The 72,089-nt window shown below is 37.1% G+C and overlaps 1 protein-coding gene and 1 non-coding gene across 7 annotated transcripts; one reads left to right on the top strand and one right to left on the bottom strand.

Annotated features, from left to right (window-relative positions):
• Positions 1-28,219: 28,219 nt before the first annotated feature.
• LOC130958166 (BAG-associated GRAM protein 1-like) lies at positions 28,220-44,633 on the bottom strand. Of its 6 annotated transcripts, none has more exons than XM_057885118.1 (18): positions 43,908-44,633; positions 37,823-37,870; positions 37,637-37,734; positions 36,415-36,490; positions 35,948-36,079; positions 35,791-35,837; positions 35,535-35,640; positions 35,252-35,365; positions 34,957-34,986; positions 34,630-34,729; positions 34,166-34,242; positions 33,013-33,153; positions 32,418-32,522; positions 31,532-31,678; positions 31,285-31,338; positions 30,327-30,390; positions 29,704-29,765; positions 28,220-28,797 (listed from the first exon to the last, which is right to left on the bottom strand). In XM_057885118.1, exons 1-18 carry the CDS (start codon positions 44,574-44,576, stop codon positions 28,483-28,485), a joined length of 2,385 nt encoding a protein of 794 aa, XP_057741101.1. In that variant the 5' UTR covers positions 44,577-44,633; the 3' UTR covers positions 28,220-28,482. The 6 variants fall into 6 exon arrangements, with proteins under 6 accessions (XP_057741101.1, XP_057741102.1, XP_057741104.1 ...); XM_057885115.1 differs by having other exon boundaries at positions 28,221-28,797; positions 33,013-33,156; XM_057885116.1 differs by having other exon boundaries at positions 28,222-28,797; positions 33,013-33,156; positions 35,948-36,076.
• An 8,222-nt stretch (positions 44,634-52,855) lies between these two features.
• Positions 52,856-52,963, top strand: LOC130958558 (small nucleolar RNA R71). Its single transcript, XR_009077671.1, has one exon. It is a non-coding gene; the product is annotated as a small nucleolar RNA R71 (small nucleolar RNA).
• Positions 52,964-72,089: the final 19,126 nt, after the last annotated feature.

Raw genomic sequence — 72,089 nt, 5'->3', positions numbered from 1 at the left:
GACGCGAACGCGTGAGTAACGCGGACGCGTGACCTGGCAGGAACGCAACCCGCGCGGCTGCGTGAGCCATGCGGCCGCGTCACTTTTCCGCGACCTGTACGGACCAGAAAGCGCTGGAAGTGACTTTTGGGCTATTTCTGACTCAGTTTTTGGCCCAGAGAACACAGATTAGAGGCTATAAAGTGGGAGCATGCATCCATTCATAATCAGGCACTCATAATTCACTTTTTATTATTTTAGATGTAGTTTTTAGAAAGAGAGGTTCTCTCCTCTCTCTTAGAATTAGGATTTAGGACTTCTCTTAGTTTTAGGAGTGACTCTCAATCCCAGGTTCTTTATTTTTATTTATCCCATTTTTATTTATGAACTCTTCCATGTTACAGATTACTCTTTTAAATTAATGTTATTTGAGATATTTCAGATCTATGATTGCTTTCTTTAATTTATGTTGTTGGTACTTATCCAAATTATTTTCATTCGAGTAGATAGTTTTCCTTTTGGCTTTGGTTAAATAATTGGTGATTCTAGAGTTATCAAACTCATTGTTGATTGAAAATTGGAATTCATCCACTTAACTTACCTTCATAGTTAAAGGTTAACAAAGTGGGAGAAAAATCCAATTCTCATCACAATTGATAAGGATAACTAGGAAAGGACCTCCAGTTCTTATACCTTGCCAAAGGTTTATTTTACAGCTATTATTATTTTATTTTACTTGTCATATAATATATTCCCACCTTACTTCCAAAACCCCAATTTTACCTTTTTCATAGCCAATAATAAGAACATACCTCCCTGCAATTCCTTGAGAAGACGACCCGAGGTGTAAATACTTCGGTTATCAATTTATTTAGGGGTTTGTTACTTGTGACAACCAAAACGTTTGTACGAAGGGATTTCTGTCAGTTTAGAGACTATATCTACAACGCGACTGTTTTTATGAAATTCTTTACTGGCAAAAATCTTAACGTCAAAATGGCGCCGTTGCCGGGGAATTACAAACGTGTGCCTTATTATTAGTTATTGTAAATATTTTTCTTTTACTTGTTTATTTGTTTCTCCTTTTTCCCCCTTATTTCTGATAACTACTATGAATTCTCACCCCTCTCGCTTTGAGTTTGGTTCTAACTTTGTTGAAGGAAATAGAAACCACAGCAGGAATATGCATCAAGGTCAGACCAATCAAGGATGGATGGAGCCAAGAGGATCTAATCAACCCTTTAGGCAACAATACCATCCTAGATATCATGGACAAAGACCAGGCTACAATGCATCCCAAGCTGATAGATATGGTGGACCACCTTGTAGCTACCAACAAGCCCCACCCTATGCTCAGAGATCATCCTTTCAACACAACCTCAACCCGCCACACTCACAAGCCCCTTTCCACTATTCACCTCCATATGACCCTAACCCTCAACCACCATACCAACCACCTTATGAGCCATATGAACCATATATAGAACCACCCCAATTCCAACCCAATTACTCACAAAAACCACCACTTCAATATTCACCATCTCCATATCCATCAATCCAAGAGCACTATGATCCTATTTATGAAAGCCGAGTGTATCAAGAGACAAAGAATCGTCTCAAGAAAATAGTGGATCGATGTCAGGCAACCATTCATCAATTGGGGCAAGCAATAATGAGTCAATTAGCTTCCCGACGTTCAGACACTCAAGGAACCCCCATGGCTTCATGTGGGCAATCTAATGATGAACGTAGCATGAAGGAGACACTAGAAACTCCGGTGGACAATACGCAACATGACTTTGTACTGGAAAAAATGGAGGAAGCTGTAATTATCAAAGAAGAAGAATTGGTTGAAGACTTAGGAGATGCTGAACCTCCATGGGAAAGTCAAGTTATAGAGCATCCTTCAAAGACGTTTGAAGCTGATGTTGAGGAGGGTGTACAACCTCCAAAGCATATCATGGTTGAAGACTTTGAAGGAGACGATCAAGAGATGGATTCAATCATTAATGAATTCTTATCTACATTTGAATCCTCTCCCATTGGACTTGACATGGAGATTACAGAAGAAGAAGCACAATCTCCCTTGCCCTTGGTGAACACTGAAGAAGAGATTGAATTGGAAGAGAGCTACCAAGAGGAAGAGGTTGAAATTGAAAAAGCTTGCAAAGAGGTGGTAGTTATCCGAAAAGAGCACAAGGGAGTGGAGTTTGCAATCTCATTAAAAATACCTCCCCCTAAGTCGCCATCATCCTTCACAACATTCAAGTGGGTAAAATTCATATCCCTTAGCTTTCTAATTCCACTTGAATATGGGCTACTGGAGACGGATGGTCAACTTAGAGCTCTTTGTGACATTAAGAGTAAGCGGAAGATAGCCAGTGGTAAGAATTGTCCTGCAAAGTTCATTATGGTTGGAAGCTTTAAGTTTAAACGCAAAGGTTGGTATAGAGCTCAACTGAATGGGTCTAGGAAGCTGTTTGGTCGCTGCAGTGAGAATTCAGATCACCTTTCACCCGGCTGAAAAAATACAGATCAAGACAAAAACAGGTGTAAAGGTAAAGTTTGGGATCCTGGAATCTGTTCTGACATTTGTAACCCCGGGAGCCTAAGAATCTGTTTGAAGCTTCGTAAAGGCTTTACATGTTTAGTCTGGGACCCCGGAGGTTACTGGAGATACAAACATTGGTGGGGATTCCTGGATCAGTACAAGCATAAGCCACCATGACAGGAAGCTCATCAAATGTCCAACTTAAGGACTTTAACTAAAAGTGCTAGGTGGGAGACAACCCACCATGGTATGATCATTCCTTTTTCATTTTTATTCAGTTTTATTTGTTTTCAAGTTTTATTTTATTTTATTGTATTGAACCTGGAGTTTTGAATAACATTCATATTAGCATTACATACTGCATACTTATATATATATATATATATATATATATATATATATATATATATATATATATAAGGGGCCACGCGACGCGACCGCATCAGCGACGCGTCCGCGTCGCGATAAGAGGGGAGAAAATAAAAAACGAACAGAGAGTCACGCGAGAGCGTGGCTGGAGGCGTGCCAATGGCACAAATCGTCCCACGCGACCGCGTCGCTGACGCGACTGCGTCATATGGGAAAAATGCCCTCCCACGCGACCGCATGCCCCACGCGGCCACATGCCCTAGATTTCGACATAATAATGGTGCACAGCCGAAAGTTGTGCTGGAGTGGCGCTGAACTGGCGCAGGACGCGCAGTCCATCTCACGCGACCGCGTGCCTCACGCGGCCGCGTCACGTTCTTCTAAAGCCCACTCGCGCGATCGCGTCACCTAAAATTTGGCAAAATAAGATTTTGAACAGAAAGTTGTGCGAGCGCGAGGCTGCCCTCGCGCCAGTAGCATAAATTAAGTCACGCGACCACGTGACCGACGCGAACGCGTCGATTAACTTACAGCGCAAGTCGCGCGACCGCGTGCCCCACGCGTCCGCGTCGCTTGCGCCGTACAGCTTATCCTAATTTGCCAAATATCTTATCTTCTCCTCCCCAATCCTAATTTCTTCTATCTTTTCTTCTTTCTTCTTTCTTTCTTACTTTACTTCTTTCCCTTCTCATTCTTCTTATCTTTTATTTTATTTTACTTAATTTATTTGCATATCTCTTTCATCGCATCTTAATTTTGTGCATATTGTTTTTATTTTCTTTTCTGAATTTTTTATTTTTCCATTGGTGTTAAAAAAATTTTTTCTTATTCTACTGTTGCATCTTTTCTTGAATTTATTTTGGTAACTTATTTTACACTGTGGGATGATATTAATTATCTGCCAATGCCAATCTTTTATGATACTTGCACTCCATTTGCATTGGCATGAACTTGTATTGATACTTCCATTACCCACTCTCCTCCCCTATGTTACAAATTTTATACCACTGGTATGCCATGGCTTCTATTATTTTCTCATGTACATGTTGAAGCTTCCATGTAAATGAGACCCTTATCATTTGGCATTAACCCACCCATACTTTATTTATTTTCTTATCTTTATTTCTGGGTTACTTTTCTTCCCTTTTTCTTTCAGGATGGCCACCCGGAGGGGAACCGGAAGCGTTTACATGGGGAGACAGACAAGTCCATCTGCACAATCTTAAAGAAAAGCATCAGTTAGAACAACCCGTCCACCTGCACATCTCAGCATGCACCGAGGACGGTGCAATCTTTAAGTGTGGGGAGGTCGATACCGATCTCCACGGGTTAGTACTTTCTTGTCTCAAACACCAATGTTTAAATTCTCTTTGTTGATTAGTTATTGCATTTGCATATTTGTTTGATTTTTGCATATTTTACCACTTGGTTAAAGTAATATTTTCTTTTTCAAGAAATTTTTATAGTATTTCACTAATTTGAATAAAACTTTTTGAAAAATTTGTTTGAAGAAATATTATTTTGGAACATAGTTTAGAGCTCGAACACAAAACCAGTGAGATTTTGAGCCTATTTGATTGGTTGCATTTTATCAACCAATAGTTTATTTTTTTGTGTATTTTTCTCTCTAAAATTGTGATCTTTGTCTTGCTTGATTCTATATTTCCATTGTTTAATGTATGCATACACTTATATGATTGAGGCCTTGTTTCACTGAGCTTACATACCCATATGGCCTTAACCTTTTCATTATCTATTGCAACCCAATTTTGAGCCTATTTTACCCCTTTGTTCTTTATTTTAGCACATCATTAACTCTAAGTGAAAAACAATAATGTCCTTAATTTGAATCCTTGGTTAGCTTAGACTAGTGAGAATGCTTATGAATTAAGTGTGGGGAAGAGTGGGTTTGGAAACATCTGGTTTGAGAATTGAGTATGTTAGAATTTTCTGAAAATGTGAAAGATATGTTTAGGACATGTTCATGCATTCAATAAATTAATCATATGCATTGAGAAAAATAAAAGAAAAAAAATTAAAAAAAAAAGAGCAAAATAAGTGAAAGGGGACAAAATACCCCAAAGTAATAGGTGAAAGCAATGCATATGAGTTGTACTTTAAATTAGAATGCATGAATATGTAGAAAACATAGTTAATGGGAAGTCAGATTTTATATTATGATTACATGGATTGTCCTAAGTTAGGTGGAATAGTTTATGTTAATTAAGGATTCAAATTTTAGTCCACTTGGCCAAATACAATCCTACCTTGACCCTAACCCCATTACAACCCTTAAAAGACCTCTTGATTTGTGTATTGGTGCATTAAATTTTTGTTGATTGTTAGATAAAGAGCAAGCTATAGAAAGCAAGATTAGTAGAGAATTGAGAGAATTGACCCTAGACACTTGAGAGTTAGAACGATATACACTACCAGTAAGGGTTCAGTGCTCAACTCTATGTTCCCTGCTTTCATGAGCTATCTTCTTCTTGCAAGTTATTTGTATTGTATTTTGTAATTTGATTAGTGAAATCCGGTTCATATTTGTTCTTGAAAGATTTATTTACTTTTCACCAAGTAGGTAGAATAATTTTTGCATGTAGTTGCATTCATATAGATAGGATTGCATTTCATACTTTCTACCATTCCTCTTCATCTGTATAGTTCTCTTGAGCTTAGCATGAGGACATGCTAATGTTTAAGTGTGGGAAGATTGATAAACCACTATTTTATGGTTTATCTTATGCTCAATTGAGTGGTTTTTATCAACTCTTTACTCACTTATTCATACAATTCGCATGTTTTACATTTTCCTTCTTGATTTTGTGCTATGATTGAAAACATGCTTCTTTGATCTTATATTTACTTATTATTAATCCTCTCTTATTACCATTAGATGCCTTGATATGTGTGTTAAGTGTTTTCAGATATTATAGGGCAGGAATGGCTTGGAGGATGGAAAGGAAGCATGCAAAAGTGGAAGGAATACAATAAGTTGGAGAAATTGCTAAGCTGTCCAACCTGACCTCTTCGCACTCAAATGGCTATAACTTTAGCTACAGAGGTCCAAACGATGCGGTTCCAGTTGCGTTAGAAAGCTAACGTCCGGGGTTTCGATTTGATATATAATTTACCATAGTTTCCCCGACGCCAGACGACGCGAACCAGTGAGTCACGCGGACGCGTGACCTGGCAGGAACGCAACCCGCGCGGCCGCGTGAGCCATGCGGCCGCGTCACTTTTTCGTGACCTGTACGGACCAGAAAGCGCTAGAAGTGACTTCTGAGCTGTTTCTGACTTAGTTTTTGGCCCAGAGAACACAGATTAGAGGCTATAAAGTGGAGGAATGCATCCATTCATAATCAGGCACTCATAATTCACTTTTTATTATTTTAGATGTAGTTTTTAGAAAGAGAGGTTCTCTCCTCTCTCTTAGGATTAGGATTTAGGACTTCTCTTAGTTTTAGGAGTGACTCTCAATCCCAGGTTCTTTATTTTTATTTATCCCAATTTTATTTATGAACTCTTCCATGTTACAGATTACTCTTTTAAATTAATGTTATTTGAGATATTTCAGATCTATGATTGTTTTCTTTAATTTATGTTGTTGGTACTTATCCAAATTATTTTCATTCGAGTAGATAGTTTTCCTTTTGGCTTTGGTTAAATAATTGGTGACTCTAGAGTTATCAAACTCATTGTTGATTGAAAATTGGAATTCATCCACTTAACTTACCTTCATAGTTAGAAGTTAACAAAGTGAGAGAAAAATCCAATTCTCATCACAATTGATAAGGATAACTAGGAAAGGACCTCCAGTTCTTATACCTTGCCAAAGGTTTATTTTACAGCTATTATTATTTTATTTTACTTGTCATATAATATATTCCCACCTTACTTCCAAAACCCTAATTTTACCTTTTTCATAGCCAATAATAAGAACATACCTCCCTGCAATTCCTTGAGAAGACGACCCGAGGTGTAAATACTTCAGTTATCAATTTATTTAAGGGTTTGTTACTTGTGACAACCAAAACGTTTGTACGAAGGAATTTCTGTCGGTTTAGAGACTATATCTACAACGCGACTGTTTTTATGAAATTTTTTACTGGCAAAAATCTTAACGTCAGCTCTCTTTTTGGATTCTCTTCTGTATTGCTTGGGAGAGTACTAGGAGGAGTTTCTGTGATTTTCTTACTCAGCTGGCTCACTTGTGCCTCCAAATTTCTAATGGAGGACCTTGTTTCACTCATGAAACTTAAAGTGGCCTTAGACAGATCAGAGACTATGTTTGCTAAGCTAGAGGGGCTCTGTTCAGAATTCTCTATCTGTTGTTGAGAAGATGATGGAAAAGGCTTGCTATTGCTAAGCCTGTTTCTTCCACCATTATTAAAGCCTTGTTGAGGCTTTTGTTGATCCTTCCATGAGAAATTTGGATGATTTCTCCATGAGGAATTATAGGTGTTTTCATAAGGTTCACCCATGTAATTTACCTCTGCCATTGCAGGGTTCTCAGGATCATAAGCTTCTTCTTCAGAAGATGCCTCTTTAGTACTGTTGGATGCATTTTGCCATCCATTCAGACTTTGAGAAATCATGTTGACTTGCTGAGTCAACATTTTATTCTGAGCCAATATGGCATTCAGAGCATCAATTTCAAGAACTTCCTTCCTCTGAGGCGTCTCATTACTCACAGAATTCCTCTCAGAAGTGTACATGAATTGGTTATTTGCAACCATGTCAATGAGTTCTTGAGCTTCTGCAGGCATTTTCTTTAGGTGAATGGATTCACCTGCAGAATGGTCCAGTGACATCTTAGAGAACTCAGATAGACCATAATAGAATATATCTAAAATGGTCCACTCTGAAAGCATGTCAGAAGGACACCTTTTGGTCATCTGCTTGTATCTTTTCCAAGCTTCATAGAGGGATTCACCATCTTTTTGTTTGAAGGTCTGAACATCCACTCTAAGCTTGCTCAGCTTTTGAGGAGGAAAGAACTTAATTAGCCAAGAAGGCCGTGACCAGGTTATCCCAAGAGTCCAGGCTATCCTTAGGTTGTGAGTCCAACCATGTTCTAGCTCTATCTCTTACAGCAAAAGGGAAAAGCATGAGCCTGTAGACTTCAGGATCTACTTCATTAGTCTTAACAGTCTCACAGATCTACAAGAACTCAGTTAAAAACTGGTAGGGATCTTCTGATAGAAGTCCATGAAACTTGCAGTTCTGTTGCATTAGAGCAACTAGTTGAGGTTTCAGCTCAAAATTGTTTGCTCCAATGAAAGGGATTGAGATGCTTCTTCCATCAAATTTAGAAGTAGGTGTAGTATAGTCACCAAGCATCCTCCTTTCATTATTATTTTCGGCTGCCATCTCCTCTTCCTTTTCAAAAATCTCTGTCAGGTTGTCTCTAGATTGTTGTAATTTAGCTTCTCTTAGTTTCCTCTTCAGAGTCCTTTCAGGTTTAGGATCTGCTTCAACAAGAATATTCTTGTCCTTGCTCCTGCTCATATGAAAAAGAAGAGAACAGAAAATAATAATAGGGATCCTCTTTACCACAGTAGAGAGATTCCTTTATGTGGGTAGAAGAAGAAGAATAGAGAAAGGAAAAGAGGAAAATTCGAACTCAGAGAGGAAGAGGGGGTTCAAATTTTAGGATGAAGAGAAGTGTTAGTAATTAAATAAATAAATAGAAAGAGATGAGAGAGAGAATTTCGAAAATTAATTTTGAAAAAGGGTTAGTGATTTTTGAAAATTAAGAGAAGAAGTACAATTAAAATTAAAATTTGAAACAATTAGTTAATTAAAAAAAATTTGAAAAAGAGGGAGGTATTTTCGAAAATTAGAGAGGGAAAAGTAGTTAGGTGGTTTTGAAAAAGATAAGAAACAAATAAAAAGTTAATTAGTTAGTTGAAAAAGATTTAAAAATCAATTTTGAAAAAATAAGAGGTTAGAAAAGATTTTTGAAATCAATTTTGAAAAAGATATAATTTGAAAAAGATATTTTAGAAAGATATGATTGAAAAAGATATTTTGAAAAAGGTTTGATTTTTTTTAAATAAAATTGATTACTTGACTAACAAGAAACTAAAAGATATGATTCTAGAAATTAAAGATTGAACCTTTCTTAACAAGAAAGTAACAAACTTCAAATTTTTGAATCAATCACATTAATTGTTAGTAAAGTTTTCGAAATTTTGAAATAAAGATAAGAAAAAGATTTTGAAAATCAATTAAAAAATATTTTCAAAAATATAAAAGAAAAATGAGAAAGATTTGATTTTTGAAAAAGTTTTGAAAAGATAAGATTTTTAAAATTGAAAATTTGACTTGACTTATAAGAAATAGCTAAGTTTTAAAAATTTTTGACTAAGTCAACTCAAATTTTCGAAAATTATGAGCAAAATAAGGAAAAGATATTTTTTTTATTTTTGACTTTTTTATGAGGAGAGAGAAAAAAGAAGAAAAGATGTCATATTTGTGTTTTTCTCTTTTTTTTTTTTTTTGAATAAACAGCAAGATTTACACAAGACATGAAAAATTAAGATCAAAACACATAATGCATGCAAGAACACTATGAATGTCAAAATAAACACCAAGAACACTTTGAAGATCAAGATGAACATCAAGACTTATTTTTGAAAAATTTTCAAGAAAAGAAAAACATGCAAGACACCAAACTTATAATTTTTCAATGCTTAGACACTATGAATGCAAAAATGTACATGAAAAACAAGAAAATATGAAGATCAAACAAGAAGACTTATCAAGAACAACTTGAAGATCATGAAGAACACATGCATGAATTTTCGAAACATGCAAAAGTTTTAAAAAAATATGCAATTGACACCAAACTTAAAAATTGACACTAGACTCAAACAAGAAACACAAAATATTTTTGATTTTTATGATTTTATTAATTTTTTTGTAAATTTTTTTCGAAAATTATTTTTGAAAAACGAAAAAGAAGAAAAATTTTTTTGAAAACTTTTTGAAAATAAAATAAAAGAAAATTACCTAATCTGAGCAACAAGATGAACCGTCAGTTGTCCAAACTCAAACAATCCCCGGCAACGGCGCCAAAAACTTGATAGGCAAAATTGTGATTTACGCTTTCTATAACTCGAACAATTCTTAGTAATGGCTCCAAAAAACTTGGTGCACACTACTATGGTTCACTCACATTCTTCACAATTTCGCACAACTAACCAGCAAGTGCACTGGGTTGTCCAAGTAATAAACCTTACGTGAGTAAGGGTCGATCCCACGGAGATTGTTGGTATGAAGCAAGCTATGGTCATATTGTAAATCTCAGTTAGGAGGATTAATAAATGGTTATGGAGTTTTCGAAATTAATAATAAATAAAGCATAAAGAAAAGATAGAGATACTTATATAATTCATTGGTAGGAATTTCAGATAAGTGTATAGAGATGTTGTGTTCCTTCTGAATCTCTGCTTTCCTACTGCCTTCCTTCAATCCTTCATACTCCCTTCCATGGCAAGCTGTATGTGGGGCATCACTGTTGTCAATGGCTACATCTCATCCTTTCAGTAAAAATGGTCCAAATGCTCTATCACAGCACGGCTAATCATCTGTCGGTTCTCGATCATGTTGGAATAGAATCCATTGATTCTTTTGCGTCTATCACCACGCCCAACAATTGCGAGTTTGAAGCTCATCACAGTCATTCAATCCTTGAATCCTACTCGGAATACCACAGACAAGGTTTAGACTTTCCGGATTCTCAAGAGTGACCGCCAATAATTCTAGCTTATACCACAAAGATTCTGATTAAGGAATCCAAGAGATATTCGCTCAGTCTAAGGTAAAACGGAAGTGGTTGTCAATCACGCGTTCATAAGGATGGATGATGATGAGTGTCACGGATCATCAAATCCATCAGGTTGAAGTGCAACGAATATCTTAGAACAAGAATAAGCTGAATTGAATAGAAAATAGTAGTAATTGCATTAAAACTCGAGGTACAGCAGAGCTCCACACCTTAATCTATGGTGTGTAGAAACTCCACCATTGAAAATACATAAGTGGTGGAACAGGCATGGCCGAATGGCCAGCCCCCAAAATGTGATCAAAGATGTAAAATCCCAGATTAAAATACAGTAATAAAAAGTCCTATTTATACTAGACTAGCTACTAGGGTTTACAGAAATAAGTTTAAGTGCAGAAATCCACTTTCGGAGCCCACTTTGGTGTGTGCTTGGGCTGAGCTTGAGCTTTACACGTGTAAAGGCTTCTTTTGAAGTTAAACGCCAAGTTGTAACGTCTGTTTGGTGTTTAAATCTGGTTTGTGATGTGTTTCTGGCATTTTACTCCAGAATGCAGCATGGAACTGGCGTTGAACGCCAGTTTGCGTCATCTTAACTCGAACAAAGTATGAACTATTATATATTATTGGAAAGCTCTGGATGTCTACTTTCCAACGCCATTAAAAGCGCACCATTTGGAGTTCTATAGCTCTAGAAAATTTATTTTGAGTGCAAGGAGGTCAGATTCCAACAATATCGGCAGTTCTTTTTCAGCCTGAATCAGATTTTTGCTCAGGTCCCTTGGTGCACGAAATTGCAATAACACTTTTGCAATCCCGCACAACTAACCAGCAAGTGCACTGGGTCGTCCAAGTAATACCTTGCGTGAGCAAGGGTCGATCCCACGGAGATTGTCGGCTTGAAGCAAGCTATGGTTATCTTGTAAATCTTAGTCAGGATATCAGAAATTATCAGGATTGATTGTAAGAAGCAAAAGAACATGTAATGGTTACTTGTACTGCAGTAATGGAGAATGGGTTGAGGTTTGGAGATGCTCCATCTTCCGAATCTCTGCTTTCCTACTATCTTCTTCATCAAACACGCATGTCTCCTTCCATGGCAAGCTCGTGTAGGGTCTCACTGTTGTCAGCAGCTACCTCCCATCCGCGCAGTGAAAGCTAATGCACACACTCTGTCACAGTGCTGCCAATCACCGGTTTGGTTCCCTCCCCTACCGGAATAGAATCACTCTTTTGCGTCTGTCACTAACGCCCAGTAGGTTACAGGTTTGAAGCACGTCACAGTCATTCAATCATTGAATCCTACTCAGAATACCACAGACAAGGTTTAGGCCTTCCGGATTCTCTTGAACGCTGCCATCAGGTCCTGCCTATACCACGAAGATTCCGATTAAAGAACCCAAGAGATAACTACTCAATCTAAGATAGAACAGAGGTGGTTGTCAGGCACGTGTTCATGGTTGAGAATGATGATGATTGTCACGGATCATCACATTCATCCGGATTAAGAACAAGTGTTATCTTAGAATGGAAACAAGCATGATTGAATAAGAAACAGTAGTAATTGCATTAATCCATCAAGACACAGCAGAGCTCCTCACCCCCAACCATGGGGTTTAGAGGCTCATACTGTGGAAAGAACGTGTACAAAATGTTATGAGGTCATAAGGTACGGATACAATGTCAAAAGATCCTATAAGTAGTAAACTAGTGTCCTAAGGTTTACAGAATTGAGTAAATGACAGAAAAATCCACTTCCGGGCCCACTTGGTGTGTGCTTGGGCTGAGCAATGAAGGAATTTCGTGTAGAGACCTTTTCTGGAGTTAAACGCCAGCTTTCATGCCAGTTTGGGCGTTTAACTCCAAATTTTATGCCAGTTCCGGCGTTTAACGCTGGAATTTCTGTAGGTGACTTTGAGCGCCGATTTGGACCATCAAATCTTGGGCAAAGTATGGACTATTATATATTGCTGGAAAGCCCAGGATGTCTACTTTCCAATGCCGTTGAGAGCGCGCCAATTGGGCTTCTGTAGCTCCAGAAAATCCACTTCGAGTGCAGGGAGGTCAGAATCCAACAGCATCTGCAGTCCTTTTCAGTCTCTGGATCAGATTTTTGCTCAGGACCCTCAATTTCAGTCAGAAAATACCTGAAATCACAGAAAAACACACAAACTCATAGTAAAGTCCAGAAAAGTGAATTTTAATTAAAAACTAATAGAAATATACTAAAAACTAACTAAAAGATACTAAAAACATACTAAAAACAATGCCAAAAGCATACAAATTATCCGCTCATCACAACACCAAACTTAAATTGTTGCTTGTCCCCAAGCAACTGAAAATCAAAATAGGATAAAAAGAAGAGAACATACTATAGACTCCAAAATATCAAAGAAACATAGCTCCAATTAGATGAGCGGGACTAGTAGCTTTTTGCCTCCGAACAGTTTTGGCATCTCACTCTATCCTTTGAGGTTCAGAATGATTGGCATCTATAAGAACTCAGAACTCAGATAGTGTTATTGATTCTCCTAGTTAAGTATATTGATTCTTGAACATAGCCAGTGTATGAGTCTTGGCTGTGGCCCAAAGCACTCTGTCTTCCAGTATTACCACCGGATACATACATGCCACAGACACATAATTGGGTGAACCTTTTTAGATTGTGACTCAGCTTTGCTAAAGTCCCCAATTAGAGGTGTCCAGGGTTCTTAAGCACACTCTTGTTGCTTTGGATCACAACTCTATTTCCTTCTCTTTTTTTTTCTTTTTCTTTTTCTTTCTTCTTTTTTTTTCGAAATTTTTTTTTTCACTGCTTTTCTTGCTTCAAGAATCAATTTGGTGATTTTTCAGATCCTCAATAACAGTTCTCTTTCTCCTCATTCTTTCAAGAGCCAACAATTTTAACATTCTTAAAACAACAAATTCAAAAGACATATGCACTGTTCAAGCATTCATTCAGAAAACAAAAAGTATTGTCACCACATCAAACTAATTCAACTAGTTTCAGAGATAAATTTTGAAATCCTGTACTTCTTGTTCTTTTGTGATTAAAGCATTTTTCTTTTAAGAGAGGTGATGGATTCATAGGACATTCATAGCTTTAAGGCATAAACTTTATTAATTTTATTAATTAAGAACAAGACTCAAATATAGATATAAGATGAAACTAAAAAAATAATAATAAAAACAAAATAAAGGAAAATAAAAAAAAAACGAAAAACAGAGGCTCCTAATGATAGAGGTTTTCACAGAGTTAGGACTCAACAACCTTGATTTTGAGAAGTGGATGCTCCCTCAGCTTGAGAGGAGAGCTTTTGGCGTTTCATCTCTTGGATTTCACGCCCCTGCTTCTCTTGCTCCTTCCATTGTCTTCTTGGTGATTGGATGTTCAATGGGTATGAACTCATCTACTCCCATCTTCACCCCAGCCTCTTTACAGAGCAAGGAAATCAAGCTTGGATAAGCCAATTTGGCTTCAGTAGAATTCTTATTTGCAATTGTGTAGATCTCACAAGCAATCACATGATGGACCTCCACCTCTTTTCCAAGCATAATGCAATGAATCATCACTGCTCTCTTGATGGTGACCTCAGAACGGTTGCTAGTGGGCAATATGGAACGCCCAATAAAGTCTAGCCAACCTCTTGCAATTGGTTTGAGGTCTCCCCTCTTGAGTTGGTTTGGGACACCCTTAGAATTGGTTATCCACTTAGTTCCAGGGAGGCATATGTCCTCTAGAACCTGATCCAACCCCTTATCTACTCTCACCATCCTCCTATTAAAGGAATCAGGATCATCTTGCAGTTGAGGCAACTTGAATATTTCTCTTATTTTGTCCAGATGGAAGTATATAAATTTCCCTCTGACCATGGTTCTATGGGTATGGTAAGCAGTTCCAGTCATTCTCTGCTTATCTGTTAGCCACAGATTTGAGTAGAATTCCTGAACCATGTTCCTTCCAACCTTTGTCTCAGGATTGGTTAGAACTTCCCATCCTCTGTTTCGAATTTGCTCTTGGATCCCCGGATATTCATCTTCTTTCAGATCAAATTTAACTTCCGGGATCACTGACCTCAGACCCATTATTTTATGATAATGGTCTTCATGTTCTTTGGTTAAGAACTTCTCTTCATTCCAAAGATTCTTTGGATTATTCTCTTTCTTGCCTCTTAAATTGGTTTGTTTTCCCTTAGGAGCCATGATATTGATGAATCTTGGCTTAGTGATCACGGAAGAGCACACCAAACTTAGAGGTTTTGCTTGTCCTCAAGCAAAAAGAAAAGAAAGAAGATAAGAGAGAGAGAGGGGGAGAAAATTCGAATGGTGTGAGGAAGGAGGGGTGAGGAACGTTCATTTATAGAGTGGGGGGAGGAGAATTTCGAAAACAAAAGAGAGATTTGAAAGGAAATTTGAAAAGATATGAAAAATATTTGAGAAAAGGGTGAGTTTTTGAAGAAGATTTGAGATTATTTTGAAATAGATTTGAAGAATGGTTTTGATTTTAGAAGATTTGAAAGTGAATGATGAATGATTGAAGTGTGATTTTGTAGAAAAGTATGGGTGAGAAAAGGAAAGTTTGAAAAAATCTGATTTGAAAACAAAATTGTGGTCCCCCCACCAAGCTGGCGTTAAACGCCCAGAATGGCACCCATTCTGGCGTTTAACGCCCATTTGTTGCCCCATTTGGGCGTTTAACGCCCAGCCAGGTACCCTGGCTGGCGTTAAACGCCAGAAATTCTTCCTCACTGGGCGTTTTTCTAAAACGCCCAGGATGCTGCACACCTGGCGTTAAACGCCCAGAATGGTGCCCATTCTGGCGTTTAACGCCCAAAATGGCACCATTCCTGGCGTTAAACGCCCAGAATGGTACCCATTCTGGCGTTTAACGCCCAAAATGCCCCTTACTGGCGTTTTTTTCGCCAGTAAGCTCATTTTCTCTGCTTTTTGAGCTGAATCCTTCTGTAACTCTGTGAATTCCTTCATTTTTGATACTTGCCTCTGTAAGAACTAATCATACACCTTCCTAATGACTGGGTTGCCTCCCAGTAAGCGCTTCTTTACTGTCTTTAGCTGGACTTCTGCTGAGAATCACTCAAGCCTCAGTTTTGAGCATTCCTGCTCAAAATTTCCTTCAAGATAATGCTTGATTCTCTGTCCATTAACAATGAACTTCCTGTCAGAATCAATATCCTGAAGCTCAACATATCCATATGGTGACACTCCTGTAATCACATATGGACCCCTCCAACGGGATTTGAGTTTTCCTGGAAACAGTCTGAGCCTAGAGTTGAAGAGCAGAACTTTTTGTCCTGGCTCAAAGACTCTGGTTGACAATCTCTTGTCATGCCACTTCTTTGCCTTTTCCTTATAGATCTTAGCATTTTCAAAGGCATTGAGTCTGAACTCCTCTAGCTCATTTAGCTGGAGCAATCTTTTTTCACCAGCTAACTGTGCATCCATGTTTAGGAATCTGGTTGCCCAGTAGGCTTTATGTTCCAGTTCCACTGGCAAATGACAGGCCTTCCCATACACCAGTTGGTATGGGGAGGTCCCTATAGGAGTCTTGAATGCTGTTCTGTATGCCCACAGAGTATCATCCAAGCTCTTTGCCCAATCCTTTCTTCGGGACATTACAGTCCGTTCTAGGATTCTTTTTAGCTCTCTGTTAGAGACTTCTGCTTGCCCATTTGTCTGTGGATTATACGGAGTTGCCACCTTGTGGCTAATTCCATATCTAACCATAGCAAGGTGCAGCTGTTTATTGCAGAAATGAGTGCCCCCATCACTGATTAGCACTCTGGGAACGCCAAATCTGCTGAAAATGTTCTTCTGGAGGAATTTCAGTACGGTCTTAGTATCATTAGTGGGTGTAGCAATTGCTTCTACCCACTTAGATACATAGTCCACTGCCACCAGAATGTAGGTGTTTGAGTATGATGGTGGGAATGGCCCCATGAAGTCAATTCCCCATACATCAAATAGCTCTATCTCTAATATCCCTTGTTGAGGCATGGCATATCCATGAGGCAGGTTACCAGCTCTTTGGCAACTGTCACAGTTACGCACAAACTCTCGGGAATCTTTATAGAGAGTAGGCCAGTAGAAGCCGCACTGGAGAACTTTAGTGGCTGTTCGCTCACTTCCAAAATGTCCTCCATACTGTGATCCATGGCAGTGCCATAGGATCCTTCGTGCTTCCTCTCTGGGTACACACCTGCGGATCACTCCGTCAGCACATCTCTTAAAGAGATATGGTTCATCCCAAAGGTAGTACTTGGCATCTGAAATTAGTTTCTTTCTCTGCACATAACTGTACTCTTTGGGTATGAACCTCACAGCTTTATAGTTTGCAATATCTGCAAACCATGGAGCTTCCTGAATGGCAAAGAGTTGCTCATCTGGGAAAGTCTCAGAGATCTCAGTAGAAGGGAGGGACGCCCCAGCTACTGGTTCTATTCTGGACAGATGATCAGCTACTTGGTTCTCTGTCCCTTTTCTGTCTCTTATTTCTATATCAAACTCTTGCAGAAGCAACACCCATCTTATAAGCCTGGGTTTTGAATCCTGCTTTGTGAGTAAGTATTTAAGAGCAGCATGGTCAGTGTACACAATCACCTTTGATCCCACTAGGTAGGATCTAAACTTGTCAATGGCATAGACCACTGCAAGTAAATCTTTTTCTGTGGTTGTGTAATTCTTCTGTGCATCATTTAGAACACGGCTAGCATAATAAATGACATGCAGAAGTTTGTTATGCCTCTGTCCCAACACTGCACCAATGGCATGATCACTGGCATCACACATTAATTCAAATGGTAGTGCCCAATCTGGTGCAGAGATGACTGGTGCTGTGACCAATTTAGCTTTCAGGGTCTCAAATGCCTGCAAACACTGTGTGTCAAACACAAATGGTGTGTTAGCAGCTAACAGGTTACTCAGAGGTTTAGCAATTTTCGAAAAGTCCTTAATAAACCTTCTGTAGAATCCTGCATGCCCCAGAAAGCTTCTGATTGCCTTAACATTGGCAGGTGGTGATAATTTTTCAATTACCTCCACCTTTGCCTTATCCACCTCTATTCCCCTGCTTGAAATTTTGTGCCCAAGGACAATTCCTTCAGTCACCATAAAGTGACATTTCTCCCAGTTTAAAACCAGGTTAGTCTCTTGGCATCTTTTCAGGACAAGTGATAGGTGGTTAAGACAGGAGCTGAATGAGTCTCCATACACTGAGAAGTCATCCATGAAGACTTCCAGAAATTTCTCTACCATATCTGAGAAGATAGAGAGCATGCACCTCTGAAAGGTTGCAGGTGCATTGCACAGACCGAAAGGCATTCTCCTATAGGCAAACACGCCAGAAGGGCATGTGAATGCTGTTTTCTCTTGGTCTTGAGGATCTACTGCAATTTGGTTGTAGCCGGAGTAGCCATCCAAAAAGCAGTAATAGTCATGGCCAGCTAGTCTTTCTAGCATTTGGTCTATGAATGGTAAAGGAAAATGATCCTTTCTGGTGGCTGTATTGAGTCTTCTGTAGTCAATACACATGCGCCACCCTGTGACTGTTCTTGTAGGAACCAGTTCATTTTTTCATTATGAACCACTGTCATGCCTCCCTTTTTGGGAACAACTTGGACAGGGCTCACCCAGGGGCTATCAGAAATAGGATAAATAATCCCAGCCTCTAGTAATTTAGTGACCTCTTTCTGCACCACTTCCTTCATGGCAGGATTTAGCCTCCTCTGTGGTTGAACCACTGGTTTGGCATTATCCTCCAATAGGATCTTGTGCATGCATCTGGCTGGGCTAAGGCCCTTGAGATCACTTATGGACCACCCAAGAGCTGTCTTGTGTGTCCTTAGCACTTGAATCAGTGCTTCCTCTTCCTGTGAATTTAAGGCAGAGCTTATAATTACTGGAAAAGTTTCACCCTCTCCCAGAAATGCATATTTCAGGGATGGTGGTAATGGTTTGAGTTCAGGCTTAGGAGGCTTATCCTCCTCCTGAGGAATTTTCGAAAATTCCTTTGCCTCCTCTGGCTCTTCCTGATCAGTTTGAGCATCTTTGAAGATGTCCTCAAGCTCTGATTCTAGGCTTTCAGCCATATTGATCTCTTCTACCAGAGAGTCAATAATGTCAGCGTCCATGCAGTCCTCTGGTGTGTCTGGATGCTGCATTGCTTTTACAGCATTCAACTTGAACTCATCCTCATTGACTCTCAAGGTTACTTCCCCTTTTTGTACATCAATGAGAGTTCGTCCAGTTGCTAGGAAAGGTCTTCCTAGAATGAGAGTTGCACTTTTGTGCTCCTCCATTTCCAGCACCACAAAGTCAGTTGGAAAGGCAAATGGCCCAACCTTGACAATCATGTCCTCTATTATGCCTGATGGGTGTTTAATGGAGCCATCAGCAAGTTGGAGGCATATCCTGGTTGGTTTGACTTCTCCAATCAACCCAAGCTTTCTGATAGTGGATGCAGGTATTAAATTGATACTTGCTCCCAGATCACATAAGGCTGTCTTGGTGTAAGTGCCTTCCAATGTGCATGGTATCAGAAAGCTTCCAGGATCTTGAAGCTTTTCTGGTAAGCTTTTTAGAATGACTGCACTGCATTCTTCAGTGAGAAACACTTTTTCAGTTTCTCTCCAATCCTTCTTATGACTTAAGATCTCTTTCATGAACTTAGCATAAGAAGGTATTTGCTCAAGTGCCTCTGCAAAAGGAATCTTTATTTCAAGAGTCCTTAAATAGTCTGCAAAGCAGGCAAATTGTTTATCCTGTTCCGCTTTGCGGAGTTTCTGAGGATAAGGCATCTTGGCTTGATATTCTTCAACCTTAGATGCTGCAGGTTTATTCCTTACAGAAGTGGTTGAAGAAGCCTTGTTAGAGGGATTACTGTCAGCACTCTCAGGTGTCTGATCCTCCCTTGGCGTTTGAACGCCAGGAATGGGTGAAGTTTGGGCGTTAAACGCCAACTTCCCTTCCTTTTCTGGCGTTTGAACGCCAGAACTGGGCAAGGAATGGGCGTTTAACGCCAGCTTTCCTTCCCTTTCTGGCGTTTGAACGCCAGAACTGGGCAAGGAATGGGCGTTTAACGCCAGCTTTCCTTCCCTTTCTGGCGTTTGAACGCCAGAACTGGGCAAGGAATGGGCGTTTAACGCCAACTTTCCTTCCCTTTCTGGCGTTTGAACGCCAATATTCCTCTCTGGGCTCTTACTGTCCTCAGAGGGATTTTGAACAGTGGTTTGGTTGTCCTCTGTCATTTGTTCCTTATTTGGCTTTTTGCTCTTTTGAACAGTGTTATTCAAGGTCTTTCCACTCCTCAATTGAACTGCTTGACACTCTTCTGTTATCTGTTTAGATATTTGCTGTTTTGCTTGATTCAACTGTAGTTCTATGCTTTTATTAGCAACTTTAGTTTCATTGAGCATCTCTTTAAATTCTGCTAACTGTTCTGTCATCAGGAGTAGTTGTTGATTAAGCTCCATTACCTGTTCTTGAGGATTAGAGTCAGTGACTACTGTCATGACTTCCTCTTCTGGAGAGAACTCATTGCTAGAGTACAGATATTGGTTTTTAGCAACAGTGTCTATAAGCTCTTGAGCTTCTTCAATTGTCTTCCTCATGTGTATAGATCCACCAGCTGAGTGGTCTAAAGACATCTGAGCTTTTTCTGTAAGCCCATTGTAGAAAATGTCTAACTGTACCCACTCTGAAAACATTTCAGAGAGACATTTTCTTAGCATACCTCTATACCTCTCCCAGGCATTATAAAGGGATTCATGATCCTCTTGTTTAAAGCCTTGGATGTCCAGCCTTAGCTGTGTCATCCTCTTTGGAGGGTAAAAATGATTCAGGAATTTGTCTGATAACTGTTTCCATGTCTTTATGCTTGCTGTAGGTTGGTTATTTAACCACCTTTTAGCTTGATCTTTTACAGCAAATGGAAACAGTAATAGTCTGTAGACATCCTGATCCACCTCTTTATCATGTACTGTGTCAGCAATTTGTAAGAACTGTGCCAGAAACTCAGTAGGTTCTTCCTGTGGAAGACCGGAGTACTGGCAATTTTGCTGCACTATGATAATGAGTTGAGGATTTAGCTCAAAGCTGCTTGCTTTGATGGGAGGTATACAGATGCTACTTCCATATGCAGCTGTAATGGGGTTAGCATAAGACCCCAGAGTCCTCTTGGACTGATTAATTCCACTTAAGTCCATAATGGACAAAAGGGAAATGAGAATGATTGCAAAGAGATAAATTTTGTTTATTTTTATTTTTTTTTTATTTTTTTTTTGAAATAACCGAAAAAAATAAAATAAAAAGAAATTTAAATAAAAAAAATTCGAAAATCAAAAGGGAAAATGAGATCAAAGCAAATTGAGAACTGAATCAATTAGTAAAAAAAAAGATTTTGAAAACAGCAATTAAGAAGATATGATTGAAAAATTTTTATGAAAGAGATTTGATTTTTTAAAAAGAGGAAAGAGAAAAACACAAAAGACACCAAACTTAAAATTTTTAGAAAATCAAACACTGAATTTTTCGAAAATTTTAAGAGAAAAACACAAAGAGGACACCAAACTTAGAATTTTTATGAATCAAAAAGGGACTAAGAACATGCAAAAACGAAAATTTAAAAGAAAAACAAAAGCATGCAATTGACACCAAACTTAGAATATGAAACTAGACTCAACTAAAAGACTCTAAACCAACAAAAATAAAACAGTCCTAATCTAAGCAACAAGATAAGCCGTCGGTTGTCCAAACTCGAACAATCCCGGGCAATAACACCAAAAACTTGATGTTGTTGCCGGATCTTGGCACTGATGTTACCAAAAGCTTGCTCAAAACTTGAACAATCCTCGGCAACGGCGCCAAAAACTTGGTGCACGAAATTGCAATAACACTTTTGCAATCCCGCACAACTAACCAGCAAGTGCATTGGGTCGTCCAAGTAATACCTTGCGTGAGCAAGGGTCGATCCCACGGAGATTGTCGGCTTGAAGCAAGCTATGGTTATCTTGTAAATCTTAGTCAGGATATCAGAAATTATCAGGATTGATTGTAAGAAGCAAAAGAACATGTAATGGTTACTTGTACTGCAGTAATGGAGAATGGGTTGAGGTTTGGAGATGCTCCATCTTCCGAATCTCTGCTTTCCTACTATCTTCTTCATCAAACACACATGTCTCCTTCCATGGCAAGCTCGTGTAGGGTCTCACTGTTGTCAGCAGCTACCTCCCATCCGCGCAGTGAAAGCTAATGCACACACTCTGTCACAGTGCTGCCAATCACCGGTTTGGTTCCCTCCCCTACCGGAATAGAATCACTCTTTTGCGTCTGTCACTAACGCCCAGTAGGTTACAGGTTTGAAGCACGTCACAGTCATTCAATCATTGAATCCTACTCAGAATACCACAGACAAGGTTTAGGCCTTCCGGATTCTCTTGAACGCTGCCATCAGGTCCTGCCTATACCACGAAGATTCCGATTAAAGAACCCAAGAGATAACTACTCAATCTAAGATAGAACAGAGGTGGTTGTCAGGCACGTGTTCATGGTTGAGAATGATGATGATTGTCACGGATCATCACATTCATCCGGATTAAGAACAAGTGTTATCTTAGAATGGAAACAAGCATGATTGAATAAGAAACAGTAGTAATTGCATTAATCCATCAAGACACAGCAGAGCTCCTCACCCCCAACCATGGGGTTTAGAGGCTCATACTGTGGAAAGAACGTGTACAAAATGTTATGAGGTCATAAGGTACGGATACAATGTCAAAAGATCCTATAAGTAGTAAACTAGTGTCCTAAGGTTTACAGAATTGAGTAAATGACAGAAAAATCCACTTCCGGGCCCACTTGGTGTGTGCTTGGGCTGAGCAATGAAGGAATTTCGTGTAGAGACCTTTTCTGGAGTTAAACGCCAGCTTTCATGCCAGTTTGGGCGTTTAACTCCAAATTTTATGCCAGTTCCGGCGTTTAACGCTGGAATTTCTGTAGGTGACTTTGAGCGCCGGTTTGGGCCATCAAATCTTGGGCAAAGTATGGACTATTATATATTGCTGGAAAGCCCAGGATGTCTACTTTCCAATGCCGTTGAGAGCGCGCCAATTGGGCTTCTGTAGCTCCAGAAAATCCACTTCGAGTGCAGGGAGGTCAGAATCCAACAGCATCTGCAGTCCTTTTCAGTCTCTGGATCAGATTTTTGCTCAGGACCCTCAATTTCAGTCAGAAAATACCTGAAATCACAGAAAAACACACAAACTCATAGTAAAGTCCAGAAAAGTGAATTTTAATTAAAAACTAATATAAATATACTAAAAACTAACTAAAAGATACTAAAAACATACTAAAAACAATGCCAAAAAGCATACAAATTATCCGCTCATCATCCCTCAATTTTTGCCAGAAAATACCTGAAATCACAGAAAAACACACAAACTCATAGTAAAGTCCAGAAATGTGAATTTAGCATAAAAACTAATGAAAACATCCCAAAAAGTAGCTAGATCCTACTAAAAACTACCTAAAAATAATGCCAAAAAGCGTATAAATTATCCGCTCATCAATACCCAACCCAAAACCTAATACAAAGCCCAATACAACCCCAAATGTCAAGTAGAATCAGAAACCCAAGCAGAACCAGAAGCCCAAGAAAGCTCAACCAAATCCCAAGCCCAAGTTTACTTCAAAAATCAAGCCCAAATTTAACCCACCTAAAAGAATCAAAAGATCTCAGGCAAGGGGACAATGGAGTGCTAACAAAGGAAAGCAAACTTTTCATGTGGATTTAACTGCAAACGGATCAAGCAGTGATGAAGGGAGTTCAGAGGATGACTCTTATGTCCCTGTCCAGGAGGCCAGCTCTAGTAGTGATGATGAATTGGTTACACAACCAATTAGGAAAGAGGTCAATAAGGTTCAGAAGGCCTCAGTCATGGACAAAGAAAAGGAAAAGATGTATAAAGACACTATTATTCAAGATGATGATGCAATTGTGGCAGACTTATCTGATGTAGAGGTGGAAATTGGTTTTCTAGGCAATCCAGGAGACGGATTGATGTATGATGCTCTTGACCCAGGTGCAGAATCTGATAGTGCCAACTCGAGGCACTCGGAGGAGATGAAGACTCCTTCTAATTCTGAAGATGAATTGGACTCTAATGGAGAATCGGATGAATTTCCAATCTTCCAAGAGGGCCAGAGATTTAGTGAGTTGTAACTTCAAGTGGGCATGAAGTTTAATACTAAATAAGACTTCAGGGATGCTGCGCGAGAGTTTACCATTCAGGAAGGTAGGAGGATTAAGTTTGTAAAGAATGACAATGTGAGGTGTAGGTTAGTGTGCTAGGTGGAAGAGTGCTCATGAGTTGTTTACGCCTCAAGGGATCATGAGGACTCTTGCTGGCAAATCAAGACTTTTTATGACGATCATACATGTCCGAGAGAGAATTCTAATAGGGCTGCAAACAGAGCTTGGCTGGCAAGTAAATTGGTCAAAAAAGTTAGAAAGTACCCAAATTTCAAGCAATGTGAGGCTGCAACATACTTTAGGTGAAAATGTGATCTCTTATTGCATAGGAATTCAATAGCCCGAGCCTTGGCTGATGCAAGAAATATTGTCTACGGGGTTGAAAAGGCACAGTATGCCTTATAAAAGGATTATGTTGAAACGCTGCTAAAAACCAATCCGGGATCCACTATAAAGATTGGGGTTACTCCATTGCCTGACGGCCAAGTTATGTTTGATAAAATGTACATTTACCTGAGTGGTTTCAAGAACGGGTTTAAAGCCAAGTATCGACCTTTGATCGGCCTCGATGGTGCATTCAGACGCAAATTGGTGGACAGATATTATCAGCTATCGCACAAGATGCAAATCACCACATATATGTGGTTTCTTGGGCTATAGTCAACATTGAAAACAAGGAGAATTGGAAATGGTTTTTGGAGTTACTCCACGAAGATTTAGGAGACTATAAGGCTAACGGGTGGTGTTTCATTTATGATATGCAGAAGGTTAGACACTTTATATTGTGGACTTAAATATTTCTTAATCTATTTACATTATTGTAAATGAATGACTAGATGTTGTAAGCAAATGTATATCAGTTTATTGTATAAACTATTTGGTTATATGTCTTAATTGGTATGGATAATTGCAACTTGCTGATTTCATGACATTAGGATGGATGGTTTGGTTATTTAGGTTGTTTGGTTATTTAGGTAGTCTAAATATTTAGGGTGATTGGTTATGTAGGTAGTTTGGTTATTGATGTTGTTTGGTTATTTTGGGTGTTTGGTGTCTGTTATATCTTTCTATCAAATGCAGGGGTTGATTTTGGCTGTGGAGGAGGTCATGCCACAGGTCCACCATCGTTTCTGTGTATGGCACCTGTGGCAAAATTTCAACAAACAGTGGAAGGATCTTGAGCTGTGGAGACTCCTTTGGGATGCTGCAAGGTCAACCACCTTCCAAGATTTTATTGGCAACATGGACAAGATCAAAAGAGTCAGTGAGGAATCATGGACATACCTTAACAAGTGGCCTAGGCATTCATGGACGAAGTCTCAATTTAGCCACAGGCCAAAGCTGGATAATATATGTAACAACGCATGTGAGGTCTTCAACGCAAGGATCAAAGAAGCTAGGAGCAAGCCAATCATCACACTGCTTGAAGAGGTAAGGATGTTCGTTATGAGGTCCATTGCAAAGAACAAGATAAAGTTGAACAACCATGTTGGAAAACTTCCTCCAGTTATTCAGAGCTGGTTAGAAAAGGTAAGGAAAGAGTCAAAGAACTAGGTTCCTATATGGACTGGGGATGAAGCCTATGAAAAGTTTGAGGTTCATGGACACCCAACAAACATGGTTGTCGATCTAGGCAAAAGACTTTGCACCTTCCAGTTCTGGATGTTAACAGGTAATTTTTGTTACATTTACATTATATTTATTTTCATTTTAGGTTGTTTTTACTTGAACTATTAACTGACATGGTCTAGACTTGAACTGCCTTTTGTTTGGTGTGTTTTAGGCATTCCCTGTGTTCATGTATATACTGCTCTTGCACGGGTGAACAAGAGACCAGAGAATTTCTATCACCCCTTGGTCACAATAGATTCATACAGGAAGACCTATGAACATTACATCAATCTTCTCCCGGGCCAATTCGTGTGGGAAAAATCAGCATATAGTCAGTCCCAGGCTCCAAACATCAAACAGAAACCAGAAAAACTCACAACCAAAAGAAGAAAGGACGCTGATGAGGGTCCTAGTGTAAACAAGAAAGCTAAGCAGACTATTACCCTAAAGAGATAGCTCAAACCATTCACATACACATATTGTGGTGTAAAAGGCCACACCAAGAGGGGATGCAAACAGAAGAGAGTTGATGAGCTTGCTGCAGCTGAAACTTCCAAGGCCAAAGCTACTCCTACTGGGAGTACACCTGCAGCTGAAGCAAGCAACACTACCACTCCGGGACCACAAGCAGCTGACATTCCACCACCACTGTCTGCACCGCAATCTGAAGAGGTTAAATTATCCCAACCAAGCTATGGTAGAACACAAGATGAGGTATAAAATGTCCCAGAATATTTGTTGTTTACTTCCTAGATTTAACTCCCCTTTTCACACTAACTCATACAAATTATCACACTTTACTCAGGCACCACCACCAACAACAACAAGGCCACCTAAATTACCAACCAAATGGAGGACCTCACCACAAACAGTAACTACTTCTGTCGATCCCATGTAAGGAGCAAGTGCAGCCACATCTTCAAGGTTGACAAGATTCATGAAGTTTGTTCCAACACCACAGTTCAAGGCACCAAGAAAGAACAACCCTTGATTTTGGATGTTTTAGCTGCTGATTTCAGAATATATATGGGATTTGGCATTGGTTGATTTTTTGGGTTTTTTGTTATTTCTCTAAAAGAATAGCTCTTAGCCAGACTGGATGGTTTATTTTGATTTTCTGGTAATAAATACTTTAACAGAGTTTAAACTCAAAGGTCTTCTTGTTTCCAAATTAGTAGCTGTTTCAGTTTGTTTATCCTTATGTAGTCAACTGATACCGTGTTACATTGACAATGTCTTGTTTATAATCTACAACTACTATTATCAATTTACCTCTTCTGTTCATTCAGTTTGGATTCTATTTTTGTAAAATCTATATACAAATAACACACCAATAAGCTAAACAGTTCCCATATATTCATTAACAGATGCTTTCAAACACAGTTCTTAGATAAAAAATAACACACCACTTTGGGGTTTAATTTTTGGATTACACTACTCAAAATTACTTTTAGATAAAAAATTACTAAAATAAACATCAATTTAAATAATTTTTTGTATATTATCTTATCATTTTAATTTAGATATTTTAATAAATCTTATTAATTAATTTTATAGTAAAATTAACATTTACTTACTAAAATAAAAATAACATATAAAAATTGATAAAATATATTTTAAATTAAAACTAAAAAAATATAAATTTTAGAGAGTACTAAAAATAAAAAAATAAATATTTATCTTGGTAGTGATTAAAATATATTAGAAAATTTTTTATGATGTTTTTTATATAGTATAATTTTAGTACTCTTAGTACTCTTTGTTAGTATGCTATAATTTTTTACTATTATTATTAGTTACGATTAATTTTTTGTTTAATTTACTTTACCTAATGGAATCAATAAATCATATTATGAAAATATAATAAAAAAATAATACACAAAAATCATAATTATAAAAGTGTATAATGTCAAACAAATAGTTAACAAAAAATAAAAATAATAAATAATAGAAAAAGAGAGTTCATATAAAAAGAAATAATAAGAATTTCATAAATAATACAATAACATGCCTAAAAGATAAAGTTGGTAAAAAGTAAATAAAAGATTAGTGTTGATGACTAAGAGCCTCTTAGTGAAACGCAAAAGTTAAAAATTGTTGTTTCTTGTAAACGTGATTTTGAGTATAAAATCACTTTTGCGTTCATAAATAGAAAATTTTGCTAAATAAAAAATTAAAGCTTTTAAAAAGCTTAAACGTGCTTCTTTCCTTCCAGCAGATTTGCCAAACATACCCTTAGTAGTGCCGATTACTCGTCTTCTCGTGGTTGCAAGGCTTGAGTTGGCTTCACTTCTTGTTTTTCCCACGCCGCACTCCACTTTTTTTGCCCGGTTCTTTCATTTTGTGTGTGTTGCCCATGAGTTAGGGTGTAAATCCATTTCGTGTGTACTGACCTTGAAATGGCCAAGCGTATTTTTGTCTCACTTCTTCCTTTTGCCTAGTTTAAAAAATAATCATTTTGTTTGTTTATTTGAATAAAAAAACTTTATATTTGTGTAAAATTAATCATTTAAAATATTATTATTTTGAGTTAGTATTTGAAACTCAAAAATTTACACCTATATTTACAAATATTTGCACAAATGAAACGTAATAATTTGTACCTATATTTATCCAAATTTATACTTATATTTTACATACATGAATTAATACAATTTATTTGTCGAAAATAGTTTGACATTTTTGCTGGCCAAATACTAATAGAAATTGATGAAAAAAAAATACCGGCCTGCAAGAGTTTCTGAACGAAAAAAAGAAAGAAGCACTACTACACTAACCTATACTACCCACATATCATCTGCATATTATAAGAATGATGAACACAAGAGAAGTAACAAACTTACAATATTATACACAAATGAATCAAATCCTAGTTGATGTTGTCATAAATCTTAGAGTTTAGGTGAAGGAAGCATTTTCTTACTCCCTCTCTCGCACCTTGTCACCTTTGATTTTGAAAATATAAGAGAGAAAGGGATTAAAGATAAAGTAAAGGGCAGAGACCACCATACTAAGTACAGATCTTCTTCCTTCTTGAGGAACAAAGCATTCCTCTTCCATCACTTTAGTCGAAACAGCCTTGTCAGTATCATAATCTCTAGTAGTATGCAGCTTTATGCAAGAACGAGCAACCACTTTAGACGAAAAGGCCTTGTCAATCTCATAATCTCTAGTATTATGCAGATCTATGTAAGAACGAGCAACATCCAACATCACCGCAACTGCTTGCTTGTACTACATTGATAAGCCACAATTTCATTATCAACTGTTAATACTAAAGATTTAAAGGAAGGATGTAGAAACTAGTACACAAAACCAAGTCAATCATGTAAAAAATGATTCTCTTATAACAACAGATTCAATTACTTTCTCATCAAGTTAGTATAGTTGTTAAGTAACACTAGTATATATGGATGATCTCTCTTTCTCTTGTACATACGTAATAATGCACTTCGCTTAGCAAATTCGTTTTTTCATTCATTAAACTTGTCTTGCCAATTAGTTCTTGCATAAATTTTGTGCTCTATTATTTTCTCTACAATTCTACATGGTATCAAGAGCCTCATGCTTGTTCTTTTCTAACAAAAGAGCCCTCCTCTAACTCATTTTTGGTCTGCAAATTCAATAAAGCTCTTCATGGCTTAAAGAAAGTCCCTAAATCTTGGTACAATGAGCTATATTCCACTTTTCTTCAGTCTCAGATCCTTCACTTTTACCAGATTTTCCTCTACATCTACTATTTATAGGTGATAACTCTTTGATTTCTCAGTTAAAATCCCTTTTTGCCTTACAAGATTTAGGCAATGCCAACTATTTTCTTGGTCTTGAAATTAAAAGATTATCGAATCATGCGTGATATGCTCCAAATGTCACAGACCCAGAATGAGGAAGTGAGGAGGAAAAGGAGGTGAACTCGGTTTAAGGTAGGTGCTGGGGGAGGTGCTTTTGCGCTTCGCATTCATCTCCAGAAGTCACCTTTTCCTTCAGCACCTCTCTTGAGAAAGACGCAGGCCAAATTAATGTTTTATCTATTTTAGGCACTTCTCAGTTAGCACACAAAAAATAAATTTTAAGAAGACTAGAAGAGTGACATTTAGAGGGAAAAAAGCCAAAGAACTACTGAATCAACAATCTACCAACCTCGTTGTGTGCCATCGATTTTATTTTTGATTGCATCACACACCATTTCTTAAAATACGCACCTGCAAACGATTTAACAACTTGTTTATCATTAGTCCTGAACATAAAAGTTAAGGAGAAAAAAAAAAGAAAAAAAAAGAAAGAAAAAACCACAGCTATCATTTTGGTCCCTCAAATCCTTAATTCTATCTTGCTTGCTAGTGTCATCAATTAAAAGATTTAGAATGCAATCCCCTCCCCTCCCCTCCCAATAGTAGATCAAGAAGATATTACCCTAAAATACTAAAACTGATCATGAAAGATTATTATATTGACAAATATAACTATGAAAGAATTAAAACTAATTTGTAACATAAATGATAGGTTCCTATAGACAAAACTACTCGAACCCTAGAAAAAACTATAAAAATTTATCAATTTACCACTTTAACCTAATCTAACCATTTTCAAAGTCTAACTTTATCTCATCCCTAATCTCAATACTCTTCACCACCACCTCCAACCCATCTACAGCTACCACCACCTTCATGGAACGCTCCCAATTCTCTTTTCTATTGTCAATATTATACACAAGCTTAAAGGGAGAAGCAGGAAAAACATCACAAGTTTCAGCCGGAACTTACCCGCTTCTATGTGGAGGGTACATGAACTTTTATCCGTTGTCACCAAACTATATTTACAGTGTACCTATTTGACCAAGAACTTAATGTTATCTATTATGATATTATCTCAAAAATAAAAAAACAAATAAATATGTTGTGGAATAGAATAATTGTTAATATGCTTTCTATTTTCATAAGTTTAGCTATCTATGATTTTCGGAGGGGAAAATCACAAAGACCTATCAAGGATAAATGGATAATGGTTTATCTACATTAATATTTAAAATGCAAAATATACAAAATGATTTTGGTAGCTGAACTCTAAACAAGATAATCACTTCAGCGACAATATGCTCCTGTAATATATTGCCACCCTTTACTAGAATTTAAACCCTTTCTCACATAGTGACTTTCCGTTTTCCTGACTTACCACACATATGGACTTCAATAGACATATCGAGTGTGACTCTAATAAATACTAAATCATATATGATTGCATTTAGTTTTGAGAACAGAATAAGAAGAAGACATAAAGTTAGTGTTTTTATACTTTGTTTGGTAATAAACTAAATACAAGATAGAACAAATAATAAAAAATTTAATTTACCTTATTTTTTCTTTCATGCAAAATTAGAAAGAAAAATAGAATAGTAAAAATTGTAAATATAAGAAATTGATAGTAAAAATAAAAGGAAAAAAATAGATATAAGTTATCTTTTTTCTCAGTGTTTTTATGTTCTTCCTGATAAGATGGACATAAAATACACTAATCCAATGACTTGGGATACAATGTCTATGTCCATGTCTCATCTACCAAATAAGATTTTGTGTTTCAGTGTCCTGTACTTCTAAACATATGCAGCCATAGAGATGGATTGATCCAAAGTTTGATTTCATGAATAATTAATATTTAAAAAGGAAAAGAAAAGGGTAGGAAAAATAGCTAAGCATCAAGGTAAGATGCCAAAGTATTCCATACCTCAAAGAAAGACCCAAATGGAACATCATGAGCCTGATGTACAATCCCAAACACCTTCATGACATTACAATATCCCATTATATATTACAAAACCAAAGAAGATAAGATAAGAAAAGGGGACAATAGAAAAAGAGTAGGATAATAGTTGCGATGGTGAAGTTAGTTAAAGCTACTAGGTACCAGCATTCTGAATCATCAAATTCTTCCTGGATATATAATCAAAAGTAAATACAAACAACCACCTTACCAATTTTTTCTTGTCTGGTGATAGAACAACATGTTGCCACTCTGTCACGGCCGTGTCCGGAGGGCACATAGGGTTGTTACAGAGGGACCTAAAGGTTATTTCTCGAAGTTGACCATCAAATTCATCTCCGTAATGCCATTGTCCTATCTGAATGCAATATAAGCACACAGTTAGCAAGAACTTTAATATTTGATACCATTTGATTAGTTTTTTTTAATCGGTGCAACAAATGGATAATTCACAGCATAAAGATTTAATTATGGCCACAGCACAAAAATTATAAACCACCAAGCATCTAAGCCCTTAGAGCACTAAATTTTGCATTGAGAAAAAGCAATCAAATTTTAACTTAGACCAGCAGAGTGTTATGCAAATAAATAATGACATATACAACCTTTTCTAAATTAACAGAATACATTTAATGTTTTAAGAGAAACAAATACTTACTCAATGGAAAATTACACTGACTCAAGTTACAAACTTCTGTTGAAGTCAAATTTCACAGCTACATATATAAAGTTAACACACTCTTAGATATGTGCCTTTAGAATTCTATGACCAAAAGGTCTAGATTTCAATTCTTGTTAACCCCAACAAATCAAATTTCAGCATAAGCCACAAATGGACCAATGCTAGTTTACGCGTTAAGCTCTAAAATCTCACAAAAAAGGGGAAGGATAAGTGATTATAAATCAGGTGCTGACGTAGAGAAAACCTAAAGAAACAAATACGTTACACAAAAGAAGGGGAAAAATTCTCTAGCCATTGTAAAAGCCACCAACCAACTCAAATGCAACTCATTCTAACTATTTAATCAGTTGACAACTTTTAACAAGAAGTAAAGAACAAGATTCAAGAAGTACAGCAACGGTTTAGGAAAACTTACCTCAAGATTATTATCCTTTCGTACTTCATGGTAATTGCTAGTAAATTGTGAACCATCATTTAGTAATAAGTTTAAAAAATGCTCAGCTGTGGAGGGAAAAACATCCTGGAGAAGAGCCACTAGTTATTATAGTTTCTAACTTTTTTAAAATGATTAACTAAGTCCCTTTAAAAAATATGACTATGTTGGTCCTGACCAAACTTTTGTCATCATATTTGTTATTTGAAATGTTAATGTGAACAGGTGAGTGCTATCCCGGTATTGTAATGGTTAATTGATGTCAACACCTTTGAATTGTAGTCAATATGGTGTCTGAAAATAGTTCATAGGACTTAAGTAAATCAAAATTAGTAAATACCAATTAAGTCATATGAACCAATTTCAAATACCATATTTACTACAATTAAGTAGTGTTTAGTTCAAGTAACTATTATGAGTAGCATTTAACTTTTTAAAATGAAGAACTTAATTGGACAATTTAAAAAGTTATGGACCAAATTGACTCATCAAATGAAATGAGCATTATCTCCTAACTAAAATGATAGTTAATCACTTAATTCATTTCATTAAGATAAAAGGAGAAAACAATGCATACATTGTATATACCAACTAAAACCTCTTCTTTGATAAAAGGTTTAAGTTTTCTTGTTTCTGGCATGCTTTCTTCAGTAGCTTTATCCAGTATCTTATGTGCTGCAATAGAACTGCTATGTGCTTGCAGCTCAGATTCTATATTCTTCTATACCAAAAAAAAATAATAAATTGGAACAATCTCGAAGTTATCCTAAAATGTTGAGCAAAAATTCATATAAGATAGCAAGAATAAAAAGAACGAGGATCAGCCTACTATATTATTTATCCTTCAGAATCCTTGTAACAGTATCTTTTGTAATATTTATTTTTGCTTGTTTTTTGTGAATAACTGCAATCAATGTCCTCTCACAATGATAAAATACAAAATCATAAATAAAAGAAGAAAGGTAAGCCATAGTACATGGTGCTTTAGTTACAAATTGAAGGTGTTCATTCTTTCATGTCAAAAAAGACAACAGAAAAGTAGGGGAAAAATAAATAATATTAACTAAATACTTCTTAAGATTGTCACAAGCACATCATGTTATGGTGATATGAGAATAAGAAGAAAGTATAGGAAACCAACTTTTAGAGTTTAGGTTCATAATTTAGAATTTATGATTAAGTATTATGATTTAGGGCCCAGAATTCAAAACTAACAATAATTTTAAAAGAGTTAGCTGATGTTGGCTGAAAAAAGTTAGTTCCCTAGCATTACTCGAGATTGTATATCCAAATAAATCCATTAAGGTGTCACAAGTTGATGAACGTCTGATTCCATCATAATTCAAAAGAAGATCTACTCAATTCAAGCTCAGCTTAATATTATTAGCTATCAGTCAAATGGAAGAGTGATAATAACTAATATCACTAAGAGGGGCTAACAGAAGCGGTAAGTACTTATCCTTTATCAAAGGAACTGAAATTTATTAAACAAATCAATTCAAGGATGGGGCAGAATAATTGGACAAAAGTGCATCAGAGCATGATCTATCAGTTTCATAGTGTATATTCACAAATTACATGGTGCAAGTGTATTATTATCAGTTTAAAAATCTCTTGTAGCGTTCAAACAAGTAAAATTTTGGGGGGGGGGGGGAACTACACCTAATATCTACAACTGCAATTATGTAACTGAGATAGAGAAACCTTATTAACTAACCAAGAGATGTTACCTTCTTTGCTGCATGTTGTAGATTTTTAAATGCATCATTCCTGTTCCAAAATAATGTAAACTTATACCTCAGTCTACCTGAAATGATCAAGAAAATGAGGATTAACCAAATCATCTACATCTAATGTAGCCAATAATTTGTGACAAATGATGGTAATAATGTTTAGGGTTTAGGGTTTATCTAATCGAATTAAGATACAAGATAAAGTATCATCTTTTAGACTTCGATATAAAAACAGCCAGCAATATATCAAGATGCTATTCTGTATGAAAGCAACAAAGCCCGTGAACAATATAGTATATAGCATTCTTGCACTAAATTCCATTGTGATACATAGATAACATGTATAGTCGCATCAATATAATAAAGAAACCAAGTTGACGCATTAATCTATTAATGAAATTCTGGACAAGGATCACAGTATAAACTTAACAATGAAATAGTATTTAAAGCAAATTACTAACCATCTAGACTTCGTAAGGGAGGAACACCATGTCCACCGGAACCCTTGCGGAGAATAATTTCTATACCAGGATTTATAAACGCATGTTGAATCCTTTGAATCTTAAGAAAAGATGGAAAGTACAACAGATGTAAGGTATAATGGAAAAGGAGTTAGAAACTCGCATATAGTTGTCGTCATGTGAAGTTGATATTTGAGAATTATTAGATGATTTAATAAGTTTAACTAAATTATTATCTAACAGTTCTAGACTATTAACATCACATGAAGACAACTGCATGTGAGTCTTGAAATACGACATGGCAAAGCATTGCGACAGAAATTGTACCTCGTCAATATCTTCAAATGGAATAACCACCTGTGCAGATTCCCTCAAAATAAATAAATATATAAAATAAAAGCTGAAACTCAGGGTGCAGTTAACTTCATGTGAAGTTAATAGTTGAGAGTTATTAGATGATAATTTAGTCAAATCTATCAAATCATTTAACGATTTTCAGCTATCAACTTCTCATAAAGTTAACTGCATACTTGAGTTTCCACCTAAAATAAAACTTAGAAAAAAGCTACTCTAAATGATAAAATGTGCACCCAACACTGGAAAGAGAGAAGGATAGTTTCACCTTTAATTCCTTTAACACTTTGGAATGGAAGCAAATGTGCCATGCAGAAACATACATACGACCATGATACAATAATGATCCCACAAGTGCACAAGAATAACTATGATCAATAACCTGAAATAGAAACCTCACTTGTTATTGGAAACACATTGTAAAATCAAAAAAAGAAGATATACACACATGCATGTTTGTGTCTAAGGATGTATGACCTTAGAAAAGACTTCTAACTTGTAATCCTTAATAAAAATAACAAAAAACTGACAAATTTCATTTCAGTTTTAACCTCGTTTGGAAGAAGATCAAATATTATTTGAAGAGGCCCTGGCTTCTGATCAACAACAATGGGGCCTGGTTTTTCCAAAGGCATCATCCTTCTCTGTGTATTGGCTCTGCCAAAATAATTTTTTCAATCGCTCAAGTTAGTTAATAATATAAGAAATAGACCAATATATGATGATAATAACACTTCTAAAGTATTTAGAACCATGATAATATACATGTTATAAATTTTTGTTTAAAAAAAACAAAAGAAAACCCACCTGAAAGAATTTGCAGATAGTTTTCTTGTTTCTATATGAAGACAAACCTGAAAATTAGAAGATCCATAATGGAATTTGAAAGGTAAAAGCTTACTACAAACATAGTTAGGAAAAAAAAGGTATTAAGTTATGAAATTTCTCTTGAAGTAGGTATTACCTGCCCTGATGGGCCATCCAAAAGGTACCACAATGCACCAGTTTGACCTTCACTTTCAACGGGAACAATCACTGAACCAAGAACAACACTTTTTCTAATTTTCTCCCAATCATATATTGTGACATTCATCTGCTAAACCAGAAAGGAAAGAAGTCAGTTTCGGAAAAATAATATGCATTGATAAATTTATGGAAGCATCCTTCTCAACTTATATTTTGGCCCTTTCTTTTAAGAAGAATGAACAAACACAAATAATTTATTAATGGAAATGTACAACTCAGTTCCAGACAATATATAATTGACGACTTAACAAAATATTTTCCTCTTAAATAAGCAAAAGTGTATCAATTTTAGTTTCAAAACAACACGCTGAATAGGAGGATGAGATACTAAACAAGAACATAAAAGATAAGTTCTACAACAATGAAATTCAATACTTAATGGAACTAATAGGTTAAACCAGCAACCTGAACAGGAAGTTCACGAGCATAAAAATTGAACTCCTCGCCCCACATAGGATTTCTTGAACCAGAGACCATGGAACTGCATCAGAACAAAGATGATTAACTTAGAGGCCCCAATATAGCTACTTCTGCTGTGATGAAAAAGAAATCTTGTCAATATGTAACACATCTAACAGACTAGACCACATTCTTGATTTGTGTGTCATCCTTGTCAAAGGGTTAAGGAGTACATTCCTCAATTAATCTTAAGATAAATCCTTAAGTAAAGTGGGTGCACACCTACGAAGCATAGATACGACACGAACACAAACACGATACGACCATATGGTGTTTTTATAAAAGTATATATCTGGTGTTTTTATAAAAGTATATAAGATATATGCATACGTCATGTGATATAATAAAATATATGAATAATAATTAGAAATACTGAATAATTAATTGTAATGAAAAATAATATTAAAAAGAATTAAAACTATTTATTATTGCTAAAATTTATGTACAATTACTATTAACCAGTAAAAGAATATATCGATATAAATACTTTAAACTATATGCGCGTCGTATCTACAATGGATATAGATACGACACAGCTATATTAAGGTTTTAGACATGAATACGGTGATATACGTTGCTGATTGATTTTGTGAGACAGATTTTTAAAGAATATAGAAGGACATAACTTATACATTTAATTTTTTATTTATTTGAATTTTGATTAATCTTTGATAAACTATAGACTTTGATTTTTTGTTTTTTTTTTAAGAAAAACTGTATATTTAATATTTGAATACTAATATGAGATGATATTAGAAGAAATAAAAAATATTGAAAAAAATAAAAATTTAATAGTGATGATATACAGTGTTTGAAATGATGAGTGTGCAGTGATAGTAATAAAATTTGTAATTAAAATAAAGGGTAATTTAATTTTTTTCAAATATTTGTGTGTCTTATTCATTATTTTTAACAAACATAAAACATAAATACAAATATTTTATGTCTATCTTTAATATTTGTGTTTATATCTCATCCTATACGTCAACCAAGAAGAGCCTAAGTGCACACACAAAAAAGTTTAGATGGGGAAACATGTACATACAACATGAGTGCTAAACTATCTGAACATATGTTGCACCTAGTTTGAAGCAACACAAAATATTGTTCCTTCTGTAAAAAAGGGTTAATCCTGAACGTAAAGGATAACAAGAAAAGATCACTGCACCTGAATTGCCCTTCATTGCCACATGTGATGATTGCATACGGATCAGATGTTCCATTAAAGTTAACTCCAACGAGATTTTTAGCAGCCAATAGTTCTAACTGCAAAGAGAATCAATACAAAAAGTCAAACAAGCATAAGCTTTTAATCCATTTTGAGTTTTAAACTAGCGAAGGCAGAACCAAATACATTGATGAAGTAGACCGAATTTGCTTCAAAATCCCCTTCTACCTGAATCTACAAAAAAGGGTGCAAAACTGCAAGTTAACATGTTAAAATTTGCTAAGCTAATCAACTTCAAAACAATACAACCGCTTTTCGTTCTTGACAAGTCAGATTTGCTGCAAAGGGGAGCAAGCAATTACAAAAGTGACATAACTGCAAAGGGTAGGATTGTAGGAACTGTGGTAGAGGAAGATAATGGTGGCTGTTCTATCTTTGTTATTTGATTTCTTGTTCTGTTGTAAACTTGTAGTGTCTTATAGATGTTATATTTGTCGGAAAGAAGAGAAGAATGAATGGAAGAAGAGACCGGGGGAGGAAGGATGGCCCATACATAAAACAACCATGTTAAAATATATATTAAAATATAAAATATGTATTAAAAATAAATTAAATTATAAATATATATATTTATATATATATATCATGATCAATTTAAATAATTGATTTTAGTGTATAAATAATATTTTTTAATTTAAATTTTATGTTATATTGCTCTCTCTTCTTTTTTTTTTTTTTGTAAAGGAAAACGAACCAACATGAGATTGTTCAGGGTTGGTTAGTGTGGTTATGCGTACTATTGTTAAAAAAAAAATTAATTTTCTAATTTAATGATAGGTAATACATATTTTAGGTATGCTTTGGTGCTCTCAATTTTTTTTAATGATTTAAGTCTTAAGGTTAAAGAATTCTAAAAATTTTCAACCTATATCAATCATGAATCAAATAATATTTACTCGTCTTTAAATATACTACTAGATTCGATTTAGTTTAAGAACAAATATGCATAAATAAGAGCTTTTGTTCAAATTTTAACCAAATTCTTTTTTTTAACCTTTATTTTGACTTTTTGGACAAATAATTAGATATTTCATAAACATTTAAATTATTAAATAGTCTTAATAATAAAATATATTTTTTAAATTTTTAAATAATTGTTAAATAGCTCTTTTAATTTTATTTATTAATTAATCTTTCATATATTATTTAATTTTAAAATTTATTTTTTATTTTATAAAATATTATTTTATTATTTATCATCTATTTTATCTTTATAATTGTATCATTAACAATTTGAAACGGTTAAAAAATAGAACATCCATCAATGGTAACTTTAATTCTAATTTGATATGTTTTATAAATACCATCATGAGTTTGACGTAGGAACAACTTCAACTAATTTGATTTCTTAAACTCAAGTATTATATTACAAAATTAAGATTCAATATTTATCATTCTTTTGAATTGAACTGTTATTGAAACAATATGAATTATTTGGGAAGAATTTATATCATAAATTGTATGTTTGATAGTGTAAACAATCGAAAAAATGTGTTTGTTATGAATATAATCGATTAGAAAAATCTTTCTATCAGTTAGTTATTGTTTGTATAAAGAAAAAATAGATTCTAAAGATATCTAATCAATTGTTTTCTTCAACCAATTAATTGGATCTCTCAACAATTCAATTTGATATGTAATAAAATCGATTGACTAGAAAAAAAACTGGACTTTTGCTCGTCGATTGATGTAGAAGGAAAATGATTTTCATTCACTAACTAATAATCAATTACTTAAATGGAAAAATCAATTATTTTTCTGTAAATTGCGATTCTTCTACTACGAAGAACACATACCTAGCAATTGATAAATGATGATAGAATCGTTGCAATAAATCAATAATCAAAGTGAATCATAAACAATTACAATTATAGAATTGGACAATTAAAAAGAGATTAATGATGATAAATTATGAAATTATTAATCTTAAAATTGAAAAAAATAAAATTAGAATTTTAAACTCAAAATAAAATGAAAAAAGAGATTGAAGAGATACTAATAGAATATCAAATTGTTAATGTTAGAGTTATAAAAATAAGATAAATAATGAATAATAAAATAATAATTTATAAAATACAAGATAAATTTTAAAATTAAATAATATAAAAAAGATACTTAATAAATAAAATTAAGAAATTATTATTTAATAATTATTAAAAGATTTTAAAAATATATTTTATTGTTAAAATTAATTAATAGTCTAAATATTCTCGAACCATCAAAATGGGAATCTAATTTTTATATCTCAATTTTTTTCTACTATCAATTACATATATGCCATTACTCATAAATTTTCTACTATCCAATACTTTTTTGAAATTAGAGGGTAAATCATTTTTCTTATATATTATGGCATAATAAATCTAATTGTACATGTTTTTAACACATGTTCTTTTATTTGGATATAAAGTTGAATTAATTCTAAATAATTAATTATTGTGTCATTTCTGTTCTCATATACTATAAAATTTGAGAAAATAATTATATAGTATAAAGTACGAATATTTTTTTATTTGTCATGTTCATATATCTGATATATTTTAGATATAACACTCATCAACATTCGTTTGACACAAGTGTTTTTTGTATCCATCCATGTTTTAGTAAAAAGAAATAATAAATTCTTCTCCAACTAACATGATTGGACATATCTAAATTCCATCACATATCAGTGTATCAAGCCTTATTCTTTTAACATGTATTCTTGAAATAAATTTAGAAATAGTATATATTATTAATTATTAAAACAAGAGTAAAATATCATTTTTGTCCCCAATATTTCGAATAAGTCTTAAAGTTGTCTATAACGTTTAAATCGTCCTATTTAAGTGCCTAATATTTCTAAATAGTCTCAATGTTGTCTTGCCGTTAGTAATCTGTTAATAGAATTGACGATTGGACAAAATTGAGACGATTTTGAATAACGTTAGGTACTTAAATAGGACAAAAACGTTGGGGACAAAAACGATACATTATTATTCTTAGAAAAATTACATAATGAATTTTAATGGAATAAATTGCATTACGAATTCAAGATTTTTACTCATATTTATAGAATGACTAGTATATAAACTTTTAAGAAAGATAAAAAGAGCATGTACACATACAATAAAGTACAAATGATATATTTTTGTCTTTAATATACCAAACTTCTTTAATGTTTAATTTAATTAAATTTTTTTAATAAATTTTAATTTTTTTTCAATAATTTCAATTTTTTATGATAGATAATTATTTAATTTATTTTTTAATTTTGATCTTAATCAAAAATAAATTTACTTAGAACAAAAATAATGTGATTAAGAGTAAAATTAAAAAATAAATTTATGTATAATAAAAGTAATATGATTAAGAGTAATTTATTTAGATGCAATTAAAAAAATAATTGAATAATTATCTACGATAAAAAAATTGATATTATAGAAGAATAAAATTAAAATTTATTTTAAAATTAAAAATAAAATTTAATTAAATTTAACATTAAAGAATGACTTTCAATACACTAGAGACAAAAGGTATAATTTATACTTTATTGTATACGTATCATGTTTTTTTTTTCTTTTCTACAAATTTAGATACTAATCATTCTATAAATATTTTATGATGAGTAAAAGTCTTTTAAGAGTAAAATTTAAAAAAATAGAATAAAAGTAATGTGATTAAGTTATAATTTATTTAGGTGTGATTAAAATTAAAATAATTAGATAACTACGTATCATAAAAAATTAATATTATTAAAAGACAAAATTAAAATTTATTTCTAAGTTAAAAATAAAGTTTATTTAAATTAAACATTAAAGAAGTTCTACACAATAAAGACAAAAAAGTCATTTATATTTATTATATATGTATCATACTTGTTTTTTTTTCTTTTTCCAAAAATTTATCTATTAGTCATTCTAGAAGTATTCTATGATGAGTAAAAATTTTGAATTCTTAATGCAATTTATTCCGTGAAAATTTACTTTCATTTTATTTGATTTGATAATTCTTCTATGAGTAATGTAGTATAGTTTTTGTTTCCAAGGTTTTTGTCCTATTTAAGTTTCTAACGTTTTAAAATCGTTTCAATTTTGTCTCACCGTCATTCTTGTTAACAGATCCCTAAAGACAAGACAACATTGACAAAATTTTGAAACGTTATGAATTTAAATAAGACGATTTAAATATGAGAAAGTATAGGGAGCCAATGACCTAAGCGTACAATGTGTACAATGAAGGTTTAAAAAGTATTAGAGATATGATTATTAATGTTACATTGTTCTATCAGGTTACGCTTTTGGGATGAGTGGTTTCAGGACATGGTATTAGAGTTCCAGATCCGGAAGGTCAAGAGTTTGAACTTTGGTGAACCCAAAATTAGCTTTTTATAACATGTGATGTTTATTATCCCTGGTATCCGGATGGTTATCCCTGGTATTCGGATGGTTATTCTGGATAGTATAGGTGATGTTCATTTTATTCATAAACCAAAGATTTAGCCTATTGTACACATTGTACGTTTAGGCCATTGGCTCCCTAGCACTACTCTTTAAATATTAAGGACAACTTTGAGACTTATTCCAAACATTGAGGACAAAATGATACTTTGCAAAAAATATTTTAAATACTTTATATAATTAAAAAAAGATATTAAAAATAATTAAAAAAATAATTTATATTTTAATATCAATAAAATACCAAAGTATCATTACAATTTATCTAAAAATACTTTATATTTGATATATATGTTGTTTTTCCATATCTTATAAGAATTTCAAATTCGTATGTCTACGTGTCCCGTGTCCCGTGTCCTATGTCGTGTCTTATTCTGTGTCTGTATCAGTGTCTATGCATCATAATCACATGAACGGATTCAAGGTGGGGGCAAGTAGCGGCCTTGTCCCCCAAAAAATTTTAAACTCATATAGTATTATAATGAATGCATTATGTAGAGTAAAATTTAATAGTGTAATGATAATAAAAAGAATTGATATTCTTTATGTATTAAGAGTCAAATTTCTCTATATGTATTTATATTATTTGTATTTTTTATTTGATTTAGAATTTTTTTTATATTTTTCTTTTTTAAAATTAATTTTAACATCTATAATCATATAAAAAATATTTTAATATTATTTATAATAATATTATTCTTTTTCTAATTTTATTTAGTGATTTTTTTATTAATTTTTTATTTTTACTCCTTTTATTATATAAAAATACTTTAATATATTTTAAATTCATATAATAAAATTATTAGTGCAATCAATTTATATTATTTTGTGTTATATTTTTAATAATGATATAAAACATAAAAATATAACTCACCATTACATAAATACTTTACAAAATAAATTAATTAATAAAATATTTAAAAATAGATAATTTTATATTTTATTAGATTGAAACTATAAAAAATTAAAAAAAAGGAAATAATTTTTTTATTTGACAAATATTTATTAAATTTTTAATTAAAAATTAATTACAATTATATCTATTATCAAATATATTATATTTTTATATTTAATTATATAAAATTTTAATTTTTTAACTCCTCCACACTTAGATTCTTAAATCCATCTTTGATCATGGCTATTAGCTAATACTAGAACAATATATTTAATGCGTGTTGCAAAAACTTATTTTTATTCAAAGAGGAGTGTTAGAAGACCAGTAATTTTTGTGATTTGTAATCATCAAATTATTATCAATGATATTTTTAATGGTATAAAATTTTATTCAATAGTATGAGATTATTCATTTTTTTTTTTACTAATTACTAACCAGAATTTAATAAGGTTACTAACCCTAGGCTTTTTCTTATTCAAATTCTATCTATATATGTATTGGATTAATTAAAAATGAAGAGAACAAAGATATTATACAATAATGCATGAAAGATAAGAGGCGATCATTTACTCTCTAGTCGGAGAAAGAAAGATAGAAATGAAAACATAAAGTTGGAGTTGGTTTGTATTTTTATTTTTAGTAAATTTTTTGAATTTTGTAAAACAAAATATTTTATTTTATTTTTTTTTTATAAAATTTTAAAAACAAAAAACACTAAAAATAAAAATACAAATCAAAACACACTCTAATTCTTTTTCAGAAATTGAAAATGAATTTACTATTCTACCAAAAATTCGAGACATTTTTATGCCAGTGGCCAAAAAAAAAAAAAAGCTGTGAGCTGAAGCAGTAGAGAAGTGAGAAGAGTGGAGAAACTTACTTGGCTATCTTCTTCTAAGATTTGGTCAGCAGAAATAGTCCTACTAGTATATTCAGTTAAAATTGACTCACAAATCCCCAACTCAACAATTTCCTCAGCAGAATTTATATCCAAGAGATCTGAAGATGAATCCGTTGGTGTTGTAAGGGGCAGGTTTTTAATAGCATTCTTTATTCTACGAACCTCGATCAACGTCTCTTTCAAATCTCTTAAAATCTGGGCTTGCATATCAATGCTAAAGAACCTGCTGAGACAACGTTCTAGTTCTTCCAATTGCTTCTGGCAATAGATCTTTGCAGGCAAATTCAACTTGTGTATCTTTGAACACTTGTAAACAAGCTTTGTGCCGTCTTCCATGTCTCGAATCAGAGATTCTAGTTCTGCCTTTGGACGACAGAGTTTGTTGTTGTGTTGTTCTATCTCTTTCATGAGAGGTTTTAATGATTCTAAGGTGGTTTGGAGGTAGGACAAGGTTGGCTTGAACATGATGGTCTTCTCCTTCATTTCCAAAACCGCCTTCAGCAGTTCTCCGAACACTGCTCCCACGGCAGCTCCGCCTATTAGAGCTGCTGCCATGATTTTCCAGATCCCAAGAAATGCACAACTTCTTTGGTCGATTCTTTGTTTTTCAAAAGGTTGGTATTCTTTTTTCTTTGCGTAAAGGTGCATATGGAATATTTTGGATATTAGTAGTGGACGACCTTTTACTTGTGAGTCTTCCCATAGCCTTTTTTTTTTTATCAGAAAGTTTTCTAGCAAATTTGATTATTTTTGTTCAATAATCGACCGGGATGTTGCTTCGGTTCTAATAACTATAAAAAATACTAAAAAAATAAAAAAATGAAAGATAATTTAACTCGGTATTTTTTATAGCCAAATTGAACATTAACCCAATAAAGTTTGACAGTCATTTGTTAATTATTCTTGTGATATATAAAGTTGTGTTTGGTTATGAGAACAAAATAAAATAAGACATTAAGAATAAAGTGTAAAAAATAAAGATGTAAAAATTAATATTTTTATATTTTGTTTAGTAATAAATTATATATAAGAAAGAACATATTATAAAAGTTTAATTTGTTCTCACTTTTTCTATACGAAGATTTTAAGATGATTTTAAAAAAAATAATAATAAAAATTATAATTATAAAAATTTAATAAAAATAATATATCATTTTACTAGTATTTCTATATTTATATTTCATTTGTCAAATATAATTTTATATTTCTATTTCGCTGTTTTTCATCTCTCGTTCCTATAAAAAAGTGCAGCCTTAAGGGTCTAATTGTCACATAAATTAAATTGAAGGATGCCATATTGCTAGTATGAGTCTATATGCTAATAATAATTTTTTTTGCCCTTCCAAACTTAAAGAAAGACCTATCGTAGAAAGATAGGTGAATGCTAATAAGCTTTCTGAAAATTAACTAGTAATTAAAGGTTTATAAAAAGCGACGAAAAATCAAACACCCTTGTTCATATCCTAACTAAATCTTAAAGCCCAGATTCAAATGACAGGTCCAATTCAGAGAGTTGAGCCTCACAGTACGCCGACCTTTTCCTAAAAAGTCGGCTCTCACCATGACTTGCTCTAAGGAAGTCGGAAACGAGGATTAGCTGACAGATAATAACTGCCCCTAAATTCTCTCAACCCACTTCCAGGAGCCATATCGCAACTTCCCTAAGATAAAGGGACGGTTATCCACCTTAAAAGGTGGAACTACTCCAACGGTAGTTATTGCTTCACCACTATAAATACACTGACACCCCTCAAGTATCTCTAAGTCCTAATACTCTCTAGACCTGCTCACACCCTTGTTGACTTAGGTATCGGAGTGTCTTTACAGATACCACCCCCCGTTCACTCACGCTCACAAGTCGGACGGAGGCCCCAAAGGTGCGAACCCATTCGAAGGCTTCCTTCCTCAGACGATTGGGCCAACCTAACAAATCCAGCTCATTAATCTCCGGTTACCCATCGTAACATTGGCGCCGTTGCCGGGGACCAAGAGATCAACCAGTAGTGGCGGACAACTCACCAGAGGATGGTCATACATCGTCTGATTCCGAACAAGAAAATCTAGATACCGGAAACAATGACGCGGACCTGACCCTTCACCAAGGAACCAACGACCAGCACAGAGAAGGCACCTCTGGGCTTAAAAACCCAAAGGTAAACTCCTCGGAAGGACGAGAATTAGGAAAGGAAGGGTCACCCCATGCAATCGAGCTAATGGGGTCGGTCCATGGTCACCAAGGTCGTTTGGAACAACTGGAACAGGAATTAGAACGACAACGAGAGGCAGAGCGAAATCTCAGGGAAGAGATAGAGCGACGAAAGGAGTTGGAAGAAAAACTCTTGAAGCTCGAATCTTCCCTTAGAAGTCGGAACTCCCGTGGCGACCGAGAAGAGTCGCCCCTGGGAGGAGAGGACCCGTTCAGTGAGGACATAATGAGGGCAAAAGTTCCAAGAAACTTCAAAAGCCCTGATATGAACCTCTATGACGGAACCACAGACCCGAAGCATCATTTAAGCAATTTCAAAAGTCGGATGTATCTGGCTGATGCTTTTGATGCGACTCGCTGCAAATCTTTCCCGACCACCCTGTCGAAAGCAGCGATGAAGTGGTTCGATAGCCTCCCCCCAAGGTCGGTTACTGGTGCGCGAAATTGTGAACAATACTTTTTCACAACTCAAATAATCCCCGGTAATGGCTCCAAGAACTTGGCGGCTCAATACCATGGCATTACACAACTTCGCACAACTAACCAGCAAGTGCACTGGGTCGTCCAAGTAATAAACCTTATGTGAGTAAGGGTCGATCCCACGGAGATTGTTAGTATTGAAGCAAGCTATGGTCATCTTGTAAATCTTAGTCAGGCAAACTCAGATGTATATGGTGATGAACGAAAATAACATAGAAGATAAAGATAGTGATACTTATGTATATCATTGGTGTAAGAGCTTCAGACAAGTGTATGAAGATGCCTTCCCTTCCGTCTCTCTGCTTTCCCACTGTCTTCATCCAATCCTTTCTTACTCCTTTCCATGGCAAGCTCGTGTAAGGTTTCACTGTTGTCAGCAGCTACCTCCCATCCGCGCAGTGAAAGCTAATGCACACACTCTGTCACAGTGCTGCCAATCACCGGTTTGGTTCCCTCCCCTACCGGAATAGAATAACTCTTTGCGTCTGTCACTAACGCCCAGTAGGTTACAGGTTTGAAGCACGTCACAGTCATTCAATCATTGAATCCTACTCAGAATACCACAGACAAGGTTAGACCTTCCGGATTCTCTTGAATGCTGCCATCAGTTCTTGCCTATACCACGAAGACTCTGATCTCACGAAATGGTTGGCTCGTTTGTCAGGCGAGCACTCGGTTGTCAGGCGATCAACCATGCATCGTGCAATCAGGAATCCAAGAGATATTCACTAAGCCTCAGATGCTTGTAGAACAAGAATGGTTGTCAGTCACCTTGTTCATGGGTGAGAATGGTGATGGGCGTCAATCATCACCTTCATCATGTTGAAGAACAAGTGATATCTTGGATAAAGAACAAGCGGAATTGAATGGAAGAACAATAGTAATTGCATTAATACTCGAGGTACAGCAGAGCTCCACACCTTAATCTATGGTGTGTAGAAACTCCACCGTTGAAAATACATAAGCATAAGGTCTAGGCATGGCCGAATGGCCAGCCTCCCAATGATCTAAGATAGCATAAAACTCAAAGATAGCTACCAAGATATTCCTAATACAATAGTAAAAGGTCCTACTTATAGAAAACTAGTACATAGATGAGTAAATGACATAAAAATCCACTTCCGGGCCCACTTGGTGTGTGCTTGGGCTGAGCAATGAAGAAATTTCGTGTAGAGACTCTCCTTGGAGTTAAACGCCAGCTTTAGTGCCAGTTTGGGCGTTTAACTCCCAATTAGGTGCCAGTTCCGGCGTTTAACACTGGAATTTCTTGAGGTGACTTTGAACGCCGGTTTGGGCCATCAAATCTTGGGCAAAGTATAGACTATTATATATTGCTGGAAAGCCCAGGATGTCTACTTTCCAACGCCGTTGAGAGCGCGCCAATTGGGCTTCTGTAGCTCCAGAAAATCCACTTCGAGTGCAGGGAGGTCAGAATCCAACAGCATCTGCAGTCCTTTTGAGTCTCTGGATCAGATTTTTGCTCAGGTCCCTCAATTTCAGCCAGAAAATACCTGAAATCACAGAAAAACACACAAACTCATAGTAAAGTCCAGAAAAGTGAATTTTAACTAAAAACTAATAAAAATATACTAAAAACTAACTAGATCATATCAAAAACATACTAAAAACAATGCCAAAAAGTATACAAATCATCCGCTCATCACAACACCAAACTTAAATTGTTGCTTGTCCCCAAGCAACTGAAAATCAAATAAGATAAAAGGAAGAGAATATGCAATGAATTCCAAAAACATCTGTGAAGATCAGTATTAATTAGATGAGCGGGGCTTTTAACTTTTTGCCTCTGAACAGTTTTGGCATCTCAATCTATCCCTTGAAATTCAGAATGGTTGGCTTCTTTAGGAACTTAGAATCCAGATAGTGTTAATGATTCTCCTAGTAAAGTATGATGATTCTTGAACATAGCTATTTATTGAGTCTTGGCTGTGGCCCAAAGCACTCTGTCTTTCCAGTATTACCACCGGATACATACATGCCACAGACACATAATTGGGTGAACCTTTTCAGATTGTGACTTAGCTTTGCTAAAGTCCCCAATTAGAGGTGTCCAGGGTTCTTAAGCACACTCTTATTTGCCTTGGATCACAACTCTTATTATTATTTTTTTCATTTTCTTTTTTTTTCTCTTTTTTTTTTTTTTGAATAGCAATGCTTTTTCTTGCTTCAAGAATCATTTTATTGATTTTTCAGATCCTCAATAACATGTCTCCTTTTTCATCATTCTTTCAAGAGCCAACATTCATGAACCACAAATTCAAGATACATATGCACTGTTTAAGCATACATTCAGAGAACAAAAATATTGCCACCACATCAAAATAATTAAACTATTATAAAATTCAAAATTCATGCAATTCTTCCTTTTTCAATTAAGCACATTTTTATTCAAGAAAGGTGATGGATTCATAGGACATTCATAACTTTAAGGCATAGACACTAAGACACTAATGATCATAAGACACAAGCATGGATAACATAAAGCACCAAAATTCGAAAAACAAAGGAATAAAGAACAAGGAAATCAAGGAATGGGTCCACCTCAGTGATGGCGGCTCTTCCTTGCTTTTGAAGGTCCTATGGAGTGCTTGAGCTCCTCAATGTCTCTTCCTTGCCTTTGTTGCTCCTCTCTCATGATTCTTTGTTCTTCTCTAATTTCATGGAGGAGAATGGAGTGTTCTTGGTGCTCCACCCTTAGTTGTCCCATATTGGAACTCAACTCTCCTAGGGAGGTGTTTAGTTGCCCCCAATAGTCTTGTGGAGGAAAATTCATCCCTTGAGGAATCTCAGGGATCTCATGATGAGTGGGATCTTGTGTACTCCATCCTTTTCTTAGTGATGGGCTTGTCCTCATCAATGGTGATGTCTCCCTCTATGTCAACTCCCACTGAATAACAGAGGTGACAAATGAGGTGAGGAAAGGCTAACCTTGCCAAGGTAGAGGTCTTGTCCGCCACCCTATAGAGTTCTTGGGCTATAACCTCATGAACCTCTATTTCTTCTCCAATCATGATGCTATGGATCATCATAGCCCGGTCTATGGTAACTTCGGACCGGTTGCTAGTGGGAATGATTGAGCGTTGTATGAACTCTAACCATCCTCTAGCCACGGGTTTGAGGTCATGCCTTCTCAATTGGACCGGCTTTCCTCTTGAATCTTGCTTCCATTGTGCGCCCTCTTCACATATGACTGTGAGGACTTGGTCCAACCTTTGATCAAAGTTGACCCTTCTAGTGTAAGGATGCTCATCTCCTTGCATCATAGGCAAGTTGAACGCCACCCTCACACTTCCGGACTAAAATCCAAGTATTTCCCCCGAACCATAGTAAGATAATTCTTTGGATTCGGGTTCACACTTTGGTCATGGTTCTTGGTGATCCATGCATTGGCATAGAACTCTTGAACCATCAAGATTCCGACTTGTTGAATGGGGTTGGTAAGTACTTCCCAACCTCTTCTTCGGATCTCATGGTGGATCTCCGGATATTCACCCTTTTTGAGTGAAAAGGGGACTTCGGGGATCACCTTCTTCAAGGCCACAACTTCATAGAAGTGGTCTTGATGCACCCTTGAGAGGAATCTATCCATCTCCCATGACTCGGAGGTGGAAGCCTTTGCCTTCCCTTTCCTCTTTCTAGAGGTTTCTCCGGCCTTGGATGCCATAAATGGTTATGGAAAAACGAAAAAGCAACGCTTTCACCACACCAAACTTAAAATGTTTGCTCGTCCTCGAGCAAAAGAAGAAAGAAGAGAGTAGAAGAAGAGGAAATGAGGAAGAGGGAGATGGTGGTGTATTCGGCCAAGGAGGGGGAGAAGTGGTGTTTAGGTAGTGGGAAAATGAAGGGGTAAAGAGGGGTTTATATAGGAAAGAGGGGGATGAGGGTTTGGCCATTTGAGGGTGGGTTTGGGAGGGAAAGTGGTTTGAATTTGAAGGGCGAGGTTGGTGGGGATTTATGAAGGATGGATGTGAGTGGTGAAGAGAAAGATGGGATTTGATAGGTGAAGGGTTTTTGGGGAAGAGGTATTGAGGTGATTGGTGAATGGGGGAAGAAGAGAGAGAGTGATGGTGGGGTCCTGTGGGGTCCACAGATCCTGTGGTGTCAAGGAAAAGTCATCCCTGCACCAAATGTTGCTCAAAATCCACGTTTTGAGCCTTTTCTGGCGTTAAACGCCGGGCTGGTGCCCATTCCTGGCGTTTAACGCCAGGTTTTTGCCCTTTACTGGCGTTTAACGCCAGTCTGGTGCCCCTTTCTGGCGTTAAACGCCCAGAAGGGTGCCAGACTGGGCGTTAAACGCCCAACAGCTAGGCTGACTGGCGTTTAAACGCCAGCAGCATCTTCCTCCAGGGTGTGCTGTTTCTCTTCCTGTTTTTCATTCTGTTTTTGCTTTTTTCATTGTTTTTGTGACTTCTTATGATCATCAACCTACAAAAAAGATAAAATAACAAAAGAAAATAGTTAACTATAAAACATTGGGTTGCCTCCCAATAAGCGCTTCTTTACTGTCATTAGCTTGACAGAGGACTCTCATGGAGCCTCAGAGATGCTCAGAACCGTGTTGGAACTTCTCAACACCAAACTTAGAGTTTGAATGTGGGGGTTCAACACCAAACTTAGAGTTTGATTGTGGCCTCCCAACACCAAACTTAGAGTCTGACTGTGGGGGCTCTGTTTGGCTCTGTTTTGAGAGAAGCTCTTCATGCTTCTTCTCCATGATGACAGAGGGATATCCTTGGGCCTTAAACACCAAGGATTCTTCATTCACTTGAATGATCAACTCTCCTCTATCAACATCAATCACAGCCTTTGCTGTGGCTAGGAAGGGTCTGCCAAGGATGATGGATTCATCCATGCACTTCCCAGTCTCTAGGACTATGAAATCAGTAGGAATGTAATGGTCTTCAACCTTAACTAGAATATCCTCTACAAGTCCATAGGCTTGTTTTCTTGAGTTGTCTGCCATCTCTGGTGAGATTTTTGCAGCTTGCACCTCAAGGATCCCTAATTTCTCCATTACAGAGAGGGGCATGAGGTTTACACTTGACCCCAAGTCACACAAGGCCTTCTTGAAGGTCATGGTGCCTATGGTACAAGGTATAGAAAACTTCCCAGGATCCTGCCTCTTTTGAGGCAATTGCTGCCTATACAAGTTATCCAGTTCTTTGGTGAGCAAAGGGGGTTCATCCTCCCAAGTCTCATTTCCAAATAACCTGTCATTTAGCTTCATGATTGCTCCAAGGTATTTAGCAACTTGCTCTTCAGTGACATACTCATCCTCTTCAGAGGAAGAATACTCATCAGAGCTCATGAAAGGCAGTAGTAAGTCCAAGGGAATCCCTATGGTCTCAGTTTGAGCCTCAGATTCCCGAGGTTCCTCATTGGGGAACTCATTGGAGGCCAGTGGACGTCCAGTGAGGCCTTCCTCAGTGGCGTTCACTGCCTCTTCTTCCTCCCAGAATTCGGCCATATTTATGGCTTTGCACTCTCCTTTTGGATTTTCTTCAGTGTTACTTGGAAGAGTGCTTGGGGGAAGTTCAGTAATTTTCTTGCTCAGCTGACCCACTTGTCCTTCCAAATTCCTAATGGAGGATCTAGTTTCAGTCATGAAACTTTGAGTGGTTTTGATTAGATCAGAGACCATGGTTGCTAAGTCAGAGGTATTCTGCTTAGAGCTCTCTGTCTGTTGCTGAGAAGATGATGGAAAAGATTTACCATTGTTAAACCTGTTTCTTCCACTATTATTATTGAAATCTTGTTGAGGTCTCTCTTGATTCTTCCATGAGAGATTTGGGTGATTTCTCCATGAAGAATTATAGGTGTTACCATAGGGTTCTCCCAGGTAATTTACCTCTTCCATTGAAGGGTTCTCAGGATCATAAGCTTCTTCCTCAGATGAAGCATCCTTAGTACTGTTTGGTGCATTTTGCATTCCAGACAGACTTTGAGAAATCAGATTGACTTGTTGAGTCAATATTTTATTCTGAGCCAAAATGGCATTCAGAGTGTCAATTTCAAGAACTCCTTTCTTCTGACTAGTCCCATTGTTCACAGGATTCCTTTCAGAAGTGTACATGAATTGGTTATTTGCAACCATTTCAATCAGTTCTTGAGCTTCAGTAGGCGTCTTCTTCAGATGAAGAGATCCTCCAGCAGAGCTATCCAAAGACATCTTGGATAGTTCAGAGAGACCATCATAGAAAATACCTATGATGCTCCATTCAGAAAGCATGTCAGAGGGACATTTTCTGATTAACTGTTTGTATCTTTCCCAAGCTTCATAGAGGGATTCTCCATCCTTCTGTCTGAAGGTTTGGACTTCCACTCTAAGCTTACTCCATCTTTGTGGTGGAAAGAACTTTGCCAAGAAGGCATTGACTAGCTTTTCCCAAGAGTCCAGGCTTTCTCTAGGTTGAGAGTCCAACCATATTCTAGCTCTGTCTCTTACAGCAAAAGGGAATAGCATCAGTCTATAGACCTCAGGGTTAACCCCATTAGTCTTGACTGTGTCACAGATTTGCAAGAACTCAGCTAAAAACTGATGAGGGTCTTCCATTGGAAGTCCATGAAACTTGCAATTCTGTTGCATTAGAGAAACTAATTGAGGCTTAAGCTCAAAGTTGTTTGCTCCAATGGCAGGCATAGAGATGCTTCTCCCATAGAAATCAGGAGTAGGTGCAGTAAAGTCACCAAGCACCTTCCTTGCATTGTTGGCATTGTTGTTGTTTTCGGCTGCCATTTGTTCTTCTTCCTTGAAGAATTCGGTCAGGTGCTCTAAAGAGAGTTGTGCTTTGGCTTCTCTTAGCTTTCTCTTCAAGGTCCTTTCAGGTTCAGGATCAGCCTCAACAAGAATGCCTTTGTCTTTGCTCCTGCTCATAAGAAAGAGAAGGGAACAAGAAAATGTGGAATCCTCTATGTCACAGTATAGAGATTCCTTTAGGTGTCAGAGGAAAAGAAAAATAGAAGAAAGAAGAAGGAGAATTCGAACTTGATCAGATATAGTTCAAATTGTGCATTAAGAAGGAGTGATACTCCATAAATAGAAGGATGTGAAGAAGAAGGGGGGAATAATTTTCGAAAATTAATTATAAAATTTTGAAAACATTTTTGAAGAACACTAATTGATTTTCGAAAACAAAAGTGGGAAAGAAATCAAGTGATTTTCGAAAAAAAAAAAGATTTTGAAATTAGACATCAAAAAGATTTGATTGAAAACTATTTTGAAAAAGATGTGGTTAAGAAGATATGATTGAAAAGTTATGGTCAAAGAGATGTGATTGAGAAGATATGGTTTGAAAACAATTTTAAAAGATGTAATTTGAAAACGATTTGAAAAAGATTTGATTTTAAAAAATTAATAACTTGCCTAACAAGAAAAGATATGATTCAAACATAAAACCTTTCTCAACAGAAAAGGCAACAATTTTGAGATGTTCAATCAAATCATTAATTGTTAGTAAGTATCTTTTAAAAAGGAAAGAAATTGATTTTGAAAACTTTTGATTGAAAAGATTTGATTTGAAAAAGATTTGATTTTGAAAAACTAAAAAAAAAAATTGATTTGAAAACAAAATCTTCCCCCTAGCACCATCCTGGCGTTAAACGCCCAGAATGGTATACATTCTGGCGTTTAACGCCCAAAATGCTACCTCTTTGGGCGTTAAACGCCCAACCAGGTGCCCTGGCTGGCGTTTAAACGCCAGTCTGCCTTCTTCACTGGGCATTTTTGAATGCTCAGCTTTTTCTGTATAATTCCTCTGCAGTATGTTCTGAATCTTCAATTCTTTGTATTATTGACTTGAAAAGACACAAATTAAAAATATTTTTGGATTTTTAATAATCAAAATGCGACAAGAATCAAATAACAATGCATGCAAGACACCAAACTTAGCAGTTTGTGTACTACTGACACTAACAATATGAAAATGCATATGAGACACACAAAATACTTCAAGTCAATAGAATTCAAAGATTAAAACAAAGAAATATATGCATGGATTCGAAAATTATAACAAAAACATGCATTTGACACTAAACTTAGGATGAGACACTAAACTTAAGCAAGAAACATCAAATATTTTTGGTCTTTTTATGATTTTGTAATTTTTTTTGTGTTTTTCGAAAATTAAATGGGAAAAGGTATCAAAATTCTTAATGAGAATTCCAGGAATCAGTGCAGTGCTAGTCTAAGACTCCGGTCCAGGAATTAGACATGGCTTCACAGCCAGCCAAGCTTTCAAAGAAAGCTTCGGTCCAAAACACTAGACATGGCCAGAGGCCAGCCAAGCCTTAGCAAATCACTGCTCCAAAAGCAAGATTGATAAGAAATCAACGAGTTCTTGTGGTGATAAGTTGAAACCTCGGTCCAATGAGATTAGACATGGCTTCTCAGCCAGCCAGATTTCAACAAATCATCATGAAACTCTAGAATTCATCTTCAAGAATTTCGAAAAAAAAAATAATACCTAATCTAAGCAACAAGATGAACCGTCAGTTGTCCAGCCTAAACAATCCCGGGCAATAACACCAAAAACTTGATGTTGTTGCCGGATCTTGGCACTGATGTTACCAAAAGCTTGCTCAAAACTTGAACAATCCCCGGCAACGGCGCCAAAAACTTGGTGCGCGAAATTGTGAACAATACTTTTTCACAACTCAAATAATCCCCGGTAATGGCTCCAAGAACTTGGCGGCTCAATACCATGGCATTACACAACTTCGCACAACTAACCAGCAAGTGCACTGGGTCGTCCAAGTAATAAACCTTACGTGAGTAAGGGTCGATCCCACGGAGATTGTTAGTATTGAAGCAAGCTATGGTCATCTTGTAAATCTTAGTCAGGCAAACTCAGATGTATATGGTGATGAACGAAAATAACATAGAAGATAAAGATAGTGATACTTATGTATATCATTGGTGTAAGAGCTTCAGACAAGTGTATGAAGATGCCTTCCCTTCCGTCTCTCTGCTTTCCCACTGTCTTCATCCAATCCTTTCTTACTCCTTTCCATGGCAAGCTCGTGTAAGGTTTCACTGTTGTCAGCAGCTACCTCCCATCCGCGCAGTGAAAGCTAATGCACACACTCTGTCACAGTGCTGCCAATCACCGGTTTGGTTCCCTCCCCTACCGGAATAGAATAACTCTTTTGCGTCTGTCACTAACGCCCAGTAGGTTACAGGTTTGAAGCACGTCACAGTCATTCAATCATTGAATCCTACTCAGAATACCACAGACAAGGTTAGACCTTCCGGATTCTCTTGAATGCTGCCATCAGTTCTTGCCTATACCACGAAGACTCTGATCTCACGAAATGGTTGGCTCGTTTGTCAGGCGAGCACTCGGTTGTCAGGCGATCAACCATGCATCGTGCAATCAGGAATCCAAGAGATATTCACTAAGCCTCAGATGCTTGTAGAACAAGAATGGTTGTCAGTCACCTTGTTCATGGGTGAGAATGGTGATGGGCGTCAATCATCACCTTCATCATGTTGAAGAACAAGTGATATCTTGGATAAAGAACAAGCGGAATTGAATGGAAGAACAATAGTAATTGCATTAATACTCGAGGTACAGCAGAGCTCCACACCTTAATCTATGGTGTGTAGAAACTCCACCGTTGAAAATACATAAGCATAAGGTCTAGGCATGGTCGAATGGCCAGCCTCCCAATGATCTAAGATAGCATAAAACTCAAAGATAGCTACCAAGATATTCCTAATACAATAGTAAAAGGTCCTACTTATAGAAAACTAGTACATAGATGAGTAAATGACATAAAAATCCACTTCCGGGCCCACTTGGTGTGTGCTTGGGCTGAGCAATGAAGAAATTTCGTGTAGAGACTCTCCTTGGAGTTAAACGCCAGCTTTAGTGCCAGTTTGGGCGTTTAACTCCCAATTAGGTGCCAGTTCCGGCGTTTAACGCTGGAATTTCTTGAGGTGACTTTGAACGCCGGTTTGGGCCATCAAATCTTGGGCAAAGTATGGACTATTATATATTGCTGGAAAGCCCAGGATGTCTACTTTCCAACGCCGTTGAGAGCGCGCCAATTGGGCTTCTGTAGCTCCAGAAAATCCACTTCGAGTGCAGGGAGGTCAGAATCCAACAGCATCTGCAGTCCTTTTGAGTCTCTGGATCAGATTTTTGCTCAGGTCCCTCAATTTCAGCCAGAAAATACCTGAAATCACAGAAAAACACACAAACTCATAGTAAAGTCCAGAAAAGTGAATTTTAACTAAAAACTAATAAAAATATACTAAAAACTAACTAGATCATATCAAAAACATACTAAAAACAATGCAAAAAAGTATACAAATCATCCGCTCATCAGTTACCAGCTTTGAGGACCTCTTGAGAAAGTTCTTAATGAGGTTCTCCATCCAGAAGGATAAAGTAAAGCACGCACCGAGTCTCCTAGGAGTTAAACAGGAGGTCGGAGAACCTCTACGAGACTACATTGAAAGGTTCAACAAAGCGTGTTTGGAGATTCAAGACCTGCCCACCGAGGCAGTTATCATGGGGCTAGTAAATGGACTTAGAGAGGGCCCATTCTCTCAGTCCATATCAAAAAGGCACCCCACCTCTTTGAGTGATGTACAAGAGAGAGCAGAAAAGTATATCAACATGGAGGAAAATGCCAGATTACGGGAGCCAAGCTGGCGACAGGGGCCCCCTCACTCAGCAAAAGAGAAAGAAAGGGAGCCCAAGAAAAAAGAGGAGGCCGGTCCCGACAAGCTGAGGAGATATCACTCCTATACTCCTCTAAAAGTCTCCCTAGTAGACATATACAGAGAAATCTGTAAAACTGAAAGATTGCCGCCCACTAGACCCATCAAAAACAAAAAGGGAGGAAGCCGTGACGACTACTGTGAGTACCATGAGATGTATGGCCACTCAACAAATGATTGCTACGACTTTAAAAATGTGATAGAAAGGTTGGCCAGGGAAAGCCGACTTGATAGATATCTCATGAAAAGGTCAGACAATCATGGAAAAAGAAAGTGAGATGATGAGGACAGAAGAGACCCACCACCACAAACCCCCGAGAGACACATACAGATGATCTCTGGAGGAGTCGCCGGAGGGGGACTCACTAAGTCATCTAGCAAAAGACACCTAAAGCGAGTTTATCAAGTCGGAAACGAGTCTCCCGATCTCCCAACCATCTCGTTCACCAAAGAGGACGGGCAGGGGATCATGCCCGGGCATGACGACCCGGTGGTGATAACCATAATCTTGGCGAATGCTAACATCCACAGAACCTTGGTGGACTAAGGGAGTTCGGCGGACATCCTCTTTAAGCCCGCATTCGACAAATTAGGGTTGGACGAAAGGGAGCTAAAAGCTTACCCGGACACCCTGTATGGGCTAGGAGACATGCCAATTAAGCCACTGGGATACATCCCCCTCTACACGACCTTCGGAAAGGGGAAAAATTCCAAAACTTTGAGCATCGACTTTATCGTCATTGATGTCGGATCGGCGTATAACGCCTTGATCGGCAGGGCTACGCTAAATCGGCTCGGAGCGGTGGTGTCAATCCCTCACCTTTGCATGAAGTTCCTAACACCTAAGGAAATAGCGACGGTACGGGAAGACCAGAAGTTGGCAAGAAAATGCTACAATGAAAGCTTGAACCTCCGAGGAAAGAGCAAGGAAGTTCATACTATAGAGCTCGGGGGAATAAAAGCTAAAGAAGAGCTGCGGCCACAGCCGGGGGGAAGAACTGAAGAGGTTCAAATCGGAAAAGAGGAAGGAAAAAATACCAACATAGGGGCCAGCCTAGACGGAGATTTGAAACAAAGGCTGATAAAACTCCTGCGAGATAATTCCGACCTTTTTGCTTGGAAAGCTTCTGACATGCCAGGGATAGACCCTCAGCTCATGTCCCACAAGCTTTCAGTACGCCCCGGATCACGACCCGTACAGCAGCATAGGCGCAAGCTCGGAACATAACGAGCTCAGGTGGTGGAGGAGTAAGTGCAAGCCCTCTTGGAGGCTGACTTCATCCGAGAGGTCAAGTATCTGGCATGGCTAGCAAATGTAGTGCTAGTCAAAAAGCAAAACAGCAAGTGGAGGATGTGCGTCGACTACACCGACCTGAACAAAGCGTGCCCCAAAGACCCATATCCACTTCCCAGTATTGACACCATAATAGATGCAAGCTTAGGGTATCAGTACTTGTCGTTTATGGATGCTTACTCAGGATACAACCAAATCCCGATGTACAAGCCGGATGAGGAAAAAACTTCATTCATCACACCTAGAGCAAACAACTGCTATGTGGTAATGCCTTTTGGATTAAAAAATGCTGGGGCCACATATCAAAGGTTGATGAATAAAGTGTTCGCTCCCCACCTCGGGAACTTAATGGAGGTCTACGTAGATGACATGCTGGTGAAAACTAAGGAGGAAACCGATCTCTTGACAGATCTCTCGCAAGTTTTCAGCACCGTAAGGTTACATGGGATGAGACTAAATCCCACAAAATGTACCTTCGCGGTGGAGGCGGGAAAGTTTCTAGGGTTCATGCTAACACAAAGGGGGATCGAAGCAAACCCCGACAAGTGCAAAGCTATTCTAGAAATGAAAAGCCCGACTTGTCTAAGGGAGGTCCAACAATTGAATGGCCGGCTCGCCGCCCTTTCCAGATTCCTGGCGGGATCAGCACTAAGATCCCTTCCATTATTCTCTCTACTAAGAAAAGGATGCCAGTTCGAATGGACTTCGGAATGCGAAGAAGCATTCCAGGAGTTCAAAAGGTTTTTGAGCCAGCCTCCGATTCTGACCCGACCCATAGTCGGGGAAGAGCTCGTCCTGTATCTGTCAGTAGCAGACAGAGCTGTAGCATCAGCTCTAATACGGGAAGATGAGGTCGGGCAGCATCCTGTGTACTTCACCAGCAAAGTTTTACAAGGCCCAGAACTAAAGTATCAAAAACTTGAAAAGTTTGCATACTCCTTAGTAGTAGCCTGAAGAACTAAAGATTGATGGTTTAGAAGTTATAATAAATTCTCGTTGCAAGTATAGTTTCTAAACCAAGCAATCAACCTTTCTTACAAACGTTTGGTTGTCACAAGTAACAAACCCAATAAAATTTATAAACCGAAGTATTCAAACCTCGGGTCGTCTTCTCAAGGAATTGCAGGGAGGTGTGTTTTATTATTGATTATGGAAAACAGTGTTTTGGGTTTTGAAAAGGGTTTTGAGCAAGAGAAATGGATTGCAAGAATTAATAAATTAATAACTAATAAAACTCTTGGCAAGGTATGAAAACTGGAAGTCCTATCCTAGTTATCCTTATCAATGGTGATGAGAATTATATTTCTGCTACCACTAAGTCAACCTCTAACTATGAAGGTCAGTTAAGTGGATAAATTAATTTAACACCTAAAGTCCTAGTCAACTTCTTAAGGAAAGACTAGAGTTATAGGAATCTAAATTAATCAGCAAGAATAACAATTATCAATCACGATGAGTTTGATAACTCAAGAGTCACCAATTAATCAACCAGAACCAAGAATATAGAAAACTAAATTAAAATCATAAATATCTGGAATACATCAAATTATATTGAATGAAGATGTCAATTCTAACATGGAAAAGTTCATAAGCCAATTGGGCAACTAAATCAATTACAAATATTAAAGTATCCAAAAGTAAAAGAGAAATATAAAGTAGAAGGAATATTGAACATGATGAAGAGTTGAAATCCTAAATCCTTTAAGAGGAATCCTAATCCTAGAACCTAAGAGAGAGGAGAGAACCTCTCTCTCTAAAAACTACATCTAAATTATGAAAAGTGAATTGTTGGAGATCCCCCCTTGAGTCTCTGCATGTTCCCTGACTTTAATCTGTGTTTCTGAGCCGAACTCTGGGTCAAAACACGGCCCGAAACTGTCTTCAGCGTATTGTGTAATTTCTGCAGATCGCGTAGGTCACGCGTACGCGTCAGTCACGCGTACGTGTCATTCAGCGATTTTCCTTCCACGCGTGCGCGTTAGGCACGCGCTCGCGTCGTTTGTGCGAACTCCAATCCACACGTACGCGTCAAGCACGCGTACGCATCGCTGTGATTTTGTCTAATTTGCGCGCACGCGTCAGCCATGTGTGCGTGTCGCTGTTCGCTGGTTGTCTCCCTTATTTCTTGTGCTCCTTCCCTTTTTGCAAGCTTCCTCTCCATTCTCTAAGCCATTCCTACCCTATGAAGCCTGAAACACTTAATACACGGATCACGGCATCGAATGGTATAAAGGAGAATTAAAATACACAATAAAAAGATCTCTAAGAAGCAAGTTTTCAATCATAGAACTAAACTAGGAAGGAATTGTAAAATCATGTAAATCATATGAATAAGTGGGTGAAAAGCTTGATAAAACCACTCAATTAAACACAATATAAACCATAAAATAGTGGTTTATCATAGCTTCACGCCGATTACGGCCGTATTTCCAAGCGCACACGATAAAAGTCCAAACAAACCAGCCCATGAAACAGATCTTCCAGAAGACGGACATTGCGGGCAGAATGGTTCAATGGGCAATAGAGCTATCCAAATTTGACCTGAAATACGAAGCCCGAACGGCAATAAAAGCTCAATGCCTTACCGACTTCCTAGCAGAATACGCTGGAGATCAAGAGAAAAAATCCACTACATGGGAGTTATATGTAGATGGGTCCTCCAACAAGGTTGGAAGCGGTGCAGGCATAATACTGGTCAGCGAAGGGGGAACGCAAATAGAAGTCTCCCTCAAGTTCGAGTTTCCAGCTTCCAACAATCAGGCAGAATATGAAGCCTTGATTGCAGGATTAAAGCTGGCAGAAGAAGTTAGTGCAACCAAAGTAATTATATTCAGCGACTCTCAGGTGGTGACCTCACAAATAAACGGAGAGTGTCAGGCCACAGATCCTAACATGAAAAGGTACTTGGACAAAACCTTGGAGCACCTTAGGCACTTTGAGGAGACCGAGGTAAAGCATATAACTCATCAGGACCTCAACCGCAGGGCAGACGCCCTCTCCAAGCTCGCAAGTACCAAACCAGGAGGGAACAATAGAAGCCTGATCCAAGAAGCTCTCCCTGAACCCTCTGTGGCCAAAACGAAGGCTGTTCAAGATGTCTTTGAGGTCGCCGGATTAGATCTCGGGTGGATGAAGCCCTTAGTCGAATACCTGAAATTCGACATCCTCCCCAAAGAGGAAAAAGAGGCCAAAAAGATCTGGAGGAAAGCACAAAACTACACGCTGGTGAAAAATATCCTCTATAAAAGGGGGATATCAACACCACTACTAAAGTGCGTCCCGACCTCAAAGACAACCGAGGTGCTAGAGGAGGTACACAATGGAATCTGCAAAAACCATCTTAGAGCAAGGTCATTAGCCAGAAAGGTAATCCGAGCCAGGTTCTACTGGTCGACCTTACAAAAAGATTCCACAGAATTTGTGAAAAAGTGCCAACCATGCCAAATGCATGCAAACTTCCATGTAGCCCCTCCCGAGGAGCTCATTAGTATAATTTTCCCATGGCCTTTCGCAAAATGGGGATTGGACTTGCTAGGACCATTCCCCCAAGCACCGGGGCAAGTAAAGTATCTAATAGTGGGAGTGGATTATTTTACAAAGTGGATAGAAGTAGAACCATTAGCCACCATCACCGCTCAGAGAAGTCGGAAGTTTCTCAACAAGAACATTATCACCAGGTATGGGGTACCTCACTCCATCACTACTGATAATGGCACTCAGTTCACCGACTCAACCTTCAAAAACCTGGTAGCTGATGTGCGGAAAATGATCCGACACAAAACTCACCGGCAAGTGTACCAGGTCGCATCAAGTAATAATAACTCACATGAGTGAGGTCGATCCCACAGGGATTGAAGGATTGAGCAATTTTAGTTTAGTGGTTGATTTAGTCAAGCGAATCAAGTATTGGTTGAGTGTTTTGTATCCAACAGTAATTAAACAACAGGAAATGTAAAGGGAGAGGGATGAATTGCAGAAATTAAAGAAAACTGAAAGTAAAAGAGTTGAATCTTAAAGAACAAGAAATTAAATGACTGAAACTTAAAATGCAAGAAATGTAAATTGCAGTAACTTAAAGAGCAAGAAATATAAATTGCAATAATGAAAAGGGATTTGAGGATTGGGATTTCAGAATTTAAGCAATGGAAATTAATTTGCAGCAAGTAATAAAGCAGAAGATGAATTAGAAATACTTAAAATTCAAACAGAGAATGGAATTAAATTGCAGCAGAGGTTCACAGAAGAACCAAAAGGAAGATGTGATCTCAGGACTCCAGAGACTAGATAGCAAAGTCTAGATCTCAATTGCCTTCCCAGATCCAAATTCTCAAAGCAATTAACAAGAAATTGAAGAAGAAACAGTAAAGGGAATGTAATTGAACTTAAGTATGCAGAGAAGAAATTAAAGAGCTCTTGAGTGGAGATTGAGACAGAATTTCCTCAATTCTTAACACCCAAGACTCAAACAAGAAAAGTAAAAATGCTCAAACAAGAACAAGGAAGAAGAGAGATCAATTCTCATCCCCAATTCTCAGAAATCTCAGTGAAGTCTCTCCAAATTCAAAATCAAAAGAAGCTCTCAAAGAAAACTCAAAGTAAAGGTTCAAAATCTAAAGCCAAAGAAAAATCCTAATTACATCAATCTAGCTCCTATTTATACACTTTCTATTCTTGGATTTTGGAATTTGGATGGGCTTTTGATTTGGTGAAGAAATGAATTTAATTGGATTTTTCATCCAATTTCAGCCCAAGAAAAGTTGCTTCCAGGAGGCTGCCCTGCCCTTGTGGAGGGCAGGGCAGAAAATGGTGCGTGCGTCCCTTGGTGCGTGCGTGTTGGTGCTGCAGGATGCTGCCCTGCCCTTGTGGAGGGTAGGGCAGAGTTTTTTGGTGCGCCAGATTCTGCTGCCCGTGCGTGCTGATGCTGCCGAGAGTCCTTGGTGCGTGCCAATCTGGTGCGCTGGCTGTGCACCACAAAATGCTGTCCTGCCCTCGCGGAGGGCAGGGCAGTGTTTCCAAAAGTGAAGTTCCAAGTTCGAAACTTGGTGGATGCACACGCTACTTCTTTTCCTTGGTTTTCTTGGCACCAAATTAAGGCCTAGTTCCTTGCTTCCTCATGGTGCCGTGTTCGATCCTTGTGGCAAGTATTGGTAAGCTTTTTCCTTGAATTTATTCCATTGATGAGCCAGATATTGCCCTTGAGGAGGGCAGGGCAGAGTTTTTGCTCTCCTTGATCCTTGGCATCAATTTGTGCTCCGCCCTTGAGGAGGGCAGGGCAGTGTTGCTTCTCAAGCTTGTTCCATTATGTTGCCCTCCTGGAGGGCAGTGTGCCCTTGTGGAGGGCAATGTTTGCTTCCTCCTTCTATGCGCCACACTTCTTCTCTCTTGGGCCACGCTTTCTCTTTTCTTCTTTTCTTCACCTTCAAGAAACCAAAACAACCACTCAAAGTACCTCTAAATTTACAAGGTTTATAATTCATTAAAAATCAATTAATTCTTGCTCAAACCTTATGATTTAGCATCAATTTAATGGTAGTTGCTTGATTTAAAAAAGTTATGCATTTTCATTCCAAATCACTTACTTAGGATGCAAGAAAGTGCATAAAGACTAATAAAACAAGTGAAATTAGCTTGAAAAATGGGTATATGATGACTTGTCATCACAACACCAAACTTAAATCTTGCTTGTCCCCAAGCAAGCATCAAAACTAAGAGAAAATGAAATGAACAAGAATAGCAAACATATCCTTATTAGGCATATAGCAGAACTTGATTTATGGAGTTTTTATGCAGACAATGATAACTCAATTATTGTTGCTGTTACATAATATACATTCTTCCTCAAAGGCTTGCTAAACTTGCTGTTATAAGGTTTATTCTTTCTTTGCTCCCTTGCTAACTTTTCTTTTCTCATGTTGCTTATCAAGCTTATTATTCTTGAAGGCTTGGTGTCTAATGTTGTAGTAGTAGCCTTTGGCTTTATTTTTAAATCAACATCTTCCACCACAGACACATGGCTCACTACTTCTTCCTAGGATCATTGATGCCCAGCATCTCTTTGGATAACTAAATGTTCTGTATCTAGGTTGCTCTTTATTGTGGACTTTCAATTGGCCATCCCAAATCAGTTGATCTAAGTGACCGGGTTTTAAAATACCCCTTAGAATTTACTTATCCAAGCATATCCTAGTACAAGAACATCACAGGCATGTGTCCTAGCGTCCAAGCTATTGGTGTCCAGCCTTTATTCTTTGTTTTTCTTGCCACATTGGCTTTTTCTTCTTCCTTTTCTTTCTGTTTTATTTTCTTTTGTTCTCAAGGGTTTTTCTTTATTGATAAGAACCTTTATAACAGCAAGCTAGCTCACACTTCAATGAAAATTATATTATGCAGCAATTATTTTATGAGTTATACATTTAATCAAACACATACACCACCATTAGCTTCCATTCTACTTATGCAACATTGGATATTTACTTTTCAATTCAAACAAAATCTCTTTTATTCAAGCATATGGAAAACAAAACAAAATTCAAGCTAAGTGATGAATGACAAGCATTATGCAGATTATTATACTTGATTAAACAAATTCACTTGCAACTAGATAAACACTTTAGCAGGATATATAATGGTTCCCATGTTCATAGCAATTCACAGCAGCAAGGATTGAGTTTAGATACAACCTTTGAAGTTGCAGCCTTGTGATTCTTCCTTCTGTTGTGTTTTCTTCGAGTTAAGATGCATAATATCTTCAATTGTTGACTCACGTCCTGCATAATTCTCAAAGTTGCTTGCTTCTCAAGCCCTTAAGTGTATGGTTAGTATGCATAAATTGAGTGTGGCTCTTGAATTTATTTTGGTGTGTGAACACCAAACTTAATTGATTGCCACTACCTCTGATGCAACAAGTTAACCATATTTGAAACCTTGTATCCTTGCTGAAGGTTATGGAGTTGAAACTAGATAAACATTTAAATAGTTGAATAATTTGTCTGATTGCTTAGAGCTAGCATTATGCAGGAAGTGAGAATGTTCTTTTAAATGAGATTTTGGTGGAACACCAAACTTAGAATCCTTCATTCTCCCTTAAGTTGTTTTGGTGTGCAACACCAAACTTAGCTCCTTGCAATGCATACCAATTATTCAACATCTTTATTGAAAAAGCTATGAAAAGAAAACTACCTCAGGTTGGGTTGCCTCCCAACAAGCGCTCTTTTATTGTCACTAGCTTGACATTGAACTCCCTTTAAGGTGGTTGGTGCTGGTGATGTCTCAACTTGTCCCCTCTCACTGTAAGCTTTCTCTGTGTGCCTTGATGCTTAATTTCAATGTGCTCAAGAGAGAGTACTTGGTTGACTGTGTAATGATCTTCTGTTCCCAGCTGTTGATATACTAATTGTACTTTGTCACCTTTGGAAAATCCTTCAGTTGGAATTTTTTTGTTCTTCCACCCTTTGTAAGCCTTCTTCTTGTTTTTCTTCTTTTTCTTCCTTGTTGATCTGTCTCCTTTGACAGTGACTCGAGTTGTGATTCCTCCCTTTTTGTTTATCATCCCGGCCTCTTTTTGAATTCCTTCCCCTCCTTGTACCTGCTCACTCTTCTGTTCTACTGTGTTGTTGGTTGCTTGCCTTGAGAAACAGTCACTTATCTTGCTTATTCTTTCATTTCTTTGTGATTCTGGGAACACTTTTAAGGTGATGCTCTCTTCATGCATCCTGAGGGTTAGTTCTCCCTGCTCTATGTCCACAATGGCTCTAGCAGTGGCCAAAAATGGTCGACCGAGTATTATGGAGTCATTCTCATTCTCTGCTGAATCTAGGATCACAAAATCTGCCGGGTAGATGAACTTGTCAACCTTAACTAAAAGGTTTTCAATCAATCCTTTAGGATATACCACTGATTGGTCCACCAATTCCAAGGACATCTGTATTGGTTTCACCTCTTCTATGCCAAGCTTTTTCACTAAAGAAGATGGGATTAGATTTATACTTGCTCCTAAGTCACACATCCCCTTGTTGATGAATAAGCTTCCAATAGTGCAGGGTAGGAAGAAACCTCCAGGATCTTCAAGCTTGGGAGGGAGCCCCTTTTTGATTAGTGCACTGCATTCTTCACTGAGCATTACAGTCTCCTTCTCATTCTAACTTCTTTTCTTATTGATGAGCTCCTTTAAGAACTTGGCATATAGAGGCATTTGCTCCAATGCCTCAGCCAAAGGTATGTTGATTTCCAGCCTCTTGAAAGTCTCAAGGAATTTGTGGAATTGCTGATCCTTTGCTTCTTTTTGGAATCTCTGTGGATAAGGCAGTGGTGGTGTTAAGCTCTTCTCCACTTGATGTTGTCTTGGATTTGGTTCTTCCATGATCTGCTTTCCCTTCTTTGAATTCTTTGGTTGGTTGTTTTCTTCTGTGAGCTTTTCTGGGACATTCTTGCTTGTTATGTCCTTGTTGTTAGCTTCTTCTTTCTCTGTTGACTCTTTGTCATTCTCCAAAAGTTCCTTAGTTGCTCCTTGGTTGCCATCCACTAATATCTTTCCACTCCTTAATTGCACGACTTTGCATTCTTCCTTTGGGTTAGGAATGGTGTCACTTGATAGTGAGCTTGATGGTTTTTCAACAGAAATCTGTTTGGAGATTTGTCCAATCTGCCTTTCTAAGTTCTTCATGGAAGCTTCTTGGTTTTTTGTTATCAATTCTTGGTTCTTCATCATTTTCTCCATGAGCAGATCTAGATTAGTAATCCTCTAGGATTCTTGTGAGATGGGTTAAATTTGGGGTGTTGTTGGATGATGGTAGGTATTTTGGTTAGTTGGTTGGTTATTGGGTGGATAATGGTTTGAGTTGGGGTAAGTGTTTTGTGGTTTTCTGTATGTGTTTTGGTTAGTGTTTGGCTGGTTGTTGTGGTTTGTGTTTTTCCAATTGTTTTGATTTGAGTTTCTTTGCCATGGTTGCTGAGTTTGATTGTGATTGTCTCCCCATCTGAGGTTGGGATGGTTTTTCCAAGAGGGATTGTAAGTATCACCATAGACTTCATTTGTTCCAGGATTTTGGTTGTGCATGTATTGGACTTGCTCTTGCTGTTGCTCCTCTTGGGTTTCTTCATTTTGCACCCATGTGGTTGATGGTTGGCCTGTGGCACTCACTGATGCTACTTGCAGGCCATCAATTCTTTTGGCCATTTGCTCAAACTGTTGTTGAATCTGCTGCTGCATCATCTTGTTCTGAGCTAGAATTGAATCCACTCCTTCCAACTCCATTACTCCTCTTCTTTGTGATGGTTGGTGTTGCCTTTGATGAGCAAAGAAATATTGGTTGTTAGCCACCATATCAATGAGGTTTTGAGCTTCCTCTGTAGTTTTCATGAGTTGTAATGAGCCTCCAGCTGAGTGATCAAGTGCTTCTTGAGCTTTCAGAGTAAGTCCTTCATAGAAGTTCTGCAACTTATCCCACTCAGTAAACATTTCTGGTGGACATTTCCTCAATAGTGCCTTATATCTTTCCCATGCTTCATATAAATTTTCAGCCTCCATTTGAGTGAATGTCTGCACCACAGTCTTCAATCTTATGATCCTTTGAGGGGGATAAAATTTGGCAAGAAACTTGCTCACCAAATCATCCCAAGTGTTGATGCTTTCCTTTGGAAATGTTTCTAGCCATTGAGTGGCTTTGTCCCTGAGAGAGAATGGACAGAGCAGCAACTTGTAACTGTCAGGAGGCACACCATTGGTTTTGACAGTGTCACAAATCCTTAAAAAGGCAGATAGATGTTGATTCGGATCCTCCAATGGCCCTCCTCCAAAAGAACAGTTGTTTTGGACCAGTGTGATGAGCTGTGGCTTTAGTTCAAAGTTGTTGGCATTGACATTGGGGGTAAGAATGCTACTCCCACAATGTCTAGCATTTGCAAATGTGTAGGAAGCCAGTACTCTTCTTTGTTGTTGGTTATTGTTGGCCCCTCCTTCTGGTTGATTGGGATTTGATGGATCTCCTTCCATTTCTTGGAATTCCTCCTCAGATTCTTCCTCTCCAATGACGTTCTTCCCTCTTTCAGCTCTTCTTATTCTTCGAAGAGTTCGTTGGTCAATTTCAGAGAGAATAGGGGGGCTCTTCCTGTACCTGACATACAAACACACAATAAGAAACACACAGATCCAGAAAACCAATGAAACTTCAATCTATTGCTAGAATGAATTTTTAGTTAGTTTAAGCAAAAATTCAAACAGTTAGTATGTTAAAAAAATAAAGAAACAGAAAAGAAAAAGTGCTTGATCTAGACCTCCACTTCACTTAATCATTGTCAATCTATTTCAATCCCTGGCAACGGCGCCAAAAACTTGATGTGCGGAAAACGATCCGACACAAAACTCACCGGCAAGTGTACCGGGTCGCATCAAGTAATAATAACTCACATGAGTGAGGTCGATCCCACAGGGATTGAAGGATTGAGCAATTTTAGTTTAGTGGTTGATTTAGTCAAGCGAATCAAGTATTGGTTGAGTGTTTTGTATCCAACAGTAATTAAACAACAGGAAATGTAAAGGGAGAGGGATGAATTGCAGAAATTAAAGAAAACTGAAAGTAAAAGAGCTGAATCTTAAAGAACAAGAAATTAAATGACTGAAACTTAAAATGCAAGAAATGTAAATTGCAGTAACTTAAAGAGCAAGAAATATAAATTGCAATAATGAAAAGGGATTTGAGGATTGGGATTTCAAAATTTAAGCAATGGAAATTAATTTGCAGCAAGTAATAAAGCAGAAGATGAATTAGAAATACTTAAAATTCAAACAGAGAATGGAATTAAATTGCAGCAGAGGTTCACAGAAGAACCAAAAGGAAGATGTGATCTCAGGACTCCAGAGACTAGATAGCAAAGTCTAGATCTCAATTGCCTTCCCAGATCCAAATTCTCAAAGCAATTAACAAAAAATTGAAGAAGAAACAGTAAAGGGAATGTAATTGAACTTAAGTATGCAGAGAAGAAATTAAAGAGCTCTTGAGTGGAGATTGAGACAGAATTTCCTCAATTCTTAACACCCAAGACTCAAACAAGAAAAGTAAAAATGCTCAAACAAGAACAAGGAAGAAGAGAGATCAATTCTCATCCCCAATTCTCAGAAATCTCAGTGAAGTCTCTCCAAATTCAAAATCAAAAGAAGCTCTCAAAGAAAACTCAAAATAAAGGTTCAAAATCTAAAGCCAAAGAAAAATCCTAATTACATCAATCTAGCTCCTATTTATACACTTTCTAGTCTTGGATTTTGGAATTTGGATGGGCTTTTGATTTGGTGAAGAAATGAATTTAATTGGATTTTTCATCCAATTTCAGCCCAAGAAAAGTTGCTTCCAGGAGGCTGCCCTGCCCTTGTGGAGGGCAGGGCAGAAAATGGTGCGTGCGTCCCTTGGTGCGTGCGTGTTGGTGCTGCAGGATGCTGCCCTGCCCTTGTGGAGGGCAGGGCAGAGTTTTTTGGTGCGCCAGATTCTGCTGCCCGTGCGTGCTGATGCTGCCGAGAGTCCTTGGTGCGTGCCAATCTGGTGCGCTGGCTGTGCACCACAAAATGCTGTCCTGCCCTCGCGGAGGGCAGGGCAGTGTTTCCAAAAGTGAAGTTCCAAGTTCGAAACTTGGTGGATGCACACGCTACTTCTTTTCCTTGGTTTTCTTGGCACCAAATTAAGGCCTAGTTCCTTGCTTCCTCATGGTGCCGTGTTCGATCCTTGTGGCAAGCATTGGTAAGCTTTTTCCTTGAATTTATTCCTTTAATGAGCCCGATATTGCCCTTGAGGAGGGCAGGTGGTGCACGAAATGCAATCTAACTCTTTGGCAATTCGCACAACTAACCAGCAAGTGCACTGGGTCGTCCAAGTAATACCTTACGTGAGTAAGGGTCGATCCCACGGAGATTATTGGTTTGAAGCAAGCTATATTTATTTTATTTATCTTAGTCAGGAAGCCAGTAAGATTATTTGGATATAATTGTAAGAAGTCAAAGTGTTTAAAATTATTAGAAAAATAAGAGAGAATCAAATCGTTACTTGGTGTGCAGTAATGAGAAATATGTTGGAGTTTTGGAGATGCTTTGTCCTTTGAACTTCAACTCTTCCTTGAAATCCTTTTCCACACGCAAAATCCCTTCTATGGCAAGCTCTATGTAGGGTGTCACCATTGTCAATGGCTACTTCCCATCCTCTTAGTGAAAACGTTCCTATGCTCTGTCACAGCACGGCTAATCATCTGTTGGTTCTCAATCAGGTTGGAATAGAATCCATTGATTCTTTTGCGTTTGTCACTAACGCCCAGCCTTCAGGAGTTTGAAGCTCGTCACAGTCATTCAATCCCGGAATCCTACTCAGAATACCACAGACAAGGTTTAGACTTTCCGGATTCTCATGAATGCCGCCATCAATCCGGCTTATACCACGAAGATTCTGAGTAATGAATCTAAGAGATACTCATTCAATCTGATGTAGAACGGAGGTGGTTGTCAGACACACGTTCATGGACTAAGGAAGGTGATGAGTGTCACGGATCATCACCTTCTCCATAATTAAGCGCGAATGAACATCTTAGATAAGAACAAGCGTGTTTGAATGGAAAATAAAGGAATTGTATTAATTCATCGAGACGCTGCAGAGCTCCTCACCCCCAACAATGGAGTTTAGAGACTCATGCCGTCAAAAAGTATGTAATTCAGATCTGAAAATATCATGAGGTACAGAATAAGTCTCTAAAAGTTGTTTAAATAGTAAACTAGTAACCTAGGTTTACAGAATATGAGTAAACTAAGATAATTGGTGCAGAAATCCACTTCTGGGGCCCACTTGGTGTGTGCTGGGGCTGAGACTAAAGCTATCCACGAGTAGAGGCTTTTCTTGGAGTTGAACTCCAAGTTATGACGTGTTTTGGGCGTTCAACTCCGGATCATGACGTTTTTCTGGCGTTTAACTCCAGACAGCAGCATGTACTTGACATTCAACGCCAAGTTACGTCGTCTATCTTCGCGCAAAGTATGAACTATTATATATTGCTGGAAAGCCCTGGATGTTTACTTTCCAACGCCGTTAAGAGCGCGCCAATTGGACTCCTGTAGCTCCAGAAAATCCATTTCGAGTGCAGGGAGGTCAGGATCCAACAGCATCAGCAGTCCTTTTTCAGCCAAAGTCAGATTTTTGCTCAGCTTCCTCAATTTCAGTCAGAAAATACCTGAAGTCACAGAAAAATACACACACTCATAGTAAAGTCCAGAAATATGATTTTTGCCTAAAAACTAATAACATTTAACTAAAAACTAATTAAAACATGCTAAAATCTACATGAAATTACCCCCAAAAAGCGTATAAAATATCCGCTCATCACAACACCAAGCTTAAACTGTTGCTTGTCCTCAAGCAACTAGATAAATAAAATAGGATGAAAAGAAATTAAGGAACAATAATATCTCAG

Source organism: Arachis stenosperma, chromosome 10 (assembly GCF_014773155.1).
Source record: "Arachis stenosperma cultivar V10309 chromosome 10, arast.V10309.gnm1.PFL2, whole genome shotgun sequence".
NCBI lineage: Eukaryota > Viridiplantae > Streptophyta > Magnoliopsida > Fabales > Fabaceae > Arachis > Arachis stenosperma.
Note: the sequence above shows the minus strand (reverse complement) of the source record. Positions and strands in the feature narration are given on the sequence as shown.

Coding starts and splice junctions, on each gene's coding strand:
- LOC130958166 (XM_057885115.1), bottom strand. CDS start 44,576: ATGCACCTTTACGCAAAGAAAAAAGAATACCAACCTTTTGAAAAACAA. Junction 37,735..37,822: donor ATTCGGTCTACTTCATCAAT/GTATTTGGTTCT, acceptor TTCTCTTTGCAG/TTAGAACTATTGGCTGCTAA. Junction 30,391..31,284: donor CATTTGGGTCTTTCTTTGAG/GTATGGAATACT, acceptor TTGGTCAAATAG/GTACACTGTAAATATAGTTT.